The 72,089-nt window shown below is 38.2% G+C and overlaps 1 protein-coding gene across 1 annotated transcript; it reads right to left on the reverse strand.

Annotated features, from left to right (window-relative positions):
• Nucleotides 1–22,395: 22,395 nt before the first annotated feature.
• LOC149179181 (uncharacterized) lies at nucleotides 22,396–52,487 on the reverse strand. The gene is made up of 9 exons (XM_089420554.1): nucleotides 52,275–52,487; nucleotides 52,028–52,153; nucleotides 39,111–39,182; nucleotides 33,572–33,636; nucleotides 26,375–26,483; nucleotides 25,937–26,049; nucleotides 25,558–25,716; nucleotides 22,870–22,971; nucleotides 22,396–22,782 (listed from the first exon to the last, which is right to left on the reverse strand). The coding sequence occupies exons 2-9, from the start codon at nucleotides 52,095–52,097 to the stop codon at nucleotides 22,594–22,596; spliced, it is 879 nt and encodes a 292-aa protein (XP_089276680.1). The 5' UTR covers nucleotides 52,098–52,153; nucleotides 52,275–52,487; the 3' UTR covers nucleotides 22,396–22,593.
• Nucleotides 52,488–72,089: the final 19,602 nt, after the last annotated feature.

The raw sequence follows: 72,089 nt of genomic DNA on the forward strand, positions 1-72,089 counted from the left end.
GGCAAGAATACAGGTGTGTGGTATATCATTACTGTGACCGAATATTTAACCAAATGGGTGGAGGCATAGACTGTGAAGGACTATACAAGGGCAACATCAGCAAAATTTCTATTCGAATATGTGTTAACCAGGTTTGGTAGCCCAAAGGTACTAATGAGTGATCAGTGCACCATGTAGGCGTATGTTCACGTCGAAGTAGATTTGATAGCGACCGTTATGGTGGAAAGAAAAAGACATGGATCAAGAGAGCAAAGAGCAACGACTTCTTTCTTGCCAAAGTGAGCTTTTCGGCCGTATGATTCATCACTCGTTCACTTCGTTCAACAGCTGGAAGAAATGAATGAGATATATGGGCATATGTCATTATGCATTCATGAATTCTATATGTCATTACGGTGAATGAATGATCTAAGCATGATCCCTGCCTTGCCCATTTTCTCAATGAAACGATCAGTGCGCTAACAGATGAGTTCCAAGTTTATCATCAGAAGAGTATGCCATATCATCCTCAGGCCAATGAAATGGTTGAGGCTTTTAATAATATATTGGAGAATGTGCTGACGAAGGTTTGCAACACATAGCAAAATTATTGGGACGTGCGCATACCAGCATTGTTATGGGCTTACCGAACCACTTGTAAAAAGCTTACTAGTCAGACACCTTTTAGGTTGGTTTATGGCGTGGAAGATGTCATGCCTATGGAGTATATCGTGCCTAGTCTACCATTGCAGATTTCACGAGAATGGCGGATTGCGGAGCCTTAGAAGAAAGGGTCACGTAGCTAATGGAGCTCGAGGAAGATATGTTTTTGGCTAGATTCCATCAACAGGTTCAGAAGGAACGTGAAAAAGCTTGGCATGATCGGCACATCAAACTGCACACCTTCAAGGCAAATGATTTGATTTTATTATATGACAGTAATTTTGATAAGTTTCCAGGAAAATTTCAGATGCACTGACTAGGGTCATATGTTATCAAAGAGATTATAGATGGTGGAGCTTTTCAACTCGTGAAGTTGAATGGAGACCCATTTCCAGGAAGGGTAAATGGAATCCAATTGAAGCCATACATGGGCATCCGGCCCAATGACTACATGACGGTGGCACAGTCTTAACACTCCAGTCAGCTGCAAGGAGGCGCAAGACTATAAAATACATTGCATGGGTTGTAAAGCTACGCGACAGGGGGGCTGCGCAAAATAGGATGATGTCACAGTACCAGAAGAAGCGCGAAGGGAGTTGCGCTATAGAGGGGTTGACCGCGCAGCACAGCCAGAAAGTGACTGTTACAGTCGTTGTTCATGATTTGACAAATTTGACAATGAGGAGACGGTTAAGAGGAGCCAGGGGGCAACATTTAAGGCTGAATTTAAGAGTGAAATATTTGGAAATCTGCCGCCAATTTAGCATTTATGGATGGATTTTGGGGGGAACGGTCGAATTTGAATTTGAATTCGCCTATAAATTACGTGTGGTCGTCCAGCAAAAAACACTTTGCATCCTTAGAATTTTTGTGTTAAGTTGTCGATTGTTTATGAATCCTCAAGTTTTCGTTAATTTAGTCGCTAGTTCTGTATTTGATAAGTTACCCGAGGATACCCAACGGTTTATTCTCAGCACGATGTTTTGACCAGGATATAGTACTAGTACTGGAGGATTTGTCACCTCTGAGGGAGATGCTCTAGAGGTAATGAGCATGGAGGCTCCAGCTGTTGTGCCTACGGTGCCGAGGTCACCTACGTTGAAGCCTACGCCAGTAAGAGAAGTCCCCAGACCCAAGAAAGACAAGAAGAAGAAGCCCATGCCGATGTGCGAGTCACCGAGGAAGCATGCTGCTACCCAAGCCTAGAAGAGAGAAAAATTGAGCGCCAAGGATAAGGGGAAAGTGATGGATTGGGAGGCTAAAGAGGGCAGGAGGACATAGACACCAAGAGGGTGGATCCTATATCCAATTCTCCGGATTATATCCCTCATTGCAAGGGAAAAATGAAGGTCCCTAAGGACCCATATGCAGGAAAATTCCTCCTCAATACACCCCTGTTACCAGAGAACATCACTTTTGAAGGCGCGGATTACCCATCTCAAGCTAGAGGACTGGGATTTGGCAGACCACGAGAGGTTCCCCCATTTGGAAATAGAGAACTATATGAAGAGGGTCTTTTACAAAGAATCAGGTGTCACTGCGTTGGAGCATGTGGAGTGGATTCGCAGAGTGAATCAGTTAGGGTTGCTAAACTTGTTATGGGTGCCCCACTACCACCGCTCCAACATCAACCTCATAGTGATCAAACAATTGTTAACCCTAGTGCATGACGGATGTTTGTGGCTAAGCATGCCGATCCCTATTACTGATATGTTGATCCATCGGATCACGTTGTTCCCACACTCAGGGTTGAATCTGGCCAAGGAGTTTGGCAGAAAGACGAGTGAGCACGACCTCGCATAGAAAATGAAGGACAAATCAAGATCGTGAAGAAGCTGCGCGGGTACTCTATTACCTCAATCACTTACCCCGTGGTAAAAATTGCTACGCAGATCCTTGCTGGAAAAATCATGAGGAAATGTCGCCTGGAAGAGGTTCTGACGCCAGTGATTTCTTTGGCTGCCCAGTGCACGGAGGGCGTACAGTTCAATTGTTCGTTGCCTCTATAGCAAGCTCCTGGCGAACTGTCGCGAGGCACAAGATAAGAGTAAAACATTCCACTACATGTGGCTAGTAATATCCATTGTTTTAGTGGCTTGGGACCTGTCAAAGGATAGTCAGTTTTCTCCCATGGATAAGGATTTGTCGGAGGCTGCATAGTTTTCATCCCTCTGAGCAACAAAGGACGCCGTGCACGTCATAGAGACCAAAGTCTTCTGGGTGCTGATGGAGGCAAGAATTCGCATGGCCATCAACCAAAAGCCACGGTTGTGACCAATCATGTTTGAGCAGCTTTCGGAGTACGCGGAGTTTAAAGTTGGCTTCCACCGCGTACACATTCGGGCACAGAAGGATTCACAACAAAAATGGTTTGACCTATCTTACCTCGGTACAAAAAACGTTATTCAGGAGGTCATCAAGCACTGACCAGCAGATTAGCATACTCCATCCGATCTGGCTGCGGGAACCAGAAAATCCATAGAAAAGAAGAAGAAGGAAGCAGCAAATCAAAAGATCCAGCAATTGGCTGAGAAGCAGAGAAAAGAGGCCGAGAAGAAGGCCTAGGTGGAAGTGAAGTGCACCATGAAGCAGCAAGCCGAACAAGAAGAGCGCAACTCTGAGCACAATGGTAAGTCTCCTTCACCCCAAATAGAGGAGGAGGAGCAGTCAGAGCAGGGCGGCGGTGGTCAGGAGGAGAAGAGCACTCCCTTCCAGATCAAAAGGTATAGGGAACAAGGGAAGGAAGGACTGCAGAAGAAATCAAAAATGACAAATCTCTCATTGGATCTGATCACTTTGATAGACGGCGACCTGGACGAGATAGGCGACAAGGTGTGTGATACCACAGCAGAACTGTTCCAGCAGTTTTAACAGCAGCATCAGCAGGCGTTAAGTACCATCCAAAAGGATCTGTGTGAGCTGCAAATTCAAACAAGTAGGATCCAGGTAGGCGCAGGGAAGATCAGCGCTGCATCAACAAGTTTGGCACGGGGACCACTCAGGCAACAGAGATGGTTCAATCATTGGATCTCTGCGCAGTTGCGCTGGCAGACTTGAGCGTGGATGCGGTCGATGACAAGGTTATTGTCAGTTCTTTGAAGAATATCGGCCTCAACCTGGCCGCACTCCCCAATGAGTACCTTCACACACTACAGGCAGGTGTGACAACAAAGTTTAGATCTTGGGAACAGCGCTCGCTCAGTCTCATAAGTGAATATAGAGTGAACAATGAACATATGTTCACTGAGAAGTCGGAGGCATTGCAGGCCAAGGAGAAAATTCAGGCGCAGAGCAACCAACTCGCGGCTCCAGTGGCAGAAGCCTACAAAACGGTGTCGGAACTGCATATCCCAGAGGATGCACCGTTGGAGGCAAAGATCAGAAAACTTGTTATGGGCGTGCACGACGCCAAGGCAGAGGTGGCTAGAGTCCAGTTTGAGCTGAACCTGAAGATAACAGAACTGGAGCTCAAGTCGCAGCCTTCAACCCCGCTAGAAGTAAGGGAACAGCGCGAAGCCGTTGTAAATTATGGAGTCGCGACAGTGGATGCCGTGGTGGTGGACTGCACCGCACTGTTTGAGCAAGCTATGGAGGTAGTCACGGCCCTGCAGGAATATCCCACCCTGTAGGTCTTAAATACAGAATTCTGCAAGCTCCAACAGCAATATGATGAAGTGAGGGCGATGGCACGCACCGTTGCTACAGCACAACACCTTGCCAAGCTACAGGAGGCAAAGCAGCTGCTTACACAGGTGGAAGCAGCGTAGAAGAAAGAGGTCGTTCTTAAGGCCAGATTGGGGCCCTGGTTGGATGAGGCCTACATCATCTCTGCCAATATTCAAGAGAAATTGGTGAACTTGCAGAGTACGCAGCAGAAAATCAAGCAGGACAGTGTAGGACCAGCCATAAAGCAGCTGGTGGAACAGATCAAGCAGGCAGCCATGCAGAGCGTGGCTGAGGTAGCAGTTGCACAAGTGGATCTGGGGGATCTTCGCAGTAAGATCTCCACACCAGCCGAGTGACTTAAGGGCGATTCATGATCTTTGTGTTGGGGGCCTGTTGGGATGGGGTCCCCTAGGGTCAATTTTGGGGGAAAACCCATTTTTGGGACAAAAGCTCAAGTTTTGTTGTATAAAGATGTAAAGTCTCCACAAATTGTGGTCGTGGAGCACGTAGTTAGTTAAAGAATCATAAAGGGTTTTACCCTTCTTTATGTAAGTTGAGTCGGCTTTTTGAGGATCTACGCATGGTCCGCAAACCATGGAATTGTATAAATAAGTGTGTCTTAGGATTTCTAAGGCAAGTAATGAAATTTTGTCTATGGGAGAAATCTAGAGAGTTAGCGGAGAAGAGTAGGAAAAAAGGCTCTGCAGCTATGTGCGCAAAGGCCTAGAGTAGAGTCCGCAGCTGAGTGCGCAGGGAAGTTTGACTCTGTAAGTTGAATTGAATATTAATAAAGAAGATTGTTATCTCTTTACTTTTGTTTATATGAATATGCTTTATGTTGTGATGGGTTTATGTAATAATAATCTATTGATGCGCGACTTTACATGATTTATATTGTTATATGAACGTAATTGATGTTGATTGTTTATGCGAATATTATCTTGTTGTATGTTAAAGTTATCGAACACTTAGGCTGATCTGAGTAATTTTTGGATTAAGAGTAATCTTTGATGCGCGTAAGTAGCTGATTAGTCTATTCAAGGTCCGCAAAAGATAGTTGTAGACCTTCGCGGAGGTCTAGAGGTTGATTAAAGGGAGTTATATCGATAAGCCATAAAGGCTTATCGATCTGCACGAAGGTGGATTTAGGGCATAAAATGACATCACGTTGATCTCTGGGTGCGGAAACTTGGTTCCAACATCCCCCCATACTGCTTCGGGTGATACTTTGGTCCGCGCTCCGCGGATTGATGCCGAAAGGGCCAATAGTGTAGGCATTTTTTTGGCATAACTAACTCTGAACTTGGGTCAAGACCCACTAAGCCAACATCCACTCCTAGAAAGTATTAGGCAAACATAGATCGCACAATTGTTTATTTGCTTAATCTTACAAATTCAATCAAACTATAACTCCAAAGAATGCTTACTTTGGCAAGTAAATCATCTTAAGGTCTCTGGTTTAGTTACTCATGCTGGAATTACTAATGCAAATCACAACAAATTGGATTCAAAATGCAAAAAATTGATGTTTACAAGGTATAATCGCTTAACATATGGCATACATATTGGTTGATAATTAAATTGACAAAGGTACTTTTCACTGGGACACTGTGATTGATGAAAATGCAAGTCAATTTCTCTTATCTTCAATCAAAATTCAAGTTTGAAATTTTTTATACACTGTTGTGATATCGCTGAGAAATCAATTATTTTTATTAAGCAATGAAGCATGATGTAGGGAAAACCACTAGGAGAATTCCCCATGAATAATTTAGCAACAATGACACAAAATCAGCGAAAACCAACAAGAGATTTGACATTGTTTTGAAAAATAAGGCAAGAAACATCCAAAATGGTTTTATCTAAGGTTTGATAATGTTAACATGGATAAGATTCTTGAAATAAGGGAGGAAGGGAGATCATTGAGAAGGTAATATATTTGGTGTATGTAATCATGCTTTAATGGCTAATATGTTTTTTTTTTAACCTAATAATTATGAACCCATTAAAATTCGACCAGAGTGTTAAAGAACCATGCAAGTAGAATATGATGCCTTGATGAAGTATCAAAGTTGGATGCTAGAAAATTTACTACGAGCAAAACAAAACAAAAAAACAAAAAAGCAAAACCATATTTTGCAAATGGGTATAAGTATCAAATAGAAGATGGATCGAAGACTTGACAAGCACAAAGCAATGCTACTTGCGAAAAGTTTGGCTCAAAATAAGAATTAGCGTGTTAGTTTTTGGTAGCCGAAGGCACTTCTACATTCATGGTGCCTAGCATGTAGAAGTAATTGGGAATATTTCATTCTCTAAGAACTTTACTTTATAAAGTGGTTTTACAACAATGTGACTTTATGAGTTTATTGAAGTCATGGACTTTTTATGGGTTACTTTATGAGATTATAAAGTACATGGTACACTTTATATTATTAAAGTGACTTTATGTTTTAAAATTACTTTGTGTGTCATAAAGTACATGGTCACATTTGAGTTATTAAAGTGACTAGGATGGTAAATTAATGAAAGGCGGACTTGAGGGGGTCAATGTGAAATTAGATCTCCACCATTGATCAAGAGAGCTAAGATCTAATCTTAGCACTTGACCGATAATAGAGCCAATGAGCATTTTTCTGCAGGTATTCTCCACGCGAATAGAAGAGAGCAGGTATTCTCTGCCGGTATTCTCCCAGCTGCGCAGGGATTCTAAGACTGTGCATGTCGACCAAGCATTTCTCTGGAGTGTGGCATACATGCGTACACGCGACTTGGTAAATAGTTTCGCCCTCACATCAACAAGCGGACCAAGCATTTCTCTGGAGTGTGACATACACACGACCTGGTAAATAGTGTCTCCCTCACATCAACAAGCGGAAGAAACTCTGCAGGTATTCTCCCAACTACGCAGTTTCTCTATTGTTTTCTACTTTGCTTGTTAATATTTCAATTCATGTTCAATGAGGACCAACGCTTAGAACTCCCCCATCCAGTGATCAGACAGACAGATAGGGTCTCTTTCATTTGGTATTTTGGTATTTTGTGTGTTACTTTCATTTTCTATTGTGTTACGCATATACAGAGACTTGCGTTACACTTTGCACGACACACAGAGACAGGTTACAGTGGGTGTGCTAAACATATACAGAGGCCTCATCCCAAAATGGAAAACAATGGCAAGGAAATCTCAGATTTTGTGGAAACAAATCACTTAGGCCAAGTCAAAATTGCTTCAACAAACAAAACAGGGAAGTGGATTTGGGTAAATGCAAAACAATATCGAGGCATTTTAAAGCGCAGACTTGTTTGCTTTAAATGGGAATAAAGAAGAAGAAAACAATCCCGGAAAAAGAAAGCAAATAAAATCAACAAAAATCAGAGCAGCAATAATAAGAGCAACAAAAATAAAGAAGAGTCAGCCATTTACAGTCCCACATATACACCTCTTACTTGGTCGTCAAATATCTATGTGCAAGAACTGATGAAGGCCCGGGCAAGGCTGGAAATTTTGGAAGCCAAAGACAGGAAAGGGACCACAAAATCTCATAGATTACACTTGCAAATCGATTTTTAATGGAAATTAATAGGATCCTAAAAGAGCAAGTAGCAATGCTACAAGAGGCTTCAGAGACAAGAAAACAAGAATGGGAAAATATGAAGGCAACATGGAAAACCATGAAAGAATCAATGGAAGCAAATAAGGAAGTGATAATTTCTAAAGCAACTCAGGTGGACACACAAATATCTCAGCAGGTAGTAATTTCCGAAAAAAGGCAAAAGAGATCAAGAGGACAAGCATTCCAAAAGAAATCAAAACCAAAGCTGAGGGCATTAAAGGTTACATAAGGATGAAGGGAAAAGAAGATGTAAGTGCTCATAGAGCACAAGAAAGAGAGTACAAAGACAGAAAATATATGGAAAGGAACTTTATTATAAGAGGAATAAGTGACTATGAAAAGAATGAAAGCACTCTCAATTTGACAAGAGACTTTTTGAAAGAGAAATTACATTGGAGAGGGAAAATTTGTCAAGCAAGAAGGGTGGGAAAAATATGTGAAGACAGGTCTTGACCCATAAAAGTCATCATGGCGAGTGTGTAAGACAAACACTATCTCTTAGGCAAAAAGAAACTCTTGAATGGCTCACACTTCTTCTTAGATGAAGGTCTAACTAGCAAACAACAAGAGGTGAGAAGAGAAGAAGTGGAGAAAATTAGAGCAGCAAGAAACGAAGGGAAAAGAGCATGGTTGTACAATGGTAAAGCAGTTATTGCAATGTTTGGGCCTCATGGCAAAGTAGGGCAGAAATTTGGCAGTAAAGAAAAACTAGTTAATTCTATAATAGGGAGGAAAACAATGGGATCAACATGGATGAAAAGGGGTGAAGACTCAAATTTGAGTCTTCTGTGCCAAGCCGCATAGCAATCAAATCCTACCCAGATCTACCTAAGTCTAGTATGTTGGAACTGTAGAGGTTACCCTTGGAGGAGGGGACCTGGGATAGGGCCTATTGCAGAAGGTAGAGACATAATATTTCTCACAGAAACTCACGAACATGATGATTGTAAAACTCCTATGTTTGATGGTTATTTGAGATTAGCAGTTTGGAATGGGGCAACAGAAAATGGAAAAGGGTATGGAGGAATATTGGTTTTAGTGAAAGAAAAAGAAGGTCATCACATACTGTTTGTGAAGGAAGATACGAATAAGCAATATTTATGGCTCAAAATAACATAGAATGAGAACCACATAAGGATTGCAACATGTTATTTTTCACCTCAAGCCTCAAAAACTTACAAAAATAAGGGGCTAGATAGCAAAGACCCATATGCAGCTTTAAAGCAAGATATTGATGTATATTCTCAGCAGGGAGAAGTTATTTTAGTGGGAGATTTCAATGCTAGAACAACAAATCAACAAGCTAGTTTTTTTTGTTGCAAAGAAGATCACAATCCTATCTGGCTCATTGAAGAGGAGAATCCCCAATGGCTGAGACATTCAGAAGATGACAAAGTTAGCAATCATTTTGGAGAGGAGTTGCTCACGTTGTGTGGTGCTTTCAACTTAATCATCTGCAATGGTCTTGATAAATGGAAAAGGTCTGGGAAGTTCACTTGCAACACATACAATGGGGCAAGTGTTGTTGACTACGTTATTTGTTCACAAAGCTTGATAGAAAGGATAGATGAAGTTAAGATTGGAGAGCATATGTGGGACTTAAAATCAGACCATAACCCAATTTATATAAAGCTATCTTGGTTAGAAGAAAGACAGCATAGGAAGAAAACCCAATGTTCTCGGCAATCGATATCAAGGGGCAAAATTCTTCTAACACAGGAAAATTGCACTATCTTCAAAACAATGTTGGAGAGATCAATTCAGAAGGGGAAGAGTGGTTCCCAAAGCCTCAATAGTCATGAGTTGACAAATATAATTCAGAGTGCACTTGAGAAGTGAAAAAAGAGAAAAAAAAAAGGAAATCTGAATCAAATTATTTTCCTGTAAATGCTTGGTTTGATGAGGAATTCAAAATGGAAAGAAAAACCTTGAAAAAGGCAGGCGAGGAGAAGATGAATGTAAAGTTATATAAGCATATTTTAAAAAATAAAAATAAAAATGAGTTCATGCAAACAAGGCGAGAAGAGTTAATATATCTAGGCAAGAATCACCCAAAGTGTTTTTGGCAGGAACTTCAACCAAGGAAGAAGCAAATTGAAAATAATATTACAACCAATCAATGGTTTGACTATGCAAGACAACTCTATGAGAAAGAATCAAAGGAGGAGCCTCCTCCCAAGATTAACACAACTACAAATCTTTTCACATTACAGGAAGTAGAGACAAGAATTAAGAAGTTGAAAATAGGAAAGGCAAAGGACTTAGTTGAACTTCAAGCAGAATATCTAAAGTGGGGAATGAACATTCTTGCACCACACATCATGGAAATATTCAACAACGTCATTCGGCAAGGATTCCCAAGAGATTGGACAACTAGTCTAGCAATACCCCTTTTAAAAGTGGAGACATTAATAATCCTTCCAACTATAGAACCATTATGATCAATTATTTGTTTGCAAATCTCTTCAGCAACAGGGTGGAAAATAAAATTAGTAAGTGGGCAGAAGTCAAAGAAAAGAGGGCAAAAATGCAAGAAGGTTTTAGGCCGAAGCATTCTGCAGTAGATCATGGTATCACGTTGAGACACATTATTGAAAAGCTTTGGGAGGGCAAAGAAGAAGTATTTTGCTGCTTTTTTTTACTTCAAAAAGGCATTTGACACGGTCCCTAGAGATAAGTTGTGGAGTAGAATGGAAGAGCTTGAAATTCCTTTGCATCATAGAGTTGTTGTCCATAGGCTTTATGAAGAGGTGAAAGTAAAAATTAGAACTTCAGCGGGCATTTCAGAAAGCTTTAAAAGTAACATCGGAGTCAAGCAAGGTTACCCTTTACCCCCTACTCTTTTTGGTTTATATATTGATAAATTGGAAGAATGGCTAAATCTGCAAGGTGGGGATGGTGTTTGGTTGTGGAAATTTGTGATAAAGCTTCTTGTATATGTTGATGACCTTGTATTTATTGCTAAATTGGCCCAGGGATTACAGATGCACCTTTATGCCCTTGAACATTTTTGTAAAGCAATGGGGTTGCAAGTCAATATCAGCAAGACCAAAATAATGATTTTCTCAAATAAAAAGAAGCAGAGCCATCATACATTCTTCTTTGAAGGCAACATTCTTGAAGAAGTAAATGAATACAAGTACGTCGGGATTGATTTCAACAACAAGCTTAATTTGGAGCACTGCAGAAAGAAGAGAATTTTAGGAGGGTGGAAAGCATTATATGCTCTTCAATACAGATGTAGAGAAATGGAGTTATGGGATTGGAAAACAATTAAAGTTCTTTTTGAGCTCCTAGTTTTTCCAGTGATATTATATGGGTGTGAATTGTGGGCTAGCAGCATCCTAGTCTCAAAAAGGAAGCAAATTGAGAAAATCCAAAAACATTTGATCATGAGCAAATTTAAAATAAAAAGTTTGGTGTCTTATGAGATAATGTTGAGTGAAACAGGAGCAACATCCATCAGAGAAATTGCTATGGTGCGTCTCATAAGGTATCTTCAAAGAATTGAGCAAATGGGAGAAGGTAGATGGCCTAAAGTTATCTTCAATGAAGGAATGAATGAAAGAAAGAAATCATGGATGAGACAAAACAACAAATGGATGCAAAAATGGAATACTTACCTCAATGCATGTCCCACAAATAGCAAGGATTTAAAGAGTTATGTTATTGATAAGTTTCGTAAGCATATATGGGAAAAAGATTTGGGTAGAAAGAAGAAGTACTATGTTCAAGAATTCAACCCCATGTGTGATCTCCAACAAAAAGAGTACATTGGAGCTAGCATTCCATGGAGAGAAAAGATTCGTATTGCTCAATTAAGAACTAACTAGCATCAATTACGGTGTCAAACAGGTCGGTGGAAAAGGCCTAAAGAAGCTTGGGAAGAGAGGGTGTGTACTTTTTGCACTTCTAGGGCAGTGGAATCGGAAAAACATTTCATTTTGGAATGTGATGCTTTTAGAGACATCAAAGATAGTTACAACAGTATGTTAACAACGGTTCCTTGGCATTGTCCTTTTAGTGAGGGCACTGTTAGAAGGTTGCGTCATCTCATCATTAACTTGAATAATAAGAGGATTGAATTGCAAAAGGCAAAAAGTAGGGAAGTGAGTGGTCCCATAGGCTATATCTAGTCTTGTGGAAGTTAAAATTTCATTCATTCATTCATTTATTATGCATTAAGAGAATCAAAAGGGGAAAAGGCACTTTTCATGCATTCATTATTCATTCTTCATGTGTGAGATTGGAGAAGAGGAGAGGAGAGAATATTAGGTTGAGTTAAAGGCAAATCGAGTGACCGAGAGGGCAAATTGTACAGACTTTAGAGAGCACATTTCTTAGGGAATCATACCACTAAGAGGGCACAATTTCACAAGTAGATCGTAAAGCAAAGATGAGACAAACAATAGAAAAAAGGAGCATGATTTTCCAAGGAATCCGAACAACAGAAAAAATGGACTGTTGGCATGATTTTGGAGGGGGGAATCTAAGCATTTAATGCACAAGTCGTGATGTACCTTCAATGTAAATTTCAAGGCTATTGAGCGAGATTTTCGAGCTAACTTTTGGGCACAAAAATTGAGGATATTGTACAACTTTTAATGATGTTACAAATCATTGATTTCCAAACAAAGTGGCACACAAATCAAATCTATTAAGGCACAAAATTCGAGGTAGAGGTAGCACAAAAATCAAGGACAAATACAGCATTGTTTCCAAGGCAGCATGGGGAAAATTTGAGATAAGACTATGTTGTATTAATTGTTGACTGTATTGTTATACCAAAAATTCTCAGATCAAAAATAGAAATCTCTCTTCTTCACTAGTTTTCCCTTAACGTTTTTTCCAAGGTCAATTTGACCAAAATTTTTAGTGTCCAAATTTCATGCATGTATGTGTAATTTCTTAGCAAATGGAAAAGTAAAGTAGATATGTTGCGTTTCATTTTGAAATTTAAATTCGATTTTATATTAGATTAAAATTATGATGGAAATGGCATTAAACTTGATGTGCAAACCAAACTTGAAACCGGTGAGGGATCTACAGATGCAAAATTTCTACATGGTATCAGAGCTACATTGAGCTTATTGGCTTAAAAGCGCTGAAAAACAAGCATCACCAACCTATATACCCAGAGATTTGGTGATTGAGAGGGAGATGGTGTTTTCCCTTGGGAAAAATTTGACACAATCATATTGCAGGGATTTCAAGGGGTTGTGTTAGGAAAAAGAGAAGGAAAAAATTATTGTTGGCAAGTTTGGTAAACATGTCAATGGCAACAAGGTTGAGGGTGGAAAACAAACTGAGTGGGGCTGATAATTTTAGCCCAAGGAAGAAAAAAATCATACTAGTGCTTCAAGAGTTTGAGATGTGAGACATTTTAGAGAGGATAGTTACTATACCCACAGATCCAATACAGTTGGTTGATTTTAACAAGAGGAATGTTAAGGCCAAGAGGCTCTTTCTTAATGTTATTAAATACCACCTTATTCCTCATATTTCGGGGAAGACTAATTCCTTTGATATGTGGGCAACCTTGATCAATCTTTTCCAAAGCACTAACGAGAATAGAGAGATGATGTTGCAGGAAAAACTAAGATAAACTAAAATGACCAAAACTTACATTGTTTCCTCGTACCTCACCAAGGTCACTCTAGTGAGAGATGGGTTGGAAGTTGTTGGAGAAACCATATCTAATGAGCAGCTAGTTAGATCAACCATGAGTGGTTTTTCCAAGGAGTGGAATGCCTTCATTGATGATATAGTGGCTCAACATCATCTTCCAAATTGGGGAAGAATGTGGGATGATTTCCATCAAGAGGAGATAAGGCAAAATTCCAAGAGCTTTGTGCAGCATGGTGGGGGGGATGAGGAGAATGTTGCTCTTGTTGCGAAGGTAAAGGCAAGGGGAGTGGAAGATCCACTTTTGAAAAGGACATGACCAATTCAAGTCCTTTTCATGTCACAATTTTGGCCACTATGCAACCCAATGTCCGAGTAAGAGAAAACACAAGGAGGACAAGGCACAGGTGCAACTAAGGTCGATGAGTTTTCAGAAAAAATCGAGAAGGAATTCTCCTTAGTATCTTATCTTTCGAGGAGAAATGTTGCTAAGAGTGAGGACATTGGTGCATGGTTTGTGGATAGCAGGGCATCACACCACATGACAGGGACCAAAGCTATGTTCCTAAGTTTTACAAATATCGACTTAGAAATGCATGTTGATAGTTGGGTTAACAACACACATGCAGTGACTGGGATTGGATACGTGAGGTTCCAATTGGATTCAACAGGGTATCTGGAGGTAGCTAATGTGTTATGGGTGAGCAGAGGACAAACACCATCTTTGTATCAAATCTGGAGGATGACAGGTATGTAGTCATGTTATGCAATGGTATATCCGATAAGAGAGAAATGCAACACGAGTGCTTGGTGTCAATGAGGGAAAGATGTACAGGTTGAGAAGACATCTTATGGACAGTGAATCTGATTGGATTTCACACTCAATGAAAGTGTCAGAGACAACTGGAGGATTGTTAGTTTTTTATGGATATGGTAGCATTGGACAAATGTTCTAGTGTCAGACGATGTTAAGAGGCTAAGGAACACTAGATCTCCAAAACCCAGAAAAGGTTTCACGAGATAAACTTGAGAAACACCTTAATTAAATTAATTTACCATAATTAAAATATTTCCTTAGTCTAACTTAGGAAAAGTGGTAAATTAAAGTTAATTAATTAAGGGTATTCGAGATTTCTCCAGAGGCTTCTAGTGATGAAGTCTAATTCATCTTAGTCATTGATGGAGATTAAATTATGGTCATTGAGACTCCAACAAGAGATTATAAGAGTAATTCGAAGGGCTTGGGGAGAGTATGAGTGTGATCATTGTGAGCAAGGCAAATCGAGCTACCCAGTTCGCAGTTTTCAGTAAGGGCACAATTCGAGCCAAGGAAAGAGCATCTAAGAGAGGGAATAGTGGAAATTTGGGAGAAGAGATCCAGAGAAGATCTTCCTCAGTTTTCCAATGTCCAAGAGGTAGGAAAGAGGAGATTGAATTATCTACAAAAGAGGCTGATGAGCAGTGCAAGTTAGCCAATCCAATGGTGTGAGTTTCCGAAAGAGGGTTTGTTTAGTTTCCAGAGGATGGATGAGTGTCCAGAAGACAGAGTGAATTTATTCTAGAGGCAGAGGAAGGCTAGACGACCCAATTGGAGGTAGATCAAGGGTTGTATGAATTTCTCAGAGGCAGTTGTGAGTTGCTAGTGTGGGGTGCGAGCACGCCAGAAGAGGCCAAGTTGATTTGCAAAGGAGATCTAGGATCTCTAGTTATTTTACTGGTTTCTTTATGGAGGTTTTCCAATGGGCAAACAGTGGTAATAATTCTCAAATTGTTGCATAATAAAATAAACCCTCATCCACTGCAGCGATTTTCCTTCGGGGTTTTTTCGGGGACATTTAGTCCAAAATAACGGTGTCAATTTTATTATGTGTGCGTCTATTTCTCAATTCTGCATATTTTAGAATTCCACAGTGTTTTTATTGTGAATAATGCATTAGTGATTTAATCGTTATTTGTCGTAAACAAATACACTTTGGTGCTTTTGTGGAAATTTCACATGGGATCAAAATGTTGAAGATCAAATGAGAGGCTCAAAAGCAAAGGAATTGTGATTGTGTGGTTTCAAAGGGATCTCTAAAACAACATTTTCAAGATTTGCACAAGCCAGCGAGGGAGTGCAAGTAGCAGAGAGGCAGAAATCGATTTTCAGTTCAGGGTGAAGAAAAAGTTTGATTTGCCTTAGATTTGTTGCAGCGTGCAGGGGATTTATCGGAGAGAGGGGTCTAGTAAGCATATCAGTGATTTCGCACAATAGGTATGGGTGCAAAGATTCGCAGCAAGGGTTTGCAATCGCAGATCTACACAAAGCAGGAAGAGAAAAGCACATAGAGAGAGAATTTCCAGAAATTCTCTTAGGGTTTCCAATTTTTGAGTTGCAGAAAAGGTCGTGATTTCTAGCAATAGAAGACCATAGAAGACTTATCAGTCCAGCCAACGCGAGTTTCATGACCAAAAGTGTGTGTGCCATATCCATAGAAGGACTTCCGGGAGGTAGAGCGAGTTACCCAGTAGAATCAGTGGGTTGTGTGAATTCCAAGAAGGACATCGGAGGCAAGTGTAGAAGCAGATCTGCGCATTCCAAGGGGAGTGTGTATACCAGAGATAAGGCCAACTCAGTTATCAGAAGGAGAAGGAGATTTCCAGTGTATAATTCTCCAATTTATTTGAGTTTCCCATAAATGGTCGCAGCATGACTCAGACATCAAGACAAACTTGATAGAGCCTCAAACTTTGGCGTCTAGAAGGCTAGGATGCAATTCCTATTGGATGAGCATGGTCTAGAGGAGTTGAGGATACCAATTGTAGTTGAACCAGCAAATCCTATCGAGTTACATAAATTCAAGAGGGATATGGCCAAAGCAAAGACAATGGTCCTAGACGGGGTTTAAGATCACATTTTCCCACATATTGCAAACAAGAAAATAGAAAAGGACATGTGGGATGTCCTTGTGAAGTTTTACCAAGATCTATCTGAGAATCGTAAAATGATTCTTAAGGGGAAGCTAAGGACAACAAAGATGTAGAAGAGTGAGAGTGTAACTTGCGATCTCACCAGGATTCAGGAAGTCATAGATGAACTTGTTGGAGAAAAACTCGCAGATAGTGCACTAGGGCGAACAGCTCTAAACAGGTTTACCAAGGAATGGCAAACTTTTGGTCAAGGAATCACTAGATGAGATAAGCTACCATTTTGGGAACGCTTGTGGAGTGATTTCACTCAAGAGTAGCTAAGGCTCAATCCCGCAGAGGGTGCTACCAACAATAGTAGCAAGGGACCCAAGGTGGAGAAGGAAAAAGAAAGTGTAGCCCTTGCAGATAAGGGAAAGGTGAAAAAGGGTTAGAGTCAAGGACGAAACTCAAAAGGTGGAGAGAAGAACAAGAAGGACATGTCGAAGGTCAAGTGCTTCAGATGTGGTAAGCTTGGTCACTATGTCACCCAATGTCCAAAGAGAAAAAAGGACAAGGAGCAACAAACAACAGTTTCGGAAAAGATCGATGAGTTGACCTCTAAATTGGAGGAATTTGCATTGATAGCAGCAAAACCTCCAGATGGAGGAGGAGCATGATGCCTTAAAGACTAGTTTGGGTAGGATCCATAGGAGAGAAGCAAGAAGTCTAGGTCAAATCCAATTGTTATTCACACGAACCAGTACCTTTGATACAAGGGCTCACAATAGTAAAGTAGCAGGAGGATTGAGGTGTCAACAAGGCGCAATAAGGTGCTTAGTGAACAGTGCATAGCTAATTGTAATCTAAGACTCAACGGACAATTGTAGAGCCAGTTGCAGTGACATAGTAGATCGGCATGAGTTTGAGATTGAGAGGGAGTCTAGCTTCGAAGGGAGTAGCCATATGGAAGCTTGATCTTTAGATTCTGAGGTGGTCAGTACACACAATGCAGTGGTAGCAACAGTGCAAGAAGTACCAACAATGTGAGATCAGATATTGATTCAGCTATAGTTCATGGCAAATGAATCAAAGTATGTGCAGTAGTTAAAGGATAGTTGTTGCCAAATTAACTTCTTCACAGTGATTTCCAATGATAGGGAGTCAGATCAGTTAAGATCTGATCTGACAGGACAAGCCCCTGGGTTAGAGGGAGTTGTTACAACAAACAATCAGATGGGCTTAGAAATAGAGCCAAGTGGTGGATGTGCCATAACTGCCTCCCTCACTAAGAGGGAATGTTAGTTTTTGGTAGCTCAAAGATACCTCTACATTGGCGATGCCTAGCATGTAGAAGTAACCGAGCACATTTCATTCTCTAGGCACTTTAAGTTATAAATTGGTTTTATAGAGTTAAAAGGTGACTTTATGAGTTTATTAAAGTCATGTGACCTTTTACTAGTTACTTTATAAGATTATAAAGTACATGGTACAATTTATATTATTAAAGTGATCTTATGGATAAATTTTTCTATTCAAGAGAATAAAAAGAGGGAAAAGGCACTTTCCATGCATTCCTTATTCATTCTTCATGTGTGAGATTAAAGAAGAGGAGAGGAGAGGAGATAAGGTCGATTTTCAAAGGCGTTGAAAGCAAATCTAGTGGTTGTGAGGGCAGATCATACAACCTTTAGAGAGCACATTTCCCAAGAAAATTGTACAACTAAGAGGGGATGATTTCTCAGGTGGCACATACAACAAAGGTGAGACAAATAACGAAAAATGGGGATGATTTTGCAAGGAAATCAAACAACAACAAAAAACAGGTTGTTGGCACAATTTGGGGGGTTGGGAGTGTGTTGGGCCTTCAACATAAATTTCAGTACTATTGAGCGAGAGTTTCGAGATAAGTTTTGAACACGAAAATCGAGGATATTATACAACATTTAATGCTATTACATATCATTGATTTTTTAGCAAAGTGGCATGTAAATCAAGGCTATTAAGGCACAGATTTTGAAGTAATGGTAGCACAAAAATCAAGGACAACTACAACACTATTTTCAAGGTAGTGTGGGACATATTTGAGATAATTTTGTGTTGTTAACAACAAAGATAGTTGTAACATTTTCTACTCATTTTAGTTGGAATAATTATCAAATGGATACTAAAGCATCTTCCTTAATCAACATTTAGATGAAAAGGTTTATATGTACCAACCTCAAGGGTCTTAAGGACCAAAAGGAAGAAGATTATGTATGTGAGGTTATTAAGGCCATGTATGGTCTCAAACAAAATGCTAGAACTTGGCATTATTGCCCCAAGAGGCATTCTATAGCCCAATAATGTGGGAGATGCGTAGGCGCAAATGTTTGTAAATATTTGACATTTAACATTTATATGTCTCTCAATGAAAAAATGATAAAAAGTTAAAAGTAATGTAGCACTCAATTTGGGGGGAGAAGCTGTAGTGTTCATAAGTAAGTGTAAACATTTAAATGTTGCCTCAATTAATAATAAAAAAAGTTAAAAATTATAAAAATGATCAAATTCAATTGGTCAACTTAGTCCCTCCAACTCCGACTCAAGTTAGAAATTCGGATGTGAAGTGAATAAGTAAATTGTTTACTCATAAAGAACTTGCATAAATTTTGGTGGGTAGTAACCACTAGTAAGTCTACATACTTCCAACTCCAACTCAAGTTATGAATTCAGATGTGAAGTGGATAAATAAATTGTTTGCTCATAAAGAACTTGCATAAATTTTGGTGGGTAGTAACCACTAGTCGCAACTTAGTCCCTCCAACTCCAACTCAAGTTAGAAATTCAAATGTGAAGTGAAAGAACTTGCATAAATTTTGGTGGATAGTAACCACTAGTAAGTCTACATATTTTCAAGGCAACTTAGCCCCTCCAACTCCAACTCAAGTTAGGAATTCAGATGTGAAGTGGATAAATAAATTGTTTGCTCATAAAGAACTCGCATAAATTTTGATGGGTAGTAACCACTAGTAAGTCTACATATTTACAGTTTTACATCTTACTCCTATCCATTTTTTATGCCAAGACTTGTTTAAATTATGGTGGGAAGTAATTAATGGTAAATATGTTTTTTACCATACTACGAGTTATTTTCAAGGATTTTATTTTTAATAATAGTGATAAATATATTTATTTACATCTTACTCCTATCCATTTTTTATGCAAAGACTTGTTTAAATTATGGTGGGAAGTAATTGATTTTCCTGCAAATCTTAAGAATAAAAAATCACTACACATATCTAAAAACCATTCTAGATCCATCTTAACTCTTAATCTACCAAGCACCTAAAAAGAGCAAATCTCTTGAGGTGCAAACCTCTTTTAGATCAAGAGTTAAAATGGATCTAAGTTGTTAGTTAACCATTTTAGAAATGGTGATTTCAAAATAAGCATTTCAAATTCCATCTATGTCAAAAGAGCAAGCCTCCTCTATTATTGTTTAGGTTTGTAAATTGTGCAAACTAACCATTATGCTTTTGCTTGAAAAACTAAAGAAACAAAAAAATCTATTATGAAGATTGTAAAAGTTCATATATAACTATATAGCAAAAACGAAAACTTTTACCAAAAACATATATTCAAAATCAGTGGATAATTTTGTTTACAAAAACTAAATGGAAATTCAATTTATCTTACAACCACTCGGTTGAATCTTAGTTTTTCACAAGAAGGAAACAAAAGATCTATTATGAAGATTGTAAAAGTTCATATATAATTATATAGCAAAAACGAAACTTTTACCAAAAACATATATTCAAAATCCGTGGATAATTTTGTTTACAAAAACTAAATGGAAATTCAATTTATCTTACAACCACTAGGTTGAATCTTAGTTTTGCACAACATATCCAAAGTTTATGATAAAAACCCTACGCTAAAATATTAGCTAAAAAGGGTCTTGATATATTAAAGGTACATTATGGGTTTTGTTTATTATATGGCCATACAAGTTTTAATTGGACAGGATAAATGGATGGTCAAAAGTCTTGGAACATGTGCAGTTTCAAGGGTTAGAAACAAATAACATAATGTTTCACTTTCTTCTAACAAAGTAGGGCACAAAGTATCACACAATTTGGTTTAAAAGAATACTTGCAAATTTCATGCTTGAGCAAACTGACCCAACAATGCCTATATATACAATCAAGGTTTTCCAAAATTATCAAACCCAGTGTTTCATGAACAGACCAAACAGATTGATGTACCTTTATTTCATGGAAGATGATGCAGTTGAACTTCAATATTTTACCACAAGTAAAGAGGATAGACATCTTCACGAAGTTGTCTGGCTCAAATGAGTTTGTCAAATTTTGAAATAAGCTTGGTGAATTTTGAAAACATCTATTAAATGAAGATGTTACTGCAATTATTTCTTTGGGAAAAAAATGTCACAACACAGGGTAGAGTGGATCCGTTAATAATAAGCATACATTAAAAGTTTAATCTAAAAGTTAGATTAAAGTTGAAAGTTTAGATTAAAGTTCAAATAATCTTTAAATGATTAGATCAATAATCTTTAAATGAACTTCAATATTTTACCACGCAAAAAACGAGTACAGGCATCTTCACCAAGTCGTCTGGCTCAAATAAGTTGGTCAAATTTTGAAATAAGTATGGTGAATTTTGAAAGAATCCATTAAATGAAGATGTTAGTACAATTATTTCTTTGGGAAAAAATGTCACAACACAGGGTAGAGTGCACCCGTTAAAAATAAGCTTACATTAAAAGTTTAGATTAAAGTTCATATAATCTTTAAATGATTAGATCGATAATCAAATAATCTAAAAAACGTTGGAAGCTTCATCATTAGGCTAAGTACGGCCTTGATCCAAGCACAGTCAAGGTTTCAAAACTCATAATAGAGAGACAAGGAATAAGGCAAATGGAACTCAAAAATTTTGGCCCTCCAGAAGTACGGGCTCTCCCATATGCGTTCAATTAGGAGAATAAAGTAGCAAAGAAACTTGTTAACTGCACAATTGTCCAGGAAGCAAGTGCATTTATGAGGCTCAAGTGATGTATTGTAAAGTTTAATGAAACTCAAGCCCTTCCTCCTATTGAGTGTGGATATCAATGACCCCACCATATTGGCCATTTTGCATGGAAGCCCGAAGCACAACGGGAAGTTTCTGTAGACATGGAAAGACTGAGATTCTAGATGAACATTTTCCACCGCTTTCACAGTTTATCCTTGTGGAAATCAATCAGTTGAAAGTGAATACAAGTTATAGCAGGAGACTGAATAAATCTGAATATTTACTGTTCATCTGGTTTTTCTGTAACCTGTCAGAGTATGTCTTTATAATACTAAATTAAGAATATCATCACTGGAACATGATCCCTTTGGAACCAAAACTTATAAACCAACCATCTGAACAGAATGAATACAAAAATATGGGATTCAATATTAATGTGTCCCTCTAGGTTGCTATATGGGAGGAATGCGATTCTATCATAATGAAAATTTCAAAAAGAATTGGAATATTGTTCCAACAAATGTTTTTCCAAGCACAAAAAAGAAGAACAAATTTCACAGCAAATCAAAGTCGTGAGCTTTTTCTCCAGACTTTCAACACGAGAAACTGCAGGTGGGAGGAATGCGATTATATCATAATGAAAAATTCAAAAAGAATTGGAATAGTTCCAACAAATGTTTTTCCAAGCACAAAAAAGAAGTACAAATTTCATCAGGGCATCTTTTCAGGCACACAAAGCAATGAGAATGGACCTGGATACAAATGTCACAGCCCCAGTTCCACCACAGGCCTGAGAATAAAATTTGAGCCCTATGACTAAGTAAATTAACTAAATGCCGTGGACTGAGAGTCCATTTCTACATTCACAGATTCCTTGTAATATCACATTTATGTTTGATAACAGAATTAACAAACAAGCACATCAGTTAGAGACAATCTATAATGCAAATGGAAGTAAACCATTGGAGATTATACTGTAGGGATCCAATTAAAGATAATTCTATCATCGTAGAATTGACCATATCAAACACTTTACAAACAATGGAATAGATCTTGGAATTACAAATGGGCAAAGTGCCAAAGAAAATATCAAATTACATGAATTTACAGGTTGAATCTCAATAACTTGTTAAAACTTCTAAGCTGCTGCTTCAGAATTTGGCACACCATTCTTCATTGTGCTCAGAAAATCAACAAGCCTCACAGGCTGAACAGAATCTGAACTTTTAGGATGCTTTTTTTCCCGGATATGGGTTCTACTTACCAATGAAGACCCTCCTTCCGTATCCTCCCACTTGGAAACCGTGTTAGATGCCAAGCCATAGAACTGATTGAAACAATCAATGTAAAAAATAAATCAAGAATATCAAAACTTAAAATATCAATATTAAAAGCCACCGACTATCAACACTACCTCACAAATGCCATGGAGCACCAGACGATGGAAAGGATCTTGAACTTCCAGAGTAAGGACTTGACCAGCTTCGGCACTTTTTACATATTCTAAGATCCTTTCCTGTCACATTCAAAATTTCAATATTAAGTGGTTTTTCCAACAACATGCTCACATGAGAGACATACAGACAGTTAATCCATGAACTTTTCTGTCCAAAAACCATTCAGCTTCTGTCAAAATTTGGTTTGCTTTTTCAGGCAACATTTCTTTTCTGTTTTTCACTGTCACGCACGTACGTTCACTACCTGCTCAATTTATGAATGCTAGTAACATCCATGTAATATCCCATCCCATAGACTATTCGGTCCCATGGAAATTTAATTAAAAATATATATATTCTCATCTCTTTCTCCCCATTTGGAGTGGATAATTTCCTAAATCTGTCAATGCTCCTCATATTTTAAATATTTTTTTATCTTTAATAGGTGCTCTCTGTACCTGTATTGAATAATTCTTTAATTTTTTTTCCATTAAAATAAATATATCCTAGGAAAAAATACTAGACACTTCCCCTCATTCTAAGGATGGTACCCAGGGTAAACCAGATTCTGCAAAAGCTTGAGGCTTTGTCAACACAACGCTCAAAGCAACTACAACAACATACTCTTTTAAGAGCTCCATATATCATTTGCAGGGATTGAACCTGGGTGAAAAGGATGACAATTATTCCTCCCACCCACCTGATCTATACCCAATTGACAATTCTTTAATCTGTCATCACTAATTTTGTGTTTTAATTTTTAAATACTTGCTATCATTGATATTAATCACAAGCACCATCAGGAAGATAAGACAAGACAAAGACGTTAATGTCCTACAAACCAATCTTGTAAATCTTTGTTACTTAATTTTGAACGACTCAGTTATCAGAGATAATGAACCATTATCATATTATTTGTCATTCTCCAATAAGAATCTAAGGTTAACCAGGAAGGAAGCAGATGCTTTCTTCACGGTTTTCTATCAGTGAGAGATGGCCACCTATGTTATGTGGTGATGTGTCACTAACATCAACCATGTATAAGAGCCCAACAGGAAAAATGATGTACTCAGATGCTTCTTAAGTTGCTTTACCCCCTGAAGCATTTACATGTTCCAATGGCCAATACGTGTGATAGATTGATAATTGTACAAACTCAATTCTGTTCAGCTTCTTCTCAATTGCTCTAGGCTCGCTTACAGACAATGCTACAAGATCATCTTGGATGATTGATACTTTAATACTTACTGTGTACTGCATTCGAGATAAATGATTTACACTTTTTATATTTTTACTTGTAATGCAATTATCAATGTTCTGTCAGTGAGATTTAGAAGAATAATGAAGTTCTATAGGGAAAATGAATTAGTACGGAAATTTACACTTGTTTTGCTTTTTTGAAAAAAGAAAGAGGATGAACTCCAACTTCATGACTAAGCTTCTGAAGTAACGGTAACTTGGTTCATGCACAAAACCCAACAATTGTAAATCCACTTAAAGCTACCTTTTGTTCTCCTTTCAAAAGTTGATACCAAATTATGAAGATTCAAGCGGTGTGACCGCTACCTCAGAATACCTCTACCTCCTGTTGAGAACAAGGACTACTGATCATTCAATGTAATCCCCTTTTGAGGGTCCATAGGTTCTTGCTCATTTTACTTGAATACCCACTCTAATATATTTTCTGACGATTTCTAGAGACATGAAAATGTTCAACCTTCTTTCAAGTTTGGCTATCAAGCTTATAAATTCCAGTCAAGATGACTACTAATTAAAATTGCACATCTGATATAATTTTCAACATATTGATAACCTCATCCAACTTTTCTTATTCTTCTTCTTGGAAAGGCATTGTCTAAATTTACGAATAGAACACAAGCATTTGCAAGTATCTAAGAAGTGGAACACATGTTGCCTGATCCAATTACAATCATTAACGAGAAATCAATAAACATACACTAGTGGTCAAATAAACTAATTTTATTGACATGGCAATCCATTCTTTTCATTACAGAAGCGAGTCTTGCTGCAGACCATAATCTTTAAGGGCAGGTATAGACATTGGCCCTTAGCAGTACAGTCAGTGAAATTTAGGCAAACACAACCAATGTAGGCCCCTATATATTAGAAGCCAATAACATTTTAAATTAACATTTCAATCCATCCAAAAACCTGAATCATCACCCTCCGGAGTATGGGCATATTTAACTGATTCATGCTGTAAATGTATGGGTTAGTTGAAACATCTCTCTGTGACTAGATGTTTACTAGTGATAGTCAGTTATGTTCCTTTCACATATTTATTTATGCCATTAGTTCAACGTCTTATCCATTCAAGTCAGACCACATTCAGTCCATGTATATGTGCTGGTGTAAACTGTTTTCTGTTGGAAGATTATAATGGTTCCCTGTTTCCAGAACCTTTGAAAGTGCCATTTCAGAAACCTGTCCAGGTTTTCCCATTTCAAATGACATGGTCTTGATTATATTTAGGATACAGAACAATTAGTGCACAATAGAAACATTTTTAACACAGATTCCCCAGCAAGTAATAGATGGAAATTATTCCAAAGATATTAGATATATACTCAGCAATCATTATGATGTGAATAATATTCGTAGGTATAATGCAGGATTGCATGATAGCAATGGCCATTGGCATGTACCTCAAAAGCTTCAACAAGTGGCAAATGTGAATTGCGCCGCAATGCCTCTCGTGCACGTCGGTCAACAGTGTGCCAGGCTTTCATGGCAGCCATACTTCCAGTAATGTTACTTTCATCCTTCTTTGGCCTTTCTTTTACTAAGGATTTTAGCATGTGTTCCTGCCAGGTATGTAAGCATTCCACTATTCAGAATTAATAAGATCTCAACAAAACATTGGTGGTCCTACTTTGCAATTTGAAAGGGACTCAGAAATTAGATTAGGAGAAAATAACATAGCTAAAATGACATGAGAGGCTGATGCAGCTATGTCCACTATAAGCTACAACCATTTGATTCCAAGATTATGATTGAATGATGGGGTGAAAAGAGTCGACACACCTCCTTATCCATATCCACATTGTTTCTAAAAGGCTCCCAGACAGCCATATCACTGACACAATCATTTCCTGCCCCTGTAATTCGCTCAAGTGGTGTCAAGGCATCCCTTTCACCTGGAGATATATCAAAGAAATAGAAACCCAATGAGGAGGAGTGATTGTAAACATGATACAAGTCTCAATAGATACAAGATGCATTTCAGTCCCATAGGAACAGGATGCTTTAAATTCAGCTTATAGTAGATTTTTTGTTTCCCTGTTCCCAACTTTCCCTTCAAGAAATATAAGTGTGAGTACATACTGTTCAGATGATTATAAATTGTTTTACATTTGTGAAGCTAATGGTTATCTTCATAGTAATATAAATTCATATGAAAAATCAACTGGATTGTAACTTCTATGATTTAGAAAGCACAAAATCACACTGAATTGATTATACCCCAAGGAGGTGGGCAAAAAAGCCCCCCTATTTCTTCTGCATCTAATGGAGGAGCAAGTTCCCTGAGGAGGCGATCATTTACCCATCGACAGTACCGGCGGTTACTGATCTGCCAGAACACAACAGAAAATAAATATAGTATATTCCGGGAATTGATGAAAGCCTAATCCAGTGAAATGAAGTATACATTCTGTTTGTAAAGAAAATACAAGTACACAACAATATATTGAGCTTTTATTCTCACAATTTCAGCTTCCAAATTAGCATCCACCAGTTTTGTTAAGGATTGTGATGATACATCGACAAACACATTCATGTTCATGATTATAGAACCATGATGAAGAGAAAAGACAATGCAAGTTAATCAATTAAGAATGTTAGAAGAACCAAACTTTTAGAGATTCCCTTGAATAAAAAGGAGATTTAATAAATCAGTATTATTAGAAATAAGAATAAACTTCAAACGCTTCTAAAATGTTTTAGAAGTCTATTAGTATATTGAAAAGGCAACTTGAAAGAAGAATACTACTAGCCTTTGGTAGACTAATTAACTTGTACTCATTACCAGAGGGAATTTACTCTGTTAGAGAATGCCAATGCCAAAATTATAAGTGGATTGAACATTTACTTGAGAAGAAAGAGTATAGGAAATAATTTTACTGTCGTCACAAACTACCAAAAACATAAGTGTAAAAAGGACAGAAGCCTCCCACAAGGTTGCGGATAACATATCCTTACCTTCCTGTTATTCGCTAGTCCACCAAACAAAAAAGACGACAGCATTTAAAGGGAAGAATATTAGCTTAAGTTTCCATATTCAGTACAACAACAAAACCAGTTCACCTATTTAATCATGTAATCAATTTGAAAAGTCTTCTTTTATAAATGATAATGTGATTCAGGAAGATAATAATACCATGTATGAGCATTAAAATTTCTGTGGTAAGATCATTTTATCCAACGAATGACCACAAAAGTATGTGAATGCGACTGAAGAATACAAACAGTATGATACAATGTTGGAGTGCAAGAGGATATGCTAGAAAATGCCAAAAATAATACAAAGAAGGAAACCTACATAAAAATAACATCAGAAGATATGTATTATAATAATCATAATAATCTATTTTTAAGGTCGCGGCCAAGCCAAACATCATATTGGTGTACGAGACCCCCTTGTTTGTGGGACAAAGGACTTGTCTCTGTGCTGTGATTTGACTGCTAAAGTCTATGGTGCTATACATATTCTACCCCCATCTGGATTTGAACCTGTAACCTCATATGAGGAAGCACATGTTCTTAACTATTAGGCCTACTCAAGCTGTGCAAATCATGACAAAGTTATACAAAACACTAAGTGAGTTTGTCCAAGACTGGAAATATGGACAACCCAACGCAAGAACCTGTAAAAAGAGAGAGATAGGACAATAGAGGCTGATGATGTCAGGGTCTCCTGAGTTTGAAGGCCAAAAGTGAGGGGGAAAATTGGGCACTCATGCTATCGTAGTCCGCAAGAACCATCGGGGTGCCCGAGTGCATGATGCTAGTGGGGATGTACAAGTGAGGGATACTCCTAGTATCCAAGGTCAAAAGAAGGAAACTCTAAATGGATCCCTAGTTGCTACTCTAGATCTAAGATGTAGTTTGACAAGCAACAAGTTCTCTATTTTGAATCTTTTGGAGCTAATCTATGCTAATCTATCTAATTCTCTTAGAACATGTTCCCTGATGAACAGACCGGCACCTTCAAACCAGTCTCAATAATATTGGGTGGTCTCTAGAAGATGCTTCTAGAGAAATCTGGAAGCGAGAGCAGCAAAGTGCAAGATAAGGACACCTCTCTCTCCCAGTGGCAGAGTCACTAAGAGATTGGACTCTATGAAGGAAAGAAGTTAAACGAAAAGGGTGGACTTCAAACTCTACTTGAATGATCGGTTGGGGAATCGTCCACTTACATCACATTATGCACCTAAGAATCAAGACCTGTACTCTCTCCAGCCTAGTCCAGTATGTCTGAAACAAGCTCCGTCCCTAGCTCTTGAATCCATAGAAAACTATGGGTCTGATAATCACCTCCATGAGTTAGGGTATGGTCAAGATGTCCTCAAACTATCCCTAAAAGCATTATCTCTTAATAAAGGCTAAAGCATTGTTACCCTTCTTTCAACAGGTGTACCTATATATTCATAGCAGCATTCTTAAACATCATTGTAAGCCCAAGGCCGTCAAAGCCATGTAACAATCATATGAGGCCTTGTAGGCATCCTAGACCTTGTGTCATGTTGAGTCAATATTGTTATCTTCACACCATGGTCGGTCCCTTTGAGTTTACTTTGGGTTCATTTCATCCTAGATAGGATAGGAGGTCCTTGAGTGAGCCTATATGTGGACTCGTGGTTTTAAAGGAGCCCTCCCTTTGTAGGGGTGATCGCCAATGTAGGGGCCAATCCAATCCATGTCAGGTGCACCTATGTCTTTCAACATGGCAATGATTTTATCAAGTTTGTAGGTGGCCTTGGCTTTGGTGTCATCCCTTAGATGTGGCAGACTCACAGTTAACAACATTTTCATGCTTCCAATGCAAAGTGGTCCTGGAAGTCAAAAAGTCAACAAGGACCCCAATTGCAGAGCTCAGTGAGAGTATGACATGCCACATGGAATTTTTCCATTTGGATGAGGCATTCTCAATTTATGGATGGTCGAAGGACGTCAACAGGGGTGCGCAGCTTTCCAAGGCCATAACAGGTGGAGTGTTGAGTCATTTTGGACATGTAGTTCATCCACAAAGAAACAGATCCATGTATCAAAAAAAAAATCCCTAGAGATCCAAGGTTTGACAAGCCAAATATTATTATTTTAATGGAGAAGGAAACTAGCCATTAGCAATGAAACTTATAAATTGCTAGCTCCTCCTCCCATTTGAGGTTATTCATGGTAAGATTATTTGATGTCATTAATAAAAGAAACCAATTTGCAAAAACATACTTTCATTGGTGTTCTTGAGTTGAATTGAGTTGAATTTTCTATGCTTTTCTTTCTTGATCTTGCACCTCTATCACTGTGCTTTCTGAATTTGTTTGCAAGTACAATTCTCTCATCACAAGATCAAAGTAGGAATCCATTGATGAATTAACGATTGCGTGGAAGTGAAGACAAACCTGACTAAAACCTTGCCCTTCAATAGCCACTAAAAATACACATTTCCAAGTGGTCCCAAAACTAATTCATATAGTCTCTAGTAGGGTCTCATATACGCAAATGTCACGGAGCCTACGAAACAATGCCTCCCTCGACACTGTGTCAAATTCTTTCCAGAAGTCTACAAAACAATTGTAAATCTTTAAAGAGCGATGACAAGCCTTCTCAATAATGGCTTGAAGTGTGAAAATATGATCAACCATCTAGTATTTGGGACAGAAACCTGCTTATCCCCCAACCCTAAGACGAGGGCTCTCCAACTCCTCAAAAATCCACAGGTATAAGACTGTGGCATAAAGCTTGGAGAATGTATGACCTACCATGATAGACCAGTAGTTGTTTGGATCATAATTGCTCCCTGATTTGTGGATCAGATGAATAATATATCTTGTCCATGATGGGGGAAGACTGAACAAACCACATGATTAAATAAATCAACAATATAGGAATCAAGGGACTAGACAGCATGCTTAGGGATTCCCAATATAGGAATTGCTCTCCCAATATACACATAGGTCTGATTGCTCTCCTAATGCCCCTATCAAAGAAAAGGTGCCAAGAAAGGGGGGAAAGGAGACACAGGTGGGAGGTTGTCCAAGAATACTGTAAAGGGAGGTGGTGTGGGGAAACATGATTTGGTGATCAAGTTAGAAGTGAAATGGTATGGGGTCAAGGAACAAGGATGCACCAAAAGGCTTTCAAGGAGTTTCAAAGGGCATCACAAAGTTCTCATTCCCTTCGAGAGAGAAATGCGTATTTTTTACAACGAAGGAGAATACAATATGTTTCACAAGGGTGGGGGAGGAAAATGGGTCGTGTGTGAGGGTGAGACGAAGTTGTTTATGGAGGGATTTGTATTCATCATCAAACCAACAATTCATGGAGCAAGAGCCAAGGGTAGGTTTATGGGTGTGATGACACATAGAATAGGTGTAGGAGTCAAGGGTTGCTCCCACGAGGATTGAGAAAAGTATCTCAAATTTGGCTATGGTTGTGTCTGATGACCGAAAGTGGGAAATTTGGGGGGTGGGGGAGGCAACTCCTTAAGGCAAGTGGTGTAAGATGTGGCATAATCTTCATAAAAAAGAAGGTGGTGCTACGGTTGGAAAGCGGAGAGGAAGAAGATAAGGAGGGCATGGTCTACCAAGAGGAGGCAAGAAGCTGAGAGGTGTTGAATATATGGGAGAAGGTTCTAGTTGACCAAGACATAGTCAACCACACTAGATCCCACACCTCCTAGTGTGGTTGACTAAAAGCTCCTAAGCCCAAAAAACAAGGGAGCTTGTTCAAAATCAATAAACCATGGAATTCACCCAATTGCAAGAGATGTCTTCTATAACTTGTAAGGGGTCCATTCTTGTCTTTCAAACTCCTATGAAGACCTGTAAACCAATGTTAATAGAACCAGCCGATCTGGCCGTTTTTGGCCCAAAACTAGTCTGAACCACACCTCTAAACCAACTAGTTCGAGATCAGTTCGATGCAGTTTGTACCTTCCCATGCCAGCATATAAACAAAACCAAAAAAAAAATCGCATGTTTTTTTTTTTTATTTTTTAATTTTTTCATTTGGTTGGCCTTCTAATTCTCTCCTAGACCAGCCTAATATTCAAGCCTACGGCCCTCAGCCTAATATTCGAGCCTATGATCCTAGTATTACTATGCAATTCATGGTAATGTTAAATTCTTAAAGTAAAAGTGACATTCTCCTTAATCTTTCATTTCCATCCTTTTACTTAAATTTTTAACATTACCATGAAATGACTCAGGATTTTTGAGAGTGGTTCCAACCTCATTGGATTTCATATGGAGAAAGTAGAATTTTAGATTTAACTCAAAATTCAGCAGACTTAACAATTTTTCAAGATTTCAAGATTGTGGGGATTGCAACATTTCCATTGGATTTTTGTATGTAAGGAACTAGTATTGAATAAATATCACCAATCCCTCTATGTATTTTGATGTTAGTGGCATTGGTTTTCGAACTCCTCTATCATGACTCTACTAAAAATGTATCCATCACTCAAACAAAATCTTGACTTGTGTTGCTACATTTTTTCAATTTTATTTCAATGCTTAGTTGGTTATATTGATGATGAAGATCCCAATATAGGCAATGATTTTGATGATTTGTTGTAGCATTATTTTTTCATGCTGGAGGCCATCTAGAGCCAATTTGTTGATGTATTTTCAGTTCAGGGATGGATTGCACTCAATGTTATTTTGCTTATGTGCACCCTTACATGCTATATAAATGAGAACTTTTATTTATTTGTGTATATACTATAAATGGTTTGGATTCATATGGATGCACATGTGCATGTGTGTGTGTGTGTGTTTTTCTTCAAAATTTGAATATTTATGTGTTTTTGGTCAACCGGTTTTTTCGTCTGGTTTTTTTACTGGTCCCTGGTCCACAAGGTTTTCCAGTTCGATCATCGGTTCAGTTGTGATAATATTGTCACAGACTCTACCTCTAGCTCCTAGAGGCAAAGTGTATCCTCGGCTCTATCATTAAGAGGTACATGTAGGCCTCTAGTGCTTACATTGAAAACACCAAGAAGAATGAACTCCCCAAGAGTTCAATAGAAGAAGATGTTTGCATAAATATCAAGGAAAGGGTCTCCCTCAAATTCACTATGTAGTGCAAAGTGCGACAAAACAGGGGGGGTAGCAAACTTCAATGTAGCTATCCTAGAGAAGGGAGTTGTCTTGATGGAACAAGTCCAGCATGCTCATTTAATAATGCCATTGTAACCCTGCTCTGGAGGTAGTCCCATATAACACATGCAACCCCCTTGGACCCTTTCGCTATTAGATCTAGTCTCCTATCAACATGACCATACCCAGGGTACCCATGGATCGGGGATGGGATCTAGATGGGGCTGGTGTGCGTCATTGTGAGGAAAAGGAGGTCATGGGACCCGATCACATTACAAAGTGTATCTGATGAGGGCCAAAATGCACCATTGCAATTCCAGCAGAAAATGGTGATGATGAGACACCTCCCCCTAGCATACTCACTGAATGAGACCATCACTTGGCCCGAAGATGGGAGTATCTCAAAGGGCCGAATCACAGATGATGGCCTTGAGATCACAAATAACTGCCCACTTCCCTTCTTTCCACACTGTTCTGACTCAGTCCCTGGGCAACTTGGGTTCCACCTGTTGGGATTTGGTTAGGTCAGGATTGAGGAAAATCCTATGGGCGGGATAGAGTTTAGCCTTCTCTTAGGTCTCTAAGTGTTCATAAACAGAGGAAGAGCATGGAGTTCGAGCCCATCCATGTGTTCTCATGACTGAGGTCCTTCATATCTAGGGTATCTTGAAGCAAAAGAGGTGCCTAAGCCGTAGGGGACCCAAAGGGACCACATGAGATGTAGCCCACATACTTTCAGACTGAGCTCCTGGGCTTGATGGAGGCATTGCTCATTCAGCATTTCCTGTATCATCCCTTCGACCATGGTAAGCAATGGAGGCTGCTCCCTTTTCAGGACCACTTCAACCCAAGAATCGAGTGTTTGCTGAAACAGAATCGTGCTAATGATGTGAAATGTCGACCAGTAACAAATAATTCTGAGGATAATCCAAACAGCACCGAAGACAATTCTCACCTCATAAAAGCAACAGCAAACAATACTGTGTATTTTAATTTTTAGATCCTGTTTATAAATGTTATCCAGCTAAATCCAAAGAGGGAAAAAAGGAATTTGTAGCTACTGATGATCTGTTGTGTTTATAGCTATCACTGCTCTACTTGTAAAAGCTTCACGGCAAACATCAAAATATCAAGAAATAAAACAAATAATGAGGATCTGAGTCTAAACAAAACATTCTGGTTCCTGCTGATAATCAATCCTCTTAAAAAGTACCATAATTTCTGGTCCCTTGCTTCATAAAAGTTTTCATCACTTAAGCTAAAAATTCCCAGTAAAAAATATCCACTTTTACATTTATAAATAATACAAATCCAATGAGGCACTGAACTACTAGCAAACCTGCAAAAGTTGGCGTAACCGTTGCTGTGCCTCTGTATTTTGATTTTCCTCTTCAGCATCTCGACCTTTCAAGGGCAAAAAAGAACTCATATCAATACAAAAGTGAAGTGCAGATATTGCAAGTGAACAGAAGGATTATGCAAAGAAAAATCATTTATTTGTCCAATAAAAAGAAGTTACAATGATGATTATTATTGCTTTTACACATCAAGAAATAGAAGGAAATAATTTTGTCCTGAACAAAATAGCTTATTGGATACTGAACATAGAAGTTTTTTATGTTTATTATTGACAAGTACTTTGTTTTGTCTAGTTACCGTGTTCAGCAATGTCTTTGATAAGGCTACCTACTAAACCCCTGCCTCTCCATCTATACTATATCTAAGATTCTGAATATTTCCCCCAATTGGTGTGATAGTCTCAGAGTATTACTTATAGATATTGGCCAAGACAAAGCCTTCCAGCATTGTGAGTTATCTTCTACCCTCCTATCCTCACATGACAAGCAGGTCTTATCCTACAAAAGTTTTAGGGTCAATCCACCTACTAATAAGACTCATTTATCATGGGGATTACTTTAAATTCTTGCACTAATCCATCTCTTCTTTGAATTGTAATCAGTTGACACTGACAGAGATTAGTCATTCTAGGTTGCCAGAGAGGATCTCTTTATAGTATCTTAACTGCTTGTCATCGTTGATGACTTTCTCTTCCACGTTTTATTGGCTACCATCCTTAATGCATATATGTGCTGATCTTTTGACCACAGGGAATAATGAATTCTGCACATAATCCATACCTGATTATCCAATCTATAAAATATTTTTCTAGTTTCTCTTTAGGAGCTAGTGATTTAGACAGGATTGTTCAACTATTACTAGCAGTCTTCAGTGCCACAGGTGTAATCTGTAATATGTATGATTATTACTTTTCCAGTTTCTCCTGCAAAATGTTAATTCCAGACATAACAGCTGTAAAAAATGACCGATAGTACTAGGATATTGGACAACTGTTTCCTTTATCCCTCGACACAACTTTGCGCCCTCAGATTTGTTTCCAAGGCTAAAGTATATGTTCCATCCATCCTACATTCTCTCTTCTATGCAGTGCTTTCAATTTAGGTCAGGAAGTGAATGAGACTTGTATGCTATACTTATTCTGCTATCTTCTTGTTGAACGTGAATATTGTCTCTGTACATAATTTAGTTATCACAACCTTGGTCTTTCTACATCCATAGATGGTTTTGATTATTGGCCAAATCGTCTAAGGACTTACAGTTGTTGTAGCATGTCACTGATATTCTGCAAGAGTGATAATAACTAGTAATGTTACTAGTATCCTTTGGATATCCTTCATCCTGCCAGAGTGCAGAGTAGAGTGGAAAAGTCGGGAGCGCCAATTTCCAAAAATCCTCAATCCTGCCAGAGTGCAGGGTAGAGTGGAAAAATCGGGAGCGCCAATGTCCAAAAATCCTCAGGAGCAGAGCATCCCAGGAGCATCTAAATATATTTATGTATTTATATGACAAATAAAGATATAACCAAAAAAAAAAACATGAAAACTGCCAAAATAGTTGCAGAATATATGAAAACATGAATATTTATACATCAACGAAGATAGATATGGCATCCATAGTACATTAATGATTAATAATTCAAGCATCAAACATCTAGAATCTAGATTTTAATGATGAACATCAAACCACTCCTTGACAAGCAATGTTCCATCATTGGTTATAACAAGATCCTCATCATTAGTATCATCCTTCATTCTTTGTCTCTTGTCTAGCCTTTGCTTCTACTAGCCAATTTTGATGAAACTGCCTTATCCAAGCCTAAAAATATGGTAGAGAAAGCTTAATATCCCTAATCAATGATTTTGACTTTAGTGAAGGGCACATTTTTGCTTAATCCATAACAAATGAGTTCAACAATCAACATTAGGATACATCCCAACCTAGATCCATCTTAATTGTGGATCTACCAAGCGCCAAGAGGGATCATGGCCATTTTTATTTTTATTTTTATTTTTTTTTAGGGATATTTCTATTTTGTTATTTTTATTTCTTTATTTTATTTTTAAAAAAATAATCTTTTCATTTAATTTAATTTTAAATTTTATTTCATTTTTTATTTATTTTGATTTAGTCAAAATGTTAAAGTTTAAACATTACATTACATTACAAATAAATAAGGTATGTTTCTATTTTGTTATTTTGTTATTTTTATTTCTTTATTTTATTTTGAAAAAAAATAATCTTTTCATTTAATTTAATTTAATTTTTTAAATTTTATTTCATATTTTTTTTATTTAATTTGATTAAGTCAAAATGTTAAACATTACATTACAAATAAATATAATTATTAATTTTATGTTTTTTATTTTATTTTATTTTATTTTTAGTTTTATGTAATTTGACCAAGTCAAAATGTTTATGGTACATTACAATATCTCCCTCATACCTTTTTTCTTTTAGATTTCATTTAAAAAATGTTATTAAATAAAACTAAAATAAAATATTTTGATTTTGAAATGAGTTTGGGTTTTTGGGCATCTGGTATTGATGATAAGCCATGGTATTAGTCCATGATATCGTAACAAAGCTTATTTATAAGTTAATAATATCAAGGGTGTAAGTATTAATTTTTTATGTGCTTATTAATTAAATTTAAATATGGTTACATAATTATTATTTTACACCACTACATCTCCCCCATACGTCTATTTTACACCACTATATATTTATAAAATATTTTAAAAAATGTTGACATACAATCTTTCTTACATTACATCTAACTCCTACACATTTTCCCCATACTGGGCTGTAGAGAGCTTCTGGGCGCAATAAAACTTGGTGCTCTTAATTAAATGTCAATCACATACCCTCATACATCATAGAATTCAATGGAAATGTCACAATCCCATCAATCTTGAAATCCTGAAAACTGTTGAGGCTGCTTAATTTTAAATGGGATATGAAATTCTAATCTCTGCATATGAAGTCTGATGAGGTTGGAACCACTCTCAAACATCCTGAAACAATTAATATTAATGTTTTAAGTAAAAGGATCCAGGAAGCATGGTTCCAAGTATATGGAGCGTCCTTGAGAGCACCCTGCCCCCAAATTGGCAGAGAGCTTGCCCAAAAGTTCTGGAGCACACTCCCAGAGGTGTTCCTTGAGCACACCTGCTCAAAGCATGGTTCCAAAGCCCAGGGGACTTCTGGCAACATTGCTTCAAACATTGGTCGAGATATCAATGGGGAGACCAAATGGTGTAAAGTATAAGGGACAATACTGTATCATGCATTTAATATTTATCCATTTACCTACTATTTTAATTCTTGCCCGACTGTTTTGTATACCTTCTGTTGTGGTGAACAGTCCAAAGTTTCCAATTTCTTCTAGTCATTTTCATAAATTTCCTCTTACTATGGTGATAAAAGCTTCTCTACTGTCAACAAAGCAGCATATTGTATTCTCTATGTCTCAGCATTCTTCAGCTAAGCTAAGCAATAAAGCCATTTATTGCAGAGTGGTTCTTCTTCAGCCCGTGTATTGGTTTTCTCCTGATACATGTGGGCCTAATAGTTAAGAGCATGTGTTTCCTTCTAAGAGATCACAGGTTCAAAACCGGGGGGTAGAGTATGTGTGCCTTCGTAGACTTAGCAGTCAAATCCCTGCGCGGAGGTGGGCTCCCTTGTCCCACAAACAAGGGGGTCTCATACACCAATTTGGAGTTTGGCTTGGCCGTGATCTTAAAATTGGATAATAATATTAATTCTATTTTCCATAATATGATACTAGTAATTTGAGTTATATCACCATTTTTGAAGATAGATATAATAGGATTTTCTGTCCATATTTACAGGAACCATTCCCTTAATGTCCAGGTGAGGACGTCAAGAATTGGTCCATCATTATTTTTATTTTAATATTTGCTTGTAGCCCTTCAATCCATTCATGATACAGTTTTCTGTGAACATATTCTTACGTTTTGATTCAAAAAGGGGCAAGGCCTTTCTTCTTCATCTACAGATATAGATATACTTAATCTAGGTAATAATTCCACTGTTCAGATGAGTTGCTCGCTGTCTACTTATCAAAAGGGCTATGGGGTTGCTTTTATATGCATGGAGTTTTTCATAGTTTATTTAAGCATAAGCCCGCCCTTCTGTTTTTATGGTTCTCTTGTACCCAGTAATTAGCTTTAGACATTTATTTCATTCAAATTTCCAAAAACAGGGAAATGACACATCTACAAATAGATTTATGAGTATAAAGAAAAACTTTTAAATACATACTGTGCCTATTGCATGGGCAGAAACTTCCAAATTTTCAATTTTTTAAATTGCTTACCAGCATCTAATTTAGGAGGACATAAAAGAACAAAATTAGTTTTTACATTACTGAGAATGCATTTTCCTGCTTGAATATGCCAGGAAACGTTCCCAGAAATTTCACAAGAGTTTCCATGCCAGAAAACATTTTGCTAAATATCTATTTCACCAACTAAAGTCTTTGTTTATTCTTGAAGTTTGGCCATGTGGTTTTGACCATTTTCAAATGTCTCTTAGTAGTAGTATGTCTATGTTTATATGTGTTTCTGACATATCATGTCCCTTCCTGGTAGGGTATCTTTTAAAGTTCCAGGCCTTTATCAGTCCCTTTACAAAGATTATGAATGCAAATCTACCCTCTTTTCTTGTCTTCCCCATTTTGTAGATTTGTCATCTTAATTCCATTAAGTCCTCTCGTATCAGAGATGTGAACTGGGATTTAGCTAGAAGAAGAAATTGAACCAAATTTTTCAACATCTCATTATTAACAATCTTGGCAATGACCAGCTTCCTATTAAACATCAGAAATAAATATTACAAATCGTTCAACCCTGCAAACAAAGCTTCATATAATAAGTGTGGATTCCGACCATAAACTCTGATAAACTAAAATTAAATGAGCAACGTGAATGTGACCCATCTTATGCAGTATAATGAAGACAACACAATATTGATAACAGTCCCAAACTTGGATTTCAGAAACATAGAAGCAATTGCTTCTGAATGAAACTTCAGTTCATCTTTAATAGATAAGAAATACAGAAGAGGTATCAACCAGCACTCTTTATGAGTGGAGTTAACCATCCGGCATACTTTGCAGTAAGGATATGACCAATTTAACCAAGACAAAAAAATGGCCAAGCAAAAAGAACTTCAAAACATGGAACATCCAAGTTTCCTGTAAAGAATAATTATGTATGCAGGAGAAATAAAATACAGAAAAGATAAAACATTGACAATTTCATCAATTGAAACAAAATCTACAACTATGCATTCAGCCATCAGTAAACAATCTAAAATAAAAACCACACTTTGATATCAAAGGATGAGATCTGAAACAGAAACCACATGGTCAAATATACCCTAAAAGATTCAGAAACTCTGTGGTTACACATCCAAATGCCAAAACTGCAGGCCATAAATGACATTTCTAATGAGTATCAAGGTTACACTAGACAAATAGGAATTTATGAACTCACCAGATGATCCACGTCTACGCCGTCCACTGAATTTCTTCTTGCTTACAATTGTGGCACGCTGTTCTACACTCCCTGTAAAAAGATTACAGAGATTATGACCACTTGCAACAGAAAGCTACCCATCAATTAGCAAATAAAGTACAATTTTAAAATCATTAACATACCTAACAATTAGACTTGTATGCAAACTTATCAAATGGCAATAAGAGGGACCTAAATTTGATTATGGAAGTTATTTTTGAACTTTTATCAATGTGTGTTCACTGTTAATGTTAATTTCACGTTAAGCTTTGCAATCAGATATATTTTAATCACTGACAATTACAATAAAGCTTTATTTTCATAAAAGATCAACCATGTAAAATGCAGATCTACCTCAATGTTTAATAGCAATGCTATCAGAACCAGTGGAACTGGCGTCAACCGGTTTGACCTCCAAACCAGTCTGGTTCATGGTCTGAAACCAGACATGACCGAACAGACCTTTTCTCACCAAACCAGCTGGTTTCGTACAATGCAACCGAGGATGTTTCAAACATTTTTTTTTTGAAAGACAAATTTTAGTGGAACCTAATATTCAAGCCTAGGGCCCTATTATTGCTATGCAATTAATGGTTATAATTTTAAATAAAACGATGAAAATGAATTTAAGAACTTAACATTACCATTAATTGACTTGGGATGTTTAAGAGTGGTTCTAACATCATTGGATTTCATGTGGAGAAAGTAGAATTTCAGATCCCACTCATAATCCAGCAGACTTAACAATTTTTCACATTTCAGGATTAGGAAGATTGCAATTAGATTTAGTCATGTATGAGGATAATGGGACTAGCATTTAATCAAGAGTACCAATCCCTCTGTGTACCTTGACGTTAGTGGCATTGATTGTTGAACTCCTTTGTCATGACCCTAGTAAAAATGTACCCATCACTCAAACAAAATCTTGACTAGACATGTTAAGCATTTTCTATCTTATTTCCATGCTTACAGGGTGATATTGATGAAGAAGATCCCAATATAGGCAATGATTATGATGATATGTAGATATTTGTTGTAAAATGAATTTTTTTGGATGCTAGAGGCCATCTAAAACCTGTTTGTTAATGTATTTTGGTTCAGAGATGAATTGCACAGGGTGCTATTTTGGTTATATGCACCCTTGCTATATAAATGAGAACTTTTGCATATTTGTGTATAAATGGTTTGGATTCATATGGATGCATGTGAATATATATGTTTTTCTTTAAATTTTGAATATATTATGTATTTTTGGTCAACCAGTTTTTTGGTCCAGTTTTTTTACCCGTTCAAGTCCAATTCTGATTGGTTCCCGATTTGGGGATCTATGGGTTCAGTTCTCATAACATTGTTTAATAGCTTATATTTTCCATTTGGACACATTTTTGGAGACAACCATATACATTTGCTGAATTTTCATATAGTAATTTCAATAGGGTTTAACAGAATGATGAATCCTTTCACAATATGCCAACATCATTTCACCTAACTTTTATGATAAGAAAAGTGAACCAAAGGAACCCGTGGACTCCTTGACACTGGCTGGATCCGGGGGCTCAAAAAGAGCCCATGTCACAGATAGCTCAGATTCTGACAAAGATGTCCCCCATGTGGGACATGAACTGGCTTTGGTTCTTGTTGACCCAAATACAGATGGCTGGCAAAAAGTGCATAGGCCGAAAGGCAAAAGAGAAAAGATCTACACTTAGTCAGCCTTATATTTCTTCATGCCCCTTGTAGTTTATTGCTTATTTTTCTGCGACTCCTTGTCATTTTGATTTTATGGACCTTCTTGTTACTTTCAGCTCATTTTTTGTTCTCGTCTTGTACTTGGCCGATCCTATTTGCATACACACTAAGTGTGTCTACAAAATGTAATTTTTATTTTCATTAATAGTAATTATGGTTTTTTTCTCTGGTACAAAAAAAAAGTGAACCAAAATTTATTTTCCAAAGTTTACCCAATTATAAAATAATTATCAAGTACGGCACTAAAAAACAATAAAAATGTTAACATGAATACCTTCATAGTTGACATTGTTGGAACTTGAAATGTATGAAACAGGGATCAACTTATGAAGCTACTGAAGAAGCCATGATAAGGGTGATGCAGGCCAACTAGGTGAAATAAAGCAATTCACAGTTAACCTCTAGCTTCTTATGCTATGTGTACGAGCATTTGAGAAATTGAACTCTCTACCCTCATTAAGGGCAAGGGATACAAACCCAGCATGTGAAGCTCCTTCAATCAGCACTAGCATCCTCATAGATCATTTGATCCATAAAATAAGGGACTTATAGCCCACTTGCTTGACCAACATGGATCCTTTGTGGGGTTCACTGTACAAGGATCTCTTTTCTTCTGCCCTGTACAAGGATCTTTGTTCTTCTCTGTTCTTTTGATGGCTGTAAGCCCTAATCTCAATGTAACCTCTCTCTGCATTAATTGGCTGGCTCCTTTCCTGTATAATTTACAAACAAGATGGCAAACAACTCTTGAGCTGTAACTTGTAAGTCTCTCCTTTTACCAATAGGTTCAACAATGGAGCAGCCCACTCTGTTTTTTTATTGCCAGCAAGGAGATAGACTCTGATCTTTGCAACCCACTAGTCCAGCACTCTAACTTCTGAACTGGGAAACAAGGCATGAAGGTGAAAACATTTACTACTTTTGTTGAAAGGAAGGCAAGATCTGCATAAGTTCCATTCATGAATGCTAATATGAGTCACCTCTACAGTACACTTTTTGAAAGTGTGGCAGGATCAACTGCATAATTTGGATTCTTGTCTCAACACAATTATTTAAAAGACTACGCATAGGACATTTGCCTCCATGATGGTTGAATTTTAAAACCATCTCAAACATTTTCCTTTTCTTTTTTTGTGCAAGAGAGGGTAAATTCATTTAACAAAAAAAATTTACTTGCCAATGGCAGTCATCAAACACTGCATATGGCAATCCAATGGATATGAGTTCAACTTTCCCTAGCAACAATATATATTTTTTGCTGGATGACAAAACTGTATCCAATGCAATGCCAAAAGAAAACAACACAATCTGTTGAATCCTTTGCCTGTAAAACTATAAGTTGCTACAAACAGAATACAATGCACAAATTAAGGATACCCTTGTTTATATCCAACACACATTAGAATAAAATTGTGCAGGCATCCTCAACACCTTCATGCAAGGCTAATAACTCAACAATAACCTTCACAATACAGTCAATGGAAACTAATCAATCTCTTTCATAATGGATCTCTGTTTTACGTGCATCACATTGACAAGAATGCCTTACATGTATCCACCTTGACAAGGAAAGTAGAAAAATAAATACTATGCACAGAACGCAGAATCAATGGTTTTCTCATCTGAAATATCTAAATGGACTTCAAGCAACAAGCAACAATTATTTCAGTGATTTTCAAGTGGTAGGGTTCTCAACAACAATTAACTGCAGCCCTAACCAGAAAGTCAACGTTGGTCAAAGCAACTACAAAATGTCCTCCAAGCAGCTCGGTCAATAGCAGATAAATTCAGCCTTCCAAGAGGGTCAAAGTCAGCCCAAAACAGTTCGGTCAAACTAATCAAAGGAGAGAGAACACAGTTGTAAATTTTGCAATCAAATCTGAAGTCAAACTGGTCAAACTATCCCAATCACCTTGATTTTGTGCCAATGAGTGCGGCCTCCAAAAATCGAAATTTTGCCCAAGAAAACACAATTAACGTTGGTCAAACGCACCCTTGTTAACGCTATCCTGTTTTCCTGAAATTCGGCTAGCAAACAAACCCAGAATGCGTCCTTATTTCACAAGTGCGAAGTAGAGAAGGTTGTCTCCAAGTTGTACGAACCAATCAAGAGAGGAGAGAGAGAGAGATATGTGATGAGATGAGTGATGTCCAAATGAGGAGAGGTCTCACTCCTATTTATATGCTTCGATGAGGGTGAGGAGACACATTTGTTGGGCTTATGAGCCTACATTTCACTGACGCCGACATTGACAATTTGCGTATGAGAGAGAATAAATTCAAAATTCCATTTCTGCTTGTCAAAACAAGATGATCTTTATATCAAAATTGGACCTTTCGAAAAGAGGAATCCAATGTAATAATCATTTCCATCATCTGAGTTGTCCCTAAGGTGGAATTTGCCCTAGTTGCCAATTTTAACACTCCCTCGCAACTAGGGAGAATTCCACCAGTCAATCCATCTGTCATCATCATGCCATCATGTACCATCTCTATCATCATTGCTCTGCTCAACCATGAAGTAATAATGAAGAAGTGATCATGAGTGAGTCATAAGACCTTACCACTCTGCATTGAAAAAAGTCAGTCCTTGATCCCAAATCAAGTTGTTGAACACCATGCATCCTAGTCATAAGGAGTATGGCAATACACAATATGTCCATCGGTAATTCTATGGTCCCTAACCATCTTTTCCCAACTCATTGGCCAGATGAGAGGAACTTCCCATGAGTCCCAAACTCCATGGGTAGGATGTGTGCTAGGGCATTAGCAGGAGAAGGTGAACCACTCATCCTGCTCATATGGCATAGGAGAAGGTGAACCACTCATCCTATGCATATGTCAATCGTAGAGGAAGGTGAACCACTCACCCTACATACATGTGTCCGCAATCGTGGGGGAAGATGAACTACTCACCCTACACACATGTCAACCATCATGGGGTATCACAGGGGAAGGTGAACCACTCACCCTGTATCTAGCGCACCACTAGGAGAAGGTGAATCGCTCACCCTATGGTCGCTCATAGCTCCAAAAAGTACCTCAAGCCCCTAGGAGCTCCTAGAGCTCTGTGTCCAACTCATACAGGACCCTCATAGGAGGGTCGTTTCACGACTCCAAGTCTCTCTCGAAAGGTTAAGAATTTGACCTTCCCCAAAGGCTTCGTGAGAATGTCTGTGACATGCTCATATGTTCTAATGTGTTGGAGCCTTATCGCTCCCCATTGTACCATATCCCAAATAAAGAGGTACTTGAAACCAATGTGCTTGGAGCAATCGTGGAGCATGGGATTCTCTGATAGGCGAATCCCACTCTGGTTGTTGCAAAATATCACAGTGGTATCCAGCATCTACTCAAATAGCTCACTGAAGAGCTTCCTCAACCAAGCAGCTTCACAACATGCCATGCTCGCAGCAATGTGCTCGGCCTCGGCAGTGCTTAAAGCAACCGATTTATGCTTCTTACTCATCCAAAATAATGAAGCAAGCCCCAAAGAGAAGCAGCACCCAGACATGCTCTTACAATCCACCACACTGCCAGCCCAGTCAGCATCTAAATATCCATGTAGCTTCAAATTCCCGTTAGTATATCTCAATCCATAGTGGATTGTGCCCCAGAGATATCTCAAGAGATTCTTACCAGCAATCCAATTAATGTGATGAGGCTCGACCATAAATTGACTCAACATGTTCACAGTGAAGCATATGTCAAGAGGGGAGTTGACCAATAACATCAGAGCCCACACAAGTTGACAATATTCAGAAGGGTTCGCTAATATGGGCCCAACAACACTTCCACATAGCTTCTTGAAGTTGAGTTTCATCGAAGTAGATACGGACTTGAAGTCCACCATCCCACATCTCTCAAATAACTTCACAATGTCTTTTGAGTTTCACTTGAGGGGAATGGTCCCCTTGTATGTTTTCCAACTGCATAACCCTAACAAACATCTTCATGATCTAAGTTGAATTCAGGCATACATGTGACCATCTTCCTTGCATCAGGTAAGGCTTTAAAATGAAGTTGTGCAAATCTTTGGTGCCATAATTTGGATTGAAGAGAAGTATTGCAAGTCATTGCTCCCAACGGACTTCCTCCAACCTGATAGAGACCTTCGACCCTGAATGAGTGAATGCATCTCTTGGGTTCCTTTGCCAAACACGAACTTTCCCATCAATGAACGTCACCTTGAAACCTCTGTCTTCCATCGTAGAAATAAAGACCAGGTTCTTTTTCAGATCAGGTACATACAGACCTTGATCTAAGTGAAGAGTAATAGTCCCAATTCCTTTCACGGGATAAGTGACATTATCCCCAGGTATAATATCCATATTTGTCTTCTTTTCAATCAAGTTAGAGAGAGCTTTTTTGTACCCAGTGAAATGCCTTGAGGCACCACTATCAATCAACCAATGATCCAATGTATCCGGAGGAGAGGTAGTGGTGAGGGTAGAAATAAGATAAAATCCCTTTTTCTTTACAACATTAACTTCTTCATACCTGGAGTTTCTCGACTTCTTGGGAAGACGACCATTTCCATTTCGAGTAGCGAGAGCATTCCTCTTTCCTTTGTTGTTGAACCTATTGTTCCTTTGATTGCCATTTCCCTTGAAGTTGTTGTTATGGTTGTCATCATCTCTTGGAGTATCCTTCTTGTGAGGACACTCTCTAGCGAAGTGGCCAAACTTGTTACAATTGAAGCATCTTCCTTTTCTTCCTTCTTTGAATCCCGACTTGAACCCTTGACCTTGATTTCTTGGACTAGCGTTGTTCTTCCTTTTAGAATGAGCAGAGAAGGCGATAGGATTGTTTCCATTTGAGGGCTTGTCTCTTTCCATCATCCTTATTTCTTCTTGAGTGCATCTAGCTAATAATTCATCAAATCCCGGAATCCTGTCATTGTTGAGGATGGTAGTGTTGAACACATCTGATTCTCTTGTAAGGCTTCCAAGTGTGATAAGAGTGAGCTCCCTGTCACCAATTACTTCTTTAATAGATAGGAGATCATTCTTGATCTCGGTAATCCTCATGAAGTAGGATTGGATGGATTCTCCTCTATCCATGTGATGTCTTTCAACTTGTTCTTGAGAAAGAGAACTTGATTTGAATCATTTACTTTGAACATCCCAACCAGCTTGTCATAGATCTCCTTAGATGTTTCCAAATCAGAAATATATGCAACCAAAGGCTTGTGAATAGAATCAACAATAATTTTCTTAGCTTTAACCTCACCGTTCTTGTACTTTGTTTGTGTAGCTATAGATGCATTTGAAGGAGGCTCCGCTATTCTTCCCTTGACATAGTCCATGGCATCATTTTCTTCCAATGTCAAATCTAGAGACATCTTCCATGCATGATAGTCGGATTTGTCCTTAAGCTTGTCCTCGGATTTGAAGTAGGATGTAGTCGTCATTGGGACTAGTTCCAAGTCCTTGTCCAACAACTTCCCTTAGTGATTTCTTTTCATCACTCTTGTTTGGGCTTTGTCAAACTGTGCCAATCACCTCGATTTTTGTGCCAATGAGTGCAGCCCTCAAAAATCGAAATTTTGCCCAAGAAAACACAGTGAACGTTGGTCAAAGGCACCCTGGTCAACGCTATCTTATTTTCCTGGAATTCGGCTAGCAAACAAACCCAGAAATTCGTCCTCATTTCACACGTGCAAAGTAGAGAAGGTTGTCTCCAAGCTATACGAATCGATCAAGAGAGGAGAGAGAGAGAGATATGTGATGAGATGAGTGATGAGAGTGGTCACTCCTATTTATATGCTTCGATGAGGGTGAGGAGACACATTTGTTGGACTTATGAGCCTACATTTGACTGAGGCCGACGTTGACAATTTGTGCATGAGAGAGAATAAGTTCAAAATCTCATTTCTGCTTGTCAGAATGAGATGATCTTTATATCAAAATTGGACCTTTCGAAAAGAGGGATCCAATGTAATAATCATCTCCATCATATGAGCTGTCCTAAGGTGGAATTTGGCCCTAGTTGCCAATTTTAACAAAAGGTCTACAATTGCTATGTAGACTTTCGAAAAGCATTTGACACAGTTCCAAGGGAGGCATTATTCCAAAGGCTCCAAAACATTAGCATATTCAAGACCCTTTTGGCAACCATTATGATATTGTACAAGTACCATAGGGGTAAAACAGGGATGCCCCCTTTCATTGACCCTCTTCTAGATCTATATTAACGAGTTGGATTCTTTCCTACATGAAAAATTGTCTTCTAGACCTATATGAGTTAGATTCTTTCCTACATAAGCATATTCAGGAGGGCTATTGTTGTCTTCTACACTAGGTGTTGATTTCGCTCATTTTTTGTCAACAACTTGCTCTTGTTGGCTTCCACCCCTGAGGACCTACAAAGACATATCGACACACTATCTAGATTTTGTGACCTTCAATAGTTAACAGTCAACCTAAGTAAACCCAAGGTTCGGTCTTCAATGCATTGAACAAATTTGCTACAGACTTACATTTCTACTAAAGTGTAGAGAATGAGATCACTATGGCTTACACCTACCTAGGGGTACAGTTCACATGGCCTCATTTTGGTATTCAATAGGCTCTCCAACCTCAAATTAGTAAAGGATATGGTTCCCTCACCCTCACTGAGAGACAATGTTTCCAGAGCATGTTTAGGACATCTCATCTAAAGACTAAATTTGTATGTTTTAGGACATCTCATTTAAACTTCACCTCATGCAAGCAATTATTAGACCCACAGTTGCTTATGGCTCAGAAGTCTAGGGAGCGAGCTTGTTACAAACATATGGGCCAGCTTGGAGAGAGTCCAAACCCTACCTCTCAGACGCATCATCTGTTGTAAGCAAACAATTCCACAGCCCATTATTCAAGCAGAGTTCAATGTCCACCCATTTTGCCTCGAGCTTACTTTCCATTTGGTTTTTCTTTCCTTCATAAAGTCAGATCTTTCAAAGACTCTACCACCATTAGGGAGAGGTACCCTTATCTTACTCATTGCTCCTTAGAGGTTCTTGCCTTAAATCCTCCCCTCCCCCCACTTAAGACGGGCTTGAGGTTGGTTCTCAGGGGCATCTCAACTTCTCCAATCACTAACTATCTCCCCATAGCACCTTCCCCATTCAAATTCTCCTTAACATGTTGAGCCATCTCTTACCAACTCAAGAGGCAATAAACCAAGCCATAAGAGAGGAGATCTACAAATTGTACATTCAAGTCACTTGGACCTCACCTCCAACAAGCTTGGGCCCGAAGATGTCCTACCTAAAGAACTTTTTGAACCTACAAGACAATATCATACTCTACCCCCTTACAAACATAGATACTGGATGCTCTTGCTCAAGATCCCATTAAAATTTGGGACAGTTCCAAGTTGTTTCTCGTATACTCCAAATAGAGATAGACCACCATATACCACAATCAAATAGGATCTGCCAAATGTGCCATCTGCAAGAGCTAGAAAAAGAGATGCACCTAAGTTTAGGTACCCCCTATACTATGAGATTAGACAATGTTATCACCACCTAAATAAAGATCCAAGAGGTATCCTCTCTACCATTTTTACGTACCAAAACCACCAATGCTTAGCCCTCTTCATCCGAGAGATTTTCAACCATAGATCTCAATGTCTACATATCATGCCCCGCCTTGGGATGACCAAGAAAATCATCTCATACTTTCAAAGTGATCCATCAGATCAAGACCGTAAGCAACGAGCTGAAGTTCAAGGTCCAAAAGGCAATAGAAGGATTAGATCTCATGTCTCTTCTCATCACCCCCCTCTAGGGGATCGATGAATACCTTCAAGACCAATGCAACGACGCACTAGAGGTACCAGCTCCAAACAATCCAGAGCAAGGTGCCTCCATCTCCTCCAATTACCTCCCAATTCCATAGGAGCAACCAAAGATCTATTTAAAGTTTCTTTCTTTCGACCTTGAATGCTAGGAATATCCCTTGCTCCTACATCCCCCCCAAGATCATACAATCAAACCCACCGTTAGTTCTTAGGGGCTTTGATAGCAAGCCAATGCCCATTTCACCTCCCTTGCCATTAGCCACCAAACTCAAGAGCCCTTGACATCTTATCTTCATCGCCAAATCTTCCTATCTCACTCATTCTTTCTTGGCACACTATTGATTATTTTTTATCGCACCACAGTATTTTATTTGCATGTCACAACAACACTACCACTTGTTTTCTTTCTTTCTTTATGTTATTTTTCAGCATTTGCTAGGCATTGCGCTTGCACTCCCACATTGAATTCAAACTAAATATACTTTTCTTCAATCCATTAACCTACTTTTGTGGTTATTTGTTGGGCACTAATAAAATTATCTTATCTTATTTTATCTTATCTAATCTAATCTAGTATACTTATCTTATCTACTCTTGTTGCAATTATGTCATCATTTGAGTGATTTTACAGACCCATCTTCTTGCTAGCTATCCAATTGAATGATTTTCTCTCCCAAGAGTAGAAGCTAAACTCTGTGCTTATCTCAATCTACCATGACCACAATGAGGGAGTCTTTGCATTCATCAAACTTCTTCATTTGCAATGGCCATAGTTTGGTATAGGTCTCAAGGTTCCTCTCCATATCTACCACCCTCTGGTCAAACATCTAAAGCTTCTCTTTTATGCATTTGTTCTCTTCTCAAAACTCAGCATTGTTGGCCTTTAAGTCTTCCAACCTTTCTTAGTTTGCTTTACCCATACTGAGAGGACTACAATATTCTCTTTAAAGTTCTAGCAACGGTATCACAGTCGAGGATGCAACTACTCTAATACCTTATCTCTGCCAAAGAAAGGACTTATAACCCACTCACTTCACCAACACAAGTCTTTTGTGGAATTTACTTTTCATCTTATTCTTCTACCCTATACAAGGATTTTTTTTCTCTTCTGTTCTTTTGATGGTTGTAAGACCTGCTCTCAATGTAACTTCTCCAAATTGATTCGTTGGCTCCTTTCCTACATAATCTGTACACAGGAAGCCAGATAACAATGCTATGGAAAACAATTCTTTAGTTGTAAGAATCTCTCCTTTTACCAATCGGTTCAACAATGAAGGAGCCCACTCTGCTTTTCGATCGCTAGCAAGGAAATAGACTTTTCTCTTTGCAACATACTAGTCCAACACTCACTTATGAATCGGTAAACAAGGCATGAATGTGAAAACATGTATTACTTTTTTTGCAGGGAGTTAACTACATTTTATACCTTTGTTACCTCTATACCTTCTGAAAGAGTTGCAGGATTGACTTCATAGTTTAAATTCTCATCTCAGAAGAGGGTATATTAATTTAACAACAAATTATTGCTTGCCAATGGCAGTCATCAAATATTGCATCTATCAATCCGATGGCTATGGATTCAACTTCCCCTAACAGAAATATATGTTTTTCTTGCATGAAAAAATTATATCTGACGCAACACCAAGAGAAAACAAAACAATCCGTTGAACCCTCTACCTGTAAAAGTATAATCTACTATAGTCGAAATATAATGCAGAAAATAAGGATTAGAATAAAACTGTGCATGCAACCTCAACACCTTAACCTCAAGGCTAATAACCCAACAATAACCTTCACAGGATGATCAATAAACAAATTGCTTCTGCTCAATCTCCTTCAGAATGGATCTTTACTTATGTGCATCACATTGACAAGAATGTCTTACATGTGTCCACCTTGACAAGAAAACTAGTCAAATCAATATCACGCATGAAACGAGAATCCATGGTTTTCTCAACTCAAATGTTCGAATCGATTACAAGCAGCAAATAACAATTCTCTCAATGATTTTCAGGCAATAAGATTTTCCAAGCAATGTGATAAGTCAACCACCAATACAATGAAACGACCTAGCAGCAATTCAACCATGCAAAACAGAAGTCCACCCAGGTAAGTGAATTGAGTAGCCCAGGTAATCCGAAATCGATCAACAACGCGTTGAGCCACCCAGGTAAGTGAAATTTGTTGAGCGACCCAGGTAAGTGAAATTAGAATCTGTGGAGAAGAAAAGGCCCAGTAAACAAGAATGACTCTGCAAGACAGTCGTGCAGCCTCCAAGGAACAAAAATAATGCCCAATGGCCTGTGAGCGATGAATTGCTGATGGAGAGTCAAATTTCAAGTGATTCTCAAGCAGAATCGAATGCTGCTGGAGAATCTCTAGTTGGGAATGGATTCTAATGCAATTTGTATAAACACACAAACAACAACTAAATGCAAAGCACTACTTCCGATAACTCCCACATACACTTTAACATGGCACAAAAAATTCAAACACACCGTAAACACAAGTTTAATCCTTGCAACCCAATTAGGAAAACTAACTTTGAATAGAGCCTCAGTTCTTATTTCAGTGATCTCTGGTACCCAGTGCTTGGCTCTCTATGCATCTTCCTCTTTTGGCTAGAGAAAAAAGCTATTTGAAAGCGAAAACAATAAAAGAAATGGAAGAAACAGGGAGAGTTGGGGTAAGTGGAAGGCCAGCTATCATGACCTTTTATTTCCCATTTCACAGATTTCTCATGTTCTATTTTTCTTATTTCATTTAATTCTCTTTTTATTCCTCTCCTTTTCTTTTGTTTTATTCAATTTTTACATTTACATTGCTTTCCTGGCTTTCATAATTTGCTACCAAGTCTTACAACCATTCACCGGTTCAGATCCATTTAAGATCATCACTGTAAACAGATTGATTAGCAACCCAAAATGTCTAATCCAGAATGCAATTTGATTCAGACCTCATCCCTAAACCCGTCTTACCAGTTTCAACAATTCCATTTGAGTCTAGTCAAACTTGACTGTTAGAAGAGCCAAAAGCAAAAAAAATATGTTAAAATGTACAGAATCTCAGAAGCAAAAAAATTATGTTAAAATGTACAGAATCCCAAAAGCAAAAAAATTATGTTAAAATGGCCCACTATGGAGAGCCAAAAAAGAACTTTAACTGTATTAGTAATCTATGTTAAAATGGCCCACTGTGAAGGGCCAATTGGATGATGTGGCAACAGTACTAAGGCCACCATTTTGGCCTTGCTGATCCAAAATAAAATTGTAATCAGTTTTGCAAAATTATCACTACGTAGGTTTTATTTTTTAAATGTAATTAAAGAGAAAACAACGCAATTGAAGCCATAATAATACCGCAATTCGAGTCGGTTAGCCACTCGTATAAAGATTTGTCATCCCTGAATAAAGCCCTGGGCTGCGCCATTTTCGCCCTTAAAGAAGAGGATCCACCCCTTGAGCAAACGAGCCAACAGGGTCAATCTGGCACAAAAGATAATAGAAAATATGCAGATGAGAATAACTCGGAATGCAAGAGAAGGGTTTTCTAATAAATTGAAAATCTTGTGCACTTGACCCCAAAAATCACGAAATGAACGCTTACCAATAGTAGAACTCTCGGGAAAACCAGAATCGGTAGAGAATTTAAACAACGGGCAGAGATTATACAAAACTTAACAGAGGCCAGGACAGGGACGTCGAGCAATTTACAGATCGTGGAAAGACCAAATGGCAGTGTAATAAGAAAAAAATATATAGTGGAGGCAAGTGAAGGAAATGAATGAGAGAACGGTAATGATTCGAACAAAATACGAAACTTTGAGGAAATGATTATTAAATAATCTGTCATTGCATATGTACGCCAATTACTTGTGAGATGGATTTTACCCACTTCAGCAACGTATTTACGTCATTAATGGCAATTCACTTTAGTAAGTTGTGTGGATTTGTGGCAATAGTAAGTTGTGTGGATTTGTGGCAAAGCATGGGCATGATAGGGAATGAAATTCGGGTAAATATGATGATATGAGGGTGGCGTAGGGGAATTATTAGGGAATCAAATTCAAAACCTCAGCGTGAATTAAGTTTTTATAGCCACATTGAAGGCAAATGTGATGATATGAGGGCACGGTGAGGGGATTACTCGGAATCAAATTCAATACCTCACTTTGAATCAAGTTTTTATAATCACATTAAAGGTAAAGTTTTTATAATCACATTAAAGGTAAGTATCCTAATATGAAAGTGGGGTAATGGTATGATTGAAGAAAAAAAATGTAAAATAGAAAGATATATATAGAAAGTGAGGTAAGGGAATTATTAAGAAATTAAAATCAAAATTCATTTTGAATTAAGTTTTTATAACCACACTAAAGGTTATAAAGCTTCTTGAATGAGGCTAAAGCTCCCTAAATAAGGCTAAAGCTCCCTAAATGAGTTTGGGCTCTTGTACCAAGGGCAATGACCCAACTATACCAAGTTGTTGCCTATGTTGTTGCACTCTACTGCCACTCCTTCTATCATTATTTGTTGCCATTGCTTTTGTCCATGTTGCCTCTTTGCTAATACTATCACTACTTCTAATGTATTACCTGCTCTTACTAGTGCTACTTCATTGTTACTCATGTTACCACTTCACCATTGTTGTTGTTGTTGTTGTCCACTGTCAATCATGCAACCACTGTTGTTATTATTGCCACATCAAATGTCATTGTCATATAGTTACTACCAAGTCAAATATTTTTGTCAAGTCATGTTGTTCCATGGGATCACTACCATATCATAGTTATTGCCATACGAAGAGTCATTGTCAAGGGTCATTGCTATACACCATATGTCATTTTCATAGATCCCTATCACATATGAAGATCACTTTCACACATCAAGAGCACGGTCATATACATTCGCACAATCACAAGTTCATACAATCTTGTTTAATGCCACAGTCACAGCATTATTGTTAAGAGATATAGCATCATTGTCAAAGGTTACTGTCAAGTTCATTGTATATCAAAGGTTACTGTCATATCAAGGTTCACTATCATGTACCAGGGACATTATCATGAAGATTAACGACATTGTCATGTAGATCAAGAGCATTGTAGCACCATCACTCTGAACTCCTCTACTAGCTAGCCAATCTAAATTATGAAATAAGAATTGTGCTCAACCCTAGCAACATCCTTGACACTCAATCTTCATTTTGTTGATGACTTTACTTTAAGTATCAAACATAGTTAGACCTGGAAATGACTGTTAAGACTGTTGAAGTTTTTGCTTTGTAGATGAGACCTTCCTTCAGAAATATAGTTGTCAATATGATGCCTTTCACCGTATATTAAAACCCTCATTAAAATTGTTACACTGACCTGGAATGAGCTTGGATATGTGGTTAAAGTATCTTTAGTACTTCTCTTGAGGTTATTGCACTTTAGACTTCAACAATCAAGAGTTTGTCTTTAGATTCTCTTCTTTTATTATTGTTTTACTTCTCAAGTTTTCTACAAGAGAAGAATGTAAAGTTTTGTGTAATAGATGGCAGATCAACAATCTTTGGGACGGATTCATGATATGTTTATAATGGTACTCAAATCATCCTATGTTTAGGGCTTAAAACATAGACTAGACCTTGCAAACATACAACTCGTGGTTCAAAAATGATTCCTTCAAATTTTGTCCTCTCAGGTTACACTGTCAAGAAACAAACTTGGACTTATGCATATACACATCAGCTTCAAGTGTTCATTTTAGACTTAGGGCTTTTATTTGCAAGATGAAATTGTTGTCAATTCTAGGCTACTATAGAAACATTGTTGCTACAAATTGTGGCAAACAAATTCTTTATTGTAGGTTGCATAGACCCTTGTTTACTTATGACACCAATGATTGGTGCACAGAAGTACTTATGTAGTTTATTGTCATGGCTCCACGAACTAAGATCTCAAGTCTGCAATATCCCAAACAAATACTATTGAAGAGACATTGATTTGCAATAGGCATTGTTGCTCCAAGTCTTCAAGTCACAGGCCATAAGTGTAGAAATTACACAGGTTTGAATTCTTCAGAAGGATGGGTTTCTTCCAAGTCTTATCTCCAATAGTTGTTGGGTTGAATCAATCACAAGATTTTCATAGAATTTTGCCCAAACAACTAGACCATATCACAAAAAAAATGCACAGAAAGCACTAATATGTGTGCCTAGAGAATAGTGCAAAAGACCTCCAGTGAATCCCATAATCATAGTCTAGAGAATATAAGTCATAACCCTAGACATAATTTTTTTCAACCTAGAAAATGTAAACCATAAACATTAGAACTTTGATTACTACACTTGGTCATTGCCTGAGAATGATAAGGCTCACAAGAAATTGAGCATTCGCTTGATAATTCGTTCTTTGTCCATATCACAATTTTACCCTAAGAGGGCTAAGAAAACTAGTTCCAAGAAGCATTGGTCATGTAACCTAAGTTCTCACACATCACATATGTTCCAGGTCTTATTTCAAGATGGGGTTCTCATCATTGGGTGCAGAGACAACGTATAAGCAAGGACATGAATTAGGGTTGATTTCTTTACACAGATTGAGCCTCATGTAAGCCTACAAAGGAGATTTTTTGGGCAGCGATAATAGATCCACCAAAATCACAGAAGATATAGTGCAATAGGAGCTAGTCGTAGAAAATGGAGGTTTCAGAATGCATTGCTCCAAATTTGTGTCATATCCAGATCGACCTACAAAAATACAAAAGGAACCAGCGAATCCAAAACCAGAAGAAAAGTATTCCAGAGAACCTTGCAAATATCCTTCTCGTCACTCCTCTAGACCACAGGTAAGAATAAGATATTTCATACAAAATATCTTCACTTTCTTAATCCACTTAAGGATGTAAACGCCTTTTATTTATATAGATTTGATGATCATCTTAGGAGAGTTAACCGACTAACTTTTGGAGGGAAGAACCCTTTTTTAAAATTTAAAGTTTCAACTAAAAATTCCCACAAAAATTGGACCACAAATTAATTTGGGTTGAGTTGATTTAGGGCCATAAATTAATCATTTAAAACAATATTTCCTTGGACCACTCCTTCAACAGATATTGTGTTTCCACATCATCAATGTGTTGAGGCTTTCAATCCTTTTATGCCACATCAATTAACCAACCACATCATCACACCTTTGGGGTTTTGGACCACTAGTTGGGTGCACGATCTTTGAATGAACATATCTCTCAAACCATGAAGGCTCGTGTGACACTCCACATATCAATAGAATCAACATGACAAGGAGAATCTAATGGCGATGGTCTCCAAAGAAAAATTAGTGAACTTCAAAAATCTCAACAAATGTGGGGTTTGCTCATCCTCCAAGGAAACCAAACCTTGGAGCTAGGGTTTCCTCACTACATCATCTCATTCATGCATATCAATATATTGAGGACATCAATGACAATATCCTGCACCCTCTTGACATCCTTCACTCACTTTGACATCAATGACAACATACTCAACAATCTTCCCCTTTCTCAATGATGTTAACATATCGATAATCTCCTAGCGTGTTGCATAAGCTCTCCTTGACTTCATGCTTCTTCTCTTTGTTTCTTTCCAGATCCCCTCCCCCCGCCTTTGAAATCAATGGAAAAGGGTGTTTGATGTGTCCTTGATGATATCTCCATTTGATATAGCTCCCCTTGACAATATGCTTACTTGTTGCATCATCTCGACAGGCTCCCCATGACTATGTGCTTTCTTTTTGCATCATATCTTCATTGCACCAACACGATCTGGAAGCGAAATTCATTGTGAAACATGATTTCACTTCCAGGTCGTGTTTGTCTTATCTTGTTGCCTAGTGAATGCTTTTCTTTCCTAGTTTTCTGAGGTTCGTGTTAAGTTGCTTCTACAATATCATGCAAAATGGACAAAGTTATGACATCAGCAGCACTCAACATTTGGTCTGAACAAAGGAGCAAATGTGTTGCAACTTATGTTGTCATAAGCATATGGGATTTTGTCTTGTCTTCCAGAAAATTTTCCTTTAGGGCTTTGATAAAACCCTCTATCGTTACTCTTGCTATATCCCCTGCAATCTCCAACTTTATGTCCAAAGTTAGAACATGCATAGCAATAACCATAAAATGTGCCTACATACCTGGGTGTATAGGGTGATGTTCTTCTAAAAGTGTATCTCTTTATAGAATATCCAAGGCTTTGTTGCTCTCCACTTCTAACTACTCTTCTATGACTTAGCATCTTGAATGCATCATCTTAACTTCTTGAGGCATTTGTCTTCCAGCTTTCGTTGTTGGTTGATTTGTGCAAAACTTTGACTTTGGGTTTCTCTTCATTTTTGGCATGAGGCTTCTTTTCTTCTTAGACATGTGGCTTCTCTTCATCTTTGGTATGAGGCTTATCTTCATGAGGGTTCTCTCCATCTACGTCGTTTGACATATATTCATCTTTGGACTCTTCATCCTTGCAACATGAGGACTCACCAACATATTCAAGACTTGTCTTGATAAGTGGCGATCTTTGGCAATTGAGAATGTCATAAAAGACCTATTAGCTCCTCAGTTTTTTATTCAGCTTGTATACTTCTACTATCAAGGTAATGATTTATTGTTCATGTTTCATGCAATCCTCTTCCTTCTGCTTCAACTGACTTCTCAAGACTTCCACAATCCTTTTGGCTTCTTCAAGTTCCCTCTTCAAGGAGGTGATTTTCTTGCCATGTTTTTTTATCCTACTTGTTCCATTTATCTGGCTTTTCCTTTTCCTTGAGCTGGCTTGTCAAGGTGTTGTCCATATTGTTTGCTTCTTGCAACATGTTTTTGAGGTGATCCACTTCCTTCTTTGCTTCATCAACTTCACGATCCTTTTATGGTGTTTATTGTTTCTTAATTTGATCTCGAAGTTGGATTATTTCAACTATGTACCATCTCCAGTTTCCATAATGCTTTGTATTCTTCTTCTTCAATTGTTCATGTTCTAAACTAAGATTATTATATAAAATCCTATTAAAATCCTTGTCTCGTTCCACTTTTTGAAGTCTGTCTTTGAGGGAATTGGCACCTTTGTGACCACCCCCTCCCACATTTACCCAAATTCACAAGCTTTCTAGGGTAAACATGAGATGAGTGTCACTATGACCTGACCCAACTTCCTAGTTTCAATTAAGGAAGTGGGACCTATAAATGAGACTTACTAAATTTCCTCAGGAACCACAAATCACTCAGAGGTTGAATAACCACCCGAGGTGACCAATCCTTGAGATGGAACCCAATTCTCTGACCTAGATCTATAACTGCACCCTTGAAACTACCTGCATGCAGTTGTGAGCCTCCAACCGCACTCACGAGCCTTGCTCCATGCGGTTATGACCTCGCATCTCTAGTCTTATGCCTGTAGTCCCGAGATATGAGCCATTTTTTAGGCTAGTCTCCAGACCACTTCCCAGAACTTCCTGTAGCTTTCCAGAATCATATTTCTCATAAATACAATGTTAATCATTCAAACTTGAAGCCAAAACTTGATCTAGACATGCCTAATCCACATCAGAAATTTCGTCAAACATACAGTAAACTTGTGAGCTACAGATCATGAATGCATATCTAAATATAAATCTCTGAAATTCATCTTAAAATCATCGAGAAGGTCTAAGCCATCTCTAGCTAGCTGCAATAGCACTTTCTAGTCCATACATTCCTCAACCAGTCATATATTCATCAAAACATGTCAAGATCCATAACTAAAATACATCATGTAACCAACATATAACCAGCATAGAAAACCATGGCAACTCAACCATAGTGATCACTACAAGTATACATGAATCATAGTAGAAAAATAACTTTTATTATTATATGAAAATACCAACCAAGTTAGGGACATACTTCTTAAGTAATGAAACATGGAAAACATAATGGACTTTCACTGTCGGAGGCAATGCAAGTATGTAGGCCATTGTCCAATCCTCTCAAGGATCTCAAAAGTCCCACAATACCAAGGTGCCAGCTTGGCACATGACTCAGTCCTCAAGGAGATCCTCTTAGTATTGATGCACAGGTCCACATGCTCCCCAACCTGAAACTCCTTAAATACCATGTGTTGATCTGCATAACTCTTTTACATGTCTTGTGTTGCCTTCAAACTCCTCTTGATAACCTGCATTTCTTGTTCCATCTATACCAGCATGTCGAGTCTAATCAATACCCTATTCACTGGATCACTCTAGCTGATAGGAATATTACAACTCTGCCCATAAAGAACCTCAAATGGACTCATCTTCAAGGATTCATGATACCCATTATTATAAGAAAACACAACCATTGGAAGGCACGCCTCCCACTTTCGTTGTTGATTCATGACATATATCCTCAACATGTCCTCAAGAATCATGTTGACCCTCTTTATCTATCCATTTGTCTGCGGATGATAAATTCTACTAAAAGCCAACTCAGTCCCCAAACCTGCAAACAACTCCTTCCAAAACGTGGAAGTGAATTTGGCATATTCGTCTGATATGATCTTCTTAGGAACACCATGCAATCTCACTATCTCCCTGATGAAGATCTGAGTTTCCTTACTAGTTGAATTCGTAGACTTAATTGCAATGAAGTGAGCTACCTTACTTAACTTGACAACCACAACCATGATGGAATCATGTTGCTTCAATGTCCTCGATAAACCTGTAATGAAGTCCATGGAAATGACCTCCCATTTCAATTTTAGAATCGGAATCGGTTGTAACAAGCTAGTTGGATGCTTACAATATACATTCACTTGCTGATAATCCAAGCATCTCGCAACAAACTCAACCACCTCTTTCTTCAAGTTTGGCCAATGGTAGAACTTCTTTACTATTGCTAATGTCTTGTAATATCCCAGGTGACATGAATACAACTTGACATGAAATTCCCTCAATATAAGCTTCTTGAGCTCAGTGTTATCTAACACATAAATCTTGTTCCTGAATATGACCAAGACATCTGTTGTGATATGATACTCCTCATCCCTATCACCTTCACCCTGTTGTTGTAATATGTGCCTCAACTACTGATACTTGTTATCATGTTGTCCATCTTGAAAGATATGCTCATGTAAATTTGTCCCATAAGAACTCACTGTTGCAATGTGATTCACCTACACTCTCCTACTAAGAGCATCTGCAACCCTGTTCTCCTTTCCCTTAATGTACCTGATCTCAAAGTCAAACTCACTGAGAGTAGCCAACCATCTAGATTGTATGGAATTTAGATTGGGTTGGTTAAACAAGTACCTCAGTCCACTATGATCACTCATCAAGATGAACCTTCTGCCAAGAAGATAATGTCTCCACATCTTTAATGCATGAATGATAACTTCCAACTCAAGATCATGAGTCACATAGCTCTTCTCATGCTCATTCAACCTCCTTGACTCATATCATACCACTTGTCCTTCTTGCATCAGAACTCCACCAAGTCCTCTATTGCAAGAATTTGTACATACCACAAACTCTTTGTCAGGATCTGCAATCTTCCAGACCGGAGCATTTATAAGCAATCGCTTCAACTGCTCAAAACTAGTTGCACACTCCCCAGTCCATTCAAACTTATTTCCTTTCCTCTACAAGGATGTAATAAGATAGGCAATCCATGAGAAGTTCTTGATGAAGCTCTTGTAATAACCTGCTAATCCCATGAATGAGTTGACCTCATCCACATTCCTAGGAGATTCCCACTCCATGATAACTCTGATCTTTTTTGGGTCCATTGTTATACCTTCCTTGGAAACAACATGTCCCAAGTAATGAACTTATGTTTGAAAGAAACTACACTTGTTAACTTTGGCATACAACTCATGTTATCTTAGCAATCTTAACACTGGTGCTAGATATTTTTCATGCTCTTCCTCATTCTTAGAATATATCAATATATCATTAATGAACATTATCACAAACTTGTCGAGATAAGGACACAACATATTATTCATCAAATACATGAAAGTAGTTGGAGCATTAGTAAGACCATACAGAACTACCACGAACTCATAATGCCCATACCTGGTACGAAATGACGTCTTGTATATGTCCTCTTCTTTGATGTGTACTTGATGATATACTTATCTCAAGTAAATCTTTGAGAACATTGTTTCTCCCTTCAATTGATCAAACAAGTCATCAATCTATAGTAAAGGATACATGTTCTTGATCGTCACCTTATTCAACTGTTTGTACTCAATACACAACCTGAGAGTGCCATCTTTCTTCTTTACAAATAACATTGGTGTAGGTTTTAACCCTGTACAAAAATTACCTGCAAACAAATTCTTAAAAAATAGAAAATATACAATGACGAGAAACACAAAACAAGGACACATAGATTTTCCCCTAGATCCTAAAACCGGGACTACGAGGTTGATTTTTCATTATATTCCTTTCAATGTTACAACACATATATGTTGATTTGTGTGTAGCTTGGGAGGTACTCCAAGCCCTAGGGTTCGAGGTTTGGAGGGAAAAGCGCCACATGAGTCACTTGTGGGCATTTCCATGAGCACGTTTCTACATTGATGGCATGAGGTGGTATAGGGCGGAAAGGAGAATCCAACACTTCAAGAATCGTCGAATTCCGAGTTGTGGAAGTGGAGATATGAATTTTTGAAGTTATATTTGGGGTTGACACCATAAGTGTCAAGGTCGGCCTAAGATGTTTTTAGGCTCATGACAATTGGCAGCCCCTAAATGTGACGTTTTAGAAGCCCTCCTTGTTGAGAAATGGCAACAAGAAATTCCAATTTAATTTGTCCTTGAATTAAAATGTGAATTAAAATCGAATTCTATTCGCATAACAACTTGTAAATAGTTAATTAAGTTTAATTTTTTTTTTTAACTTAGGAACTTCGAGTTGGAAGTCTTTCTGTAGCCATGTATATGTTATCCCTAAGTTTTAGGGGTCCAAGATGAGTTTATTTGAGCTGTAATTAGATTAACTCAGTTTATTGAGTTATGGTCAGTTAAATTAGTTCTAACTATTTGTGGAACTAATAGAGGACTAATAGTCAGCTGGTGCACTGGTGAATCCACAAGTGTTACTTCAGTTAACTGAAGATTCCCTCATGAGAAACTCATGCATGTCAATTCAGAGAAAGACCCAGTTGAGACTAGAGTGCAGGGACAGTGTACTATCAGTTGTATGATTTATTGAGTTGTAAATATCATGCATGCAATCAAAGAAGGACCTATGTTTGGATTGCACAGTTTTGGAAGCATGAATTCACTTTAAATATGGGCTATTCATCCTAGGAATTGTGCAAGGAAATAGGGGCTTGGCAGGCAGTGGAAATTGGATAAGTGTTGGCTAAGAGCTGGCTTGTGAGGTAGACGGTTGAGCATACTTGTGCGGAATTGTTCTAGTGAGAACAAGCTTTGTATCTTCACTCATATTTATAATTAATGCAATACAGATAGTCGGGGTTTTGAGTTGTGGCTTTCCCCAGGAAAATTTATTGTGTTATGTGCCATTGATTTATCTTCTTCATGTTCATATTGTTTTCATCGATCTATTGGATTCCGCTAGTTGAAAGTAGAAGTAGATTTTTGTCCTGTGATTTAGTAAATTGCATGAGCTTGTGAATCTACAAGAAATTCTACATGGTATCAGAGCTGAAGACGATATACTAGAGGATATTTAGAAGTTTTGAGTTTTGGGTTATAGGTGAAATTCAAATTTGCAATACATACTTCAGGATTGACAAATGGCATTCTACAATTTTCGGCTTGAGTATGCCTTAGAAGGAAACTCGAATTATATAGCCTAGAAGAAAAGAATGGAGGTTGTGCTGGAGGATAATGGCTTGAAGGAATTCGTTGATCAAGACATTCCTAAGCCAACAACATCGGATGCACAGAATCTAGTTGAATGGAAGAAGTGTGTAGTGAAGGCAAGGCGGATAATCCTTGAGGAAGTTTGAGACCACATTATCTCGAGTCTCCATGGCAAGGAAACTTCGTATACTATGTGGAAAGCATTAATAGACTTGTATCGGAACAACAGTGACCAAAGGAAATTGGCATTGAAGGACAAACTTCGAAAAATCAAAATGGAGAAAGGCGAGACCATTCCAAAATACTTGACAAAGTTCACTCAATGTTGTGATGAACTTGGAAGTGTTGGAATCACGATTGCCAAGGATGATATGGTGAGTCTTGCTCTTCTGGGACTCCCACAGAGTTGGCATAGTTATCAGGACTCTGTCAATGGCTGGGAGAAGCTACCAAATTGGGAACGACTGTGGTCGGATTTGATGTAGGAGGAGATTAGGAGGAACACCAAGGATGGCTCTTCATCAAAGACTGATGATGAAGAGAACTGTGCCTTAGCGATTAAGGCAAAAAAGAGGAAAGGGAAAGCTTCCCATTCCAAGTCAGATTCTTGCCATGGAGGTAAGAAGAAAGACATGACAAAAGTGAAATGCTTTCATTGTCATGAACTGGGCCATTTTGCTACAAATTGTCCACTCAAGAAGTCCTCAGGAGGAACGACGGGTGAGGCTTTGGCCTCTCAATTCGAATTAGACTTTTCTCTCATTGCATGCATGGTGTCATCAATGATGGGAAGTGTATGATACTTAGACAGTGGAGCTTCATTCCACATGATTGGCAAAAAGGAGTTATTCAGTGACCTGGAGGAGAAATATCTCCAAATGCATATCGAGATGGGTGACGACGGGAGGTATAGTGCTACTGGATTGGGCACGGTTACTTTTCAGAGGGAGCATGGGGCTCCACTCACCTTGACGAATGTTATGTCTGTGCCTAGCCTAAAGAAGAACTTGGTATTTGTTGCCATGCTTAAGGATAGAGGTTATGATGTGATATTCTCGAAAGGAAAGGCGTTCCTTCGACACATAGCCACGGGTAAGGTAAAGAAGATAGGGATTCAGGTGAAGAATATCTATAAGCTGGAGGTAGAGGATTGTGCTGCTTTGAGCATGAAAGCAGAGATGGTGCAGAGCTGAGACATTGGCAAGTTGTGGCACAGGTGATTGGGCCACTTGCATCATGGGGCTTTGAAGATCATGTGGCAGATATCCATCGGTTTTCCCAAAGGTACACTAGAGCAAGTCGATACATGTAAGGCGTGTACTTTTGGTAAATACACCAAGTCTTCCTTTCACGACAGAGACAGTCGAGTAGAGGCTATTCTAGAGCAAGTCCATTCAAATATGTGTGGACCATTCTCGACAACATCCACGACCAAACACAGGTATTATGTTATATTTGTTGATGTCTTTTCTTGAAAATGCTAGATATTTTTCATGCAGAAAAAGGATCAAACCTTCACAATTTTTTGTGAGTTTAAAGAATTGGTGGAGAAAGAGTCGAGCAAGAAGGTTAAACCTCTATGGAGTGATAACGGTGGCGAGTATGTCTCCGATGAGTTTAAGAACGTCTGTGCAGTAGAAGGGATTAAACATGAGTTGACAACACCCCATAACCCTTAGCAGAATGGGTTGGACGAGAGGAAGAACAAAAGCATAGTAGGGGCAGTAAGGGCGATGTTGCATGATCAAGGCCTACCACTACACTTGTGGGCTGAGGCATGAAACACAACGGTTTATGTTCAGAACCGTAGCCCGCACTGGATACTTGGGATGAAGACACGAGAGGAGGCTTATTCCGGTAAGAGGCTAGATGTTGGTCACTTCAGGATTTTTGTGTCATCGATATATTGCCATGTGACCAAAGAAGCACGGAAGAAGCTTGAGCCGACAACAAAGTTGGGGATATTTGTGGGGTACACTAATACACCTCACAACTATCAGGCGTACTTGTTGATCAGTAGCATGGCAATGGTTCACAGGGATGTCAGATTCGATGAGGAGAAGGCCATGTGAGTTTCCCTTGAGAGGGAGCTTCAAATACATATAGTTGAGGAGATTTTAGCTCCTAAGGTTAAGGAGCCTCAGATTGATGTGGAACAACCACATGCAAAGGATTTGGGAGTGGAGACATCCACTTAGGCAGAGTATTCCAGAGATGGGAGAAAGCACACCATAGAGCTGGATAGATGATTGTTGGATGCTAGAGAGAATGTGGGAGCACCCACATCATAGTGCAGACAGAGGAGGTCACCTGACAGGTACACTGGATACATGGCTCTTATGAGCAGATGTGTTATGACAAAGCCATCTTCCTTTGAGGAAGCAGTGCAGCAGTCGATTTGGGTTGATGCCATGGTGGAGGATTATGACTCCATAGTTCGTAATAATGTTTGGGATGTGGTCCCAAGACCGGAGGATAAGTTTGTGGTGAGATCCCGTTGGATTTACAAGGTAAAGAAAGCTACAGATGGTAGTGTGGAGAAGCATAAGGCTAGATTTGTGGTTCGTGGATTTTCACAGGTAGAGTGGATTGACTATGATGAGACCTTTACTCCTATTTCAAGGTACTCATTAATCGAATCTATATTGGCACTATTAGCGCAGATGGGTTAGAACATACATCAAATGGATGTGAAGACAACCTTCCTTAATGGCACGATTGAGGAAGAGGTGTACATAGAGCAACATGAAGGTTTTGAAACCTTCGACCATAGGTCGCATGTGTGTCGGCTCAAGAGAGCGTTGTATGGGCTAAAGAAAGTACCTCTTGCTTGGTACACCAGGATAAACAACTACTTCACCGGGTTGGGCTTCACGAAGACTGAAGCGGATGCAAACCTGTACCACATAGTGGTGGAAGGTAAAATGTTGATCATTGTACTTTATGTTGATGATCTCATACTGATAGGTGATGATTAGTTGATCAAATCTTGCAAGGAGGACCTTGCAAGAGAGTTTGAGATGAAGGACTTGGGGCTCATGCATTACTTTCTAGGCATGGAAGTATGGTAGGGTGATGGGGAATTGTTTGTGTCTCAAGGCAAGTATGCCAACGAGATACTCAAGAGGTTCCACATGGAGAGTTGCAAGCCTATGGAGACTCCTCTAGATGGTAACTGGAGGAAGGAGGATTCTACTTCGGGAGAGGTAGTGGAAGCTATTGTTTATAGGAAGCTTGTGAGTTCAATCATTTATTTGGTGAGCACACGACCGAATTTATGCTATGCAATTAACCAACTGAGTCAAGCGATGGTTAGGCCTACCAAGTTGTATTGGAAGGCGACAAAGCATGTATTAAGATACCTCAGGGGCACTTCTCAGTATGGATTGTGGTACAGACAGATAGAGGGAGTGAAGCTTCAAGGCTTCACCGATGTAGATTGGGCGGGGAGTCCATCCAACAGGAAAAGAACATCAGGAGGGATTTTCAGTATTAGGTCAGCAACAGTTTCTTGGTATGACAGGAAACAGAGATCGGCTGCACTTAGTTCAGTAGAGGCAGAGTACATGGTTGCGAGTCAGGCGGCATGTGAGGCCATCTGGATGAGGAAGATCATAGTTGGTCTATTTGGTCAGTAGATGGATCCGACAATGATTTACTGTGATAATAAGAGTTGTATCAAACTCTCTGAAAATCTAGTTTTTCATGATAGGTCCAAGCACATTGATATCCAACATCATTATATCAGAGATTGTGTATTGAAGCATATCATGTTGTTAGAGTACATTCCCATAGAGGAGAAAGATGTTGACATTTTGAGAAAGGAATTGTCAAGATGTAAATTAAAGTTTCACAGAGACAGGATCGAGGTAGCAGATAATCCCTTTCTTGTTGAGAGGGAGTATTCAGAAATGGTAACAAGATTCTCCAGTTTAATTTGTCCTTTAATTAAACTGTGAATTAAAATCAAATTCTATTCTCATAGAAACTTGTAAATAGTTAATTAAGTTTAATTAACTTAATTAGCTTAGGAATTTCGAGTTGGAAGTCTTTCTGTAGTCATGTATGTGTTATCCCTAAGTTTTAGGGGTCCTGGATGAGTTTATTTGAGTTGTAATTAGATTAACTTAATTTATCGAGTTATGGTCAGTTAAATTAGTTCTAACTATTTGTGGAACTAATAGAGGACTAATAGTCAGTTGCTGCACTGGTGCATCCACAAGTGTTACTCAAGTTAACTAAAGATCCCCTCATGAGAAACTCATGCATGTTAGTTAAGAGAAAGACCCATTTAAGACTAGAGTGCAAGGATAATGTACTATCAGTTGTATGGTTTACTGAGTTATAAATATCATGCATGCAATCAGAGAAGGACCTATGTTTGGATTGCACAGTTTTGGAAGCATGAATTCGCTTTAAATACGGGCTATTCATCCTAGGAATTGTGCAAGGAAATAGGGGCTTGGCAGGTAATGGAAATTGGCTAAGTGTTCGCTTGTGAGGTAGAGAGTTGAGCATACTTGTGCAGAATTGTTCTACCGAGAAGAAACTTTGTATCTTCACTCATATTTCTAATTCATGCAATATAGATAGGCGAGATTTTGAGTAGTGGCTTTCCCCAGGAAAACTTATTGTGTTATGCGCCATCTATTTGTCTTCTTCTTGTTTATATTGTTTTCATTGATTTATTGGCTTCCACTAGTTGAAAGTAGAAGTAGATTCTTGTCCTGTGCTTTAGTAAATTGCATGAGCTTGTGAATCTACAGGAAATTCTACACTCCTTCATGGTATAAATAGGAGGTGATGTGAGGAGTATTCCTAATCCATTTAAGCAACACAAGAGCTCATTAAAGAACTCGATCAAGGGAGAAGGGCACCTTTGAAATAGTTGCATCCAAGGAGGACAAAAAATGAGGAGTTCATGGCATCTTTGAAGGAGATCAAACTGTTGTTAGTGTTGAGCCCCAGAACTACCTCTCTTCTATATACTTTTCTAAACCTTTTCTCTTCCATTTTCCCACATCAGTGCCTCACAAGCTATCAAAGATTGTTACATATTGATTCTAGGAGTGCATTTAAGTGGCTTTCTAACTATATCATTGTGTGTGCTATTTGATTTAGATTTTGTTCATCAGCTACGGAATGTAGCCACTTTCCACAGCTGACCCACAATTCCGCAACTGTTTTCATTGTTTTGTAGGTTACAGGTGTCGGCAGGTGAAACGAGGCACGTGGGCAGCTCAGAAATGATCTACACATGGACAATGTCCTATCTGTTCAGCCGAATTCGTGAAGAAAGGCATCGGTCAAAGGATGGTCAAACAAAGATTCCTACGTCAATTAGGTCTTTGTTCCAGCACGTGAAAAGTCTGAGACCGTTCTTGAGTTCATGGATCTGCTTTTGACAGTTGCAGGCCGTCTCCATGACGCAAATCCAACACCCACCTTTTGTAGATTTAATTTTTATGGCAACCAAGAGGCTGAACTTACGGGTTCTGTCCTATTTACGTGTCCTCTGCTGAAGATTTTTCTCCAAAAGACAGTTATCTACTTTCCTCTATAAATAAAGCGTTTGCAATGCAAGTAGCTAGTACAGATATTAGGATTGACAGTGTTGTTTTAACTTTAGTTTTGTTGTTGTAACGAGAAGACATATCCTTTGTTTTGCAATATAAAAACTCTGTTTTCTTATGACTGTGTAAAGCGTGGTTTTGAGGTGACAGCGTATTAACCAAAGGCTGTGCAGAGGGCCCCTGCTGGCTGAGGTTTTGCTTTTCATTTTTGTAAAGTTTTCATGCGTATTTTCTCTTATTTCCACTGTATATTTCTCATAATTTGTTTATGGTGTTAATCGTTTTTATTCCTGTACATGATTTTGCAACATTGTTATATTTTTCACTAACACTGATCAGTGCATTTCAGGATAGGTTATGCTCGAGCTTTTTAATATAATCTTTGCATCAAGTAGTGATATGAGATTTTCTTCTCTGCTGAACTTTTTAGCTTTTAAATTTCAGTTGTTATGCTTTGATTTCAGTGAGATTTGTTTGCTGCTACTAGCTAGTTTAGATATCAAGTTCTTCATGTTATTTGACGTTATCTTCGATGCCATGGCTTAACCCGATAAGTTAATTGGCAAGCTATTGGATTATAAGTGAAGTAATTTGATTTTACTTTCATTAATTTGCAAGTAGGTAATTTAGATATCAATTCTTCATGTTATTTGACGTTATCTCTGGTGCCATGGCTTAACCCTAGAAGTTAATTGGCGAGCTATCGGATTATAAGTGAAGTAATTTGATTTTGCTTTCATTAGTCTGCAATTTTTTGTTTTGAGTGCAGTAATTTAGATTTTATTTCTGTAATTATATGGGCAGCAGAGACAATAACCTCATGATTAGTACTTCATCTCTTGCTTGATTTAAGTAGCTGCATATTTACACTTTTGTTCAAGTACTGATTTTATCAATAACATGTTTTAAGATCTTTTAAAGTGCTAAGTTTTGGAAATTACCATAAGAGACATAAACCGTGTCTTAAAATCTACATCCATACTTGACCTTTAAAAGTATTCTTAAGACCTAAGAATAGGATTTCCATTTGCATTAGACACTGTAGGAGACCAACAAGAACAAAACCCCAAAAACAAGATAAAAAACTAAAAACAATAAAAGTAAGAAAGAGGTTGTCTTGCACATACAGTTCGCCACACTTCATCAGTTTACGACTCCTAGATTGATAACTAATGTAGCAATTTAGGACATACTAAATTGACTAAACATTTTTGGCGCCGTTGCCGGGGAAGTGTAACTAGGTAGCCTATCTCTTACATAAAAAATAGGGAAAAATTGATAATTTCTTGAAGTGTGCTCTCCTCTTGCACTTAGTGTGATCTGGAGGATCAAAAAAGAGAGTTATTAGTTCAATAGTTTCTTGAGTATGCTCTCTTCTTACACCTAGTCTGATCTGGAAGATCAGAAAAAGGATTATTAGCCCAACTAAAAAAAATCATTAATTTTATTTTTTTTTAAATGACATGCATAAAGCAAGAGATTCTAGGGGAAGGTTTCTAGCTAGGGGCAAAAATTCGATTTTTACAACTCCAACTACTTCAAGGCATAGAAAAGATACACCTCCATCCCAGACTCATACTCCTAGCCTTAGGATTCCTGGAATTCAAGGGGCAGCAACTAAATTAGAAGATTCTCCCACACTATCTACTAAATCTGATCTAGGAGAAGAACCCTTCTTCACCTCTATAGGGGAACATATTGCAGTAAAAGAAGTAGAATCACCTAGAGAAGAAGAAGAGGAAGAGACTCTCTCTCATCAACCATTAATAGAAGAACCAGAAGACCCTGAGGAAACTATCATGGCAGAAGAAGTACTAGATGGAGAATTTTCACTATTTGGAGGAGGGGGTAGAGGTAGAGGAAACAATGGAGGTAACAATGGAGGAGGCAGATGTAATAATGGAGGTGGTGGTAGAAAAAACAATGGAGGTAACAATGGAGGAGGTAGATGTAATAATGGGGGAAATAGGGAAGGAGATAAGTCATTTGGATTTCCTATAGTCGATGAGGAAACCCATACAATAATGAAAAACATTTCACCATCTATCCTCCATAACTTTTATGGGTTGCAAAGTTAGGATCCTGAAACATTTCTTTTTGAGTTTGAAGTCTTCTGCCGAACCTATGACTATATGGAAGACTCTCAAAAACTCAAACTGTTTCCTTCAACATTGAAAGGGGCTGCTCTGAAATGGTTCATGGGATTAGTCACTCAATCTATTAGGACTTGGAATGATATGAAGCAAACATTTTTGGATAGATATCTGGATTATTGTATGCCCACTAATCATAAGGATGAGGTATTCAAAATGATGCAAAAAGAAGATGAGAACTTGGAGGATCTACTTGAAAGATTTCAATATAACTTAAAGAGAGCAAAAATGAACAATTTAGATGAGGAAACTTTGAAAGCCCTTCTATTGAAAGCCATTAGAGATGAATGGATAGATATTTTAAACATGATGGGGAAGGGAGACATTTCTCAACTTCCACTACATGACATAGCAGAACTATGTGTCCATCTCTCAAGGGGAAAATCTAAAACTGGAAAAGGGCCTAGAGATCCTTCTCTTATTAGAGCAAACAAATCTGCAACTGGATCAGTAAGTAGGGCAGAGATTGGCAATATGCTTGATGAGTTCAAAACTGACATTCTAGGGAGCCTTAGTGAACAACTAGACACCCTTAAAATTCAAAACAAGCAGAAAACAAAAGTTGATGCCTTAGCCATCTTTTGCCCAAAATGTAGAAAGAAACATGCTCTAAGGGAATTCCCCTTGGATGCAAAAGTTGTAGAAACATGTATGATTTGCTTAGAGAGTCATGAGACCAAGGATTGTCCTTTAATCCCTGGGCTCAAAGCTGTCCTTCAGGAAGATCCAAATTCAGTAGAATCCCTTTGTTTTGTTTCAAGAAGACCTTGGCAAGGGCAACAAAATCAAGGATTTAACAATCTTATGAATTTTCAGCTCCCACCAAATTGGAATTCTTGGCAACAACCTTGGCCCCAACCTCAAAATCAGTATCAATCTCAATCATGAGCACAAGGGGTACAAAATCCTTATGGGAGATTTGCTCAATTTTATCAATATCCTCCATCTTTTCAAAATCAACAACAAAATCCACAACTTTCATTGCCATTTCCACAATAACAACCTTCTCAACAAAATCAAAATCCTCAACTCTTGCTTCCATTTCAACAAAATCCAAATCAACTACCAGCCCAGCCATTACCAAATCCCAACAAAAAAAACCCTCAGAATGCTTACATGGTAGAAGGACAACAATTTCCTACCTATATGATTGTTCCTCTAGATCTTAATGATGTTCAACTTAGATCTGGTAGAATTTTAGAAAAGGAAAAACCTTCTATAGATGTTCAAGAGCAAGATGCCTCTGAGGAGGATTCTCTAAAAGTCAATAAAGGTTCTGAGGAAGCATCCCTTCAAAACCCAATCATTCAAAAAGAAAAACAAAAAGAGTCAACCCCCACAACTCCTATAGTTGAGCAACCTGCATCTACATCCACACCTCCTTTTCCTGAAAGATTACAAATTGACAAAGGGGTGGAAAAACAAATCTTGTTGCCTGACTATGATTTCCTAGATGAATTAAAGAATGTCTATGTCAAGATTCCCTTGCTACAAGCCATTAGAGAGATTCCTATTCTAACAAAAACAATAAAGGAGTTGAGTTTCAAAAGACCAGGTAGGAAATCAAGGGACACAAAAAGAATCCACCTAGTAGGAAAAATAGTAGATATCATGATGGGAAAGATTACCATGCAGAAATATGTGGATCCAGGTAGTCCAATTGTCAAGAAACACATAAATGGGATAGAAATTCCAAATACATTGATTGACTTAGGGGCTGCTATAAACATTATGAGTAGACAAACTATGGAACAACTTAAACTTCCTAATCTTTTTTTTACACTTGCCTTATTGCAACTTGCAGATAGATCAGTAATCAAACCAAATGGTGTACTAGAAGATATTTCGGTCTCCTTAGATTCGTGGGAATATCCAGTAGATTTCA

This window comes from Pinus tabuliformis, chromosome 4_1 (assembly GCF_031772625.1).
Source record: "Pinus tabuliformis cultivar Carrire ecotype Pingquan chromosome 4_1, CPIR1, whole genome shotgun sequence".
In the NCBI taxonomy this organism is placed as follows: Eukaryota; Viridiplantae; Streptophyta; class Pinopsida; order Pinales; family Pinaceae; genus Pinus; species Pinus tabuliformis.

Coding starts and splice junctions, on each gene's coding strand:
- LOC149179181 (XM_089420554.1), bottom strand. CDS start 52,097: ATGGCGCAGCCCAGGGCTTTATTCAGGGATGACAAATCTTTATACGAG. Junction 33,637..39,110: donor GCGTAGACGTGGATCATCTG/GTGAGTTCATAA, acceptor TGCCCTTGAAAG/GTCGAGATGCTGAAGAGGAA. Junction 26,050..26,374: donor TTTTTGCCCACCTCCTTGGG/GTATAATCAATT, acceptor ATATATCTCCAG/GTGAAAGGGATGCCTTGACA.